The sequence below is a fragment of the Nothobranchius furzeri genome, chromosome 2, assembly GCF_043380555.1.
Source record: "Nothobranchius furzeri strain GRZ-AD chromosome 2, NfurGRZ-RIMD1, whole genome shotgun sequence".
Classification (NCBI taxonomy): domain Eukaryota; kingdom Metazoa; phylum Chordata; class Actinopteri; order Cyprinodontiformes; family Nothobranchiidae; genus Nothobranchius; species Nothobranchius furzeri.
This window is the reverse complement of record NC_091742.1, coordinates 9,208,216-9,269,163: the sequence shown is the minus strand read 5'-3', so window position 1 is coordinate 9,269,163 and position 60,948 is coordinate 9,208,216. Positions and strand designations below refer to the sequence as shown.

The window sequence follows — 60,948 nt, the reverse complement described above, 5'->3', positions numbered from 1 at the left end:
AAATAGCTGAGTAAACTCGGCGCTGAGTGAGAGGAGGGTTTAGTTTGTCCGAGACAGCAGAGCTGCAGACGCTGGACAAAACACAAAAGAGGGGGCGGTTCGGCTCCGCGCTAACGCCACAAAGCATCATGGGAGTTGTAGTCTTTGTGGTAAAATCGGCCAGCGGGGTCAGTTTTAATATATTTTTGATATTTGTTGATATTTATCTCACGGGCCACATAAAAATACTCCGCGAGCCTTGTGTCTGACACGTGTGTAAGATTAAGGTGTTTTCGTTTTTTTTTTTTTTTCGGTTTTCATTTTTGGTTTGACCACAGATCTTTAATAATGACACGGGTGTGCTAAAAGCATGCAAAACTGCCAAGTGTGCCTTTAAGAAATTCTAACCTATCCCACATCAGTAGTTAGCTAGCTAATTTATGCTACAAATCTATGTAAATAAAAGGGAAATTGGTGGTGGTGTGAATGATTACAAAAATATTGCATGAATGTTCCCCATTCGGGTCTAGCCAGTAGCTCCTCAGTATGGTCAGAACTAATCTTTATTTCTCTAAATCAAGGTTGTTCTTAGAACAATTTAACAGGTGAGATTGTTTTTTTTCACTGAAACACACTGAACTGCCCCTTTAGCCTTAAATAAATCAAACTGGTGGTGTGCTCAAACTTAAAATACAACAAAAAATATTAATTGTTTTCATCCTCTGAGTCTATTTCTCTCATTTACACCAAACAAAGGGCCGGTTTCAGGTAATGAGCTAAAGTTTGACCTCATTGCTCATTTATATGACCGCTAGTTATTGAATTTGAGTGCAGGGGAGGTTTTAATCTCTCTGAGGAAATGTTACAAAGACATCATGGCTGCGAAAAATTATATTTCACCACTTTAGAATTGGGCCCATGAGTTGCAGGATCTATAACCTTAATTATGCAGCGTGATATGAAAACGAGTAAAGATTTGTAGGCCGGTTATTAAAGGGGATGTGCTCATGGACCCAGAAGATATTGGATTTGTTTCAGGAGCGGAATGCGTGTGACGATCCAGCCTATTAACCTCAAAGGGGAGCACGAGGGTCTGGTGTGGATGCGGAGATTTATTTTTTAATCAGGAAAGTTAGGGGCTCGGGTCTGATCGAAGGGCAGCTGATGGTTCCGCTCCTTTCTCCAACACTCTGCTCTGGAGGAATTCACATGGAGAGGGAGGCGCCCAAAGATTCAAACATCAGGCCTCCTTCCTGATTTTGACAATTACCCCTGATGGGCACAGATTGGTTTCCCTGAACAGGCGCAGGTGCGTAGGATTTGTGATGCGGCGCAGCTGAGCGTTTTCAGGTTTGGGACTGGACACTGGCGCATCTCGTGCTCAACGGAAACTGATAGAGGCGTTATCATCTCTCCCTGGGTCGGGATGCCTTTTGCAAAAAGATCCTGTGTAGAACTCGTGCTGCAGCATCCGGATTCAGGGGAACGGAGCTGATTTGTGGTTTATTCATTGTGGGAGGGAATTTGACCGTGCTGTCATTGCACGGTCCGGTCCAAGCAGCTGAAACGCATCTTCTCGAGCGGCAGAGCCAAGGAAGAAAGAGTCGCTCCTCTACATCCACTCTCATCTGTGCGCACTGGACGGCTTGAAATGAGGAACACATCCCGGATGTGCTCCGCGTGAAGAGGCGAGCCGGGCGGCAGGTTCTTCTGGGGGTCTCAAGGACGCAAATTTAAAAGGAGGAAAGTGGCAGCGAGCTACGAATCATGAAGCGGGACGACTCCGGCACCGCGATCCCCTCCAAAAAGACGATAATCGGGAAGATGTTTAAAGTTCGCAAACGGAGGGAGATGATGTTTGTTCAGGTGTGCTTCATCTGCAGTGTCCTCTTCGTGGCGTGGAGCATGTCGGCGCTGCTAACCAAGACAGGTGAGTGCATGTGTGGCGGGGGAGAGTGATGCTCCGGGGGTGGAAAGGACGCAGCGATCACGAGGAGCATCAGCTTTGATGTGAGGGGAAAGATGGATCTGACTGTCACCTCCGGCGTTTTGTAAGAATTGCGCGTTTCGGCTCCCTGACCCTTTTGCACCCACTGGACGGAGTCAGCTGCGCATGGTTGGGTCACGGCGTTTTAAAGTCTCTCTGTGAAAGTACACGCTGTAACTGTGCCGCAGTGTGCGCGTCGCAGGAAGTGCGCGTTTTTCTTTTTTGTTTTCATTATTAAGAACCAAATTCGTGTTCTCAGCTCCTGAAGATGGGACAGAATTAGTTTGTGCTTTTATTTCTTAATGTTGAATTTAAAAGGGGCAGCTTTTTTTTTGCACCAGGCACGTCGTCCACACACACACACACATACATACACACTCGCAGCTTCAGGGTCATGTTCTATGCTGGCTTCGTCGCGTCTGATATGGGGGCTCCAGACACGCCACCATCATCGTCATCTCTGAGATGATCACGCTCCCTGATTTGCTTCCTCGTGGCGATGGAGGGATTCCGAATTATTATTTTTTTACGCAGAGGCCACTGATGATCACAGAGGGGAGGGGTAGTCCAAGCTGCACGCGCGCTGACCAAACAATTCCGACAGCTGATCGAGCCTGTTCGTGCGCACAATTATCACGTCCCCTCCTCTCACATGCAAGAACTCTGGCGGCGGGCAGACACACACACACACACACACACACACACACACACACACACACACACACACACACACACACACACACACACACACACACCCCGTTATGTAATCTAATGGCCAACCTTGACATTTTGCTGGTGAGGAATGATATCCGACACCGCTGGGATCAAAGGTTAACGAGACTTAACGCACCCCCCAGGGCCAGACCCTTCACATGCACTGAAGATCAGGAATCCAGACAATTAATTGAATTAATTGCTTGACGTTTCCTCTGCTTTTGCATCAGAACCTAAATCTGGAGCCTTTTGTTAGATTCGCAGCTGTTTGCCTTTTGGGATGAAAGCCACTAATTCCAACACCTCACTGCAGGTTTTGCACAGATTATTGCACGTTTTATTAATTCTATCAGAAACAAGAGGCTTAACAGATTATTGATATCAAAGGCAACAGACAGCAAATCCCTGTTTATCATGGGAATTGGAATAATGCTTCTATTGTGAAAGCTTTTATTTTGTAGAGTTCCCTATGGTCATAAAAACCTTGCATTTCTTCAATTTTAAGACATGATTATTGAAGAATGCAGGATGCAGAGATATTTAGGTCAAATCTGGAATTTCTTGCAACCTGGTTAGACTTCAAATTGGTGTGAATGATACTCTGGAACATTCATTATAGCAAAAATATTTATTAAATTGACAAATTAATTGCCTTTTTGTGTGTTGTGAAGTTCAGGCTTGCATTGAATTGACTCCAAATGGTTGTAAATCAGTGTTTCATAGAAATCTGTGCAGTGGCTTCTGAGATAATGATCTTGAAAGATCTGCTTGGTGTATCACAACAAACCCTGTCACACCCGAGTTCTCTCTATCTTTAACTGATAAACGTAAATGATGTGCTGGACCACCCAGACCGAGGAGACAAACAGCCTTTAGGCCGACTCTCCAGTGGGGTCTCGACGTGCTGTCACTTATGCTGATCAGCCTGTGTGACAGTGCTGCACGTGGGAGGCTAGAACAGGTGTTTACAGCATGAACTCTGACAGGTCGCTGCAGCGGCTGACTGGGGAGGTCTGAGTGAAGGACCAGGAGTGGAGCTTGTTCACATCATGAAAGAATTGACAGTTGGCAGTTCTTTAATTTACACCCCCCCCCCCCCACACACACACACATGTAGAATAGCAGCTATTTCTAAAGTGTTGTATTTGTGTGCTGCACAGTTCTCCAATAACTGTCAGATATGCAACATTTAATGACTAAACCACCTTATTTTAAATGTGAGGTTCACTAATTGCCTTTATGGTGTAATCTAGTTGTGAATTCTCCACATGTGTGTCAAAAACTCAAATTTTGTTTTGCAAAACCGCCTGATAAATGTTTAAACCCCTTGAACGGTTTTAAAAACCAAAAAATTTTAATACATGTTCAGAGATTTTACTAAAAAAATTAAAGTTCGTCAAGTCCACTTCCAAATTCCCTTTAAAGTCCAACGTTCCATGTAACCCCAACCTCATCTCAATTGCATGACAATTTGCAATTCTTTGTGTGCAATGGTGCAAGCTAAGATTTAATTGTTTTATTTCAGAGCGTTTTGATTTGTAAAGTTGTGGATGTGTGAGTTTACACCAGGGGTCGCCAGCTCCGGTCCTCAAGGGCTACCATCAAGGCTTTATTTATATTATTTATATAGCACCTTCATCACCTATTACAGGAGGCCAAAGCGCTGAAGAACAAAATACAATAAGAGATTAAATCATTGAACATGAAACAACAGAATTAAAAGCAAATAATCTAAACTACCATCCTGCACATGTTAGCTGTTTCTTTTCTTCTACACACCTGGTTAAAATGAACTAGTAATTAACAGATCTGTGCAGAGTTAAACATGGTAAGGAGAGGATTAAATTACTCTTCAGGTGTGGTAGAGCAGGAAATGCGTGATCTATAAGTGCAACAGAGCAGTTTCCTGCTCTTTTACCCTACTTGTTGAAAGTTGAATTACAACGGCCATAAACGACCTTGCAGCAGCCTGCTGCCAGTGCTAACGAGTTAACCCCAACACGAGCCAGCTAATACTAAAATAAACCAATGTAAAAAGATCCACACTGTTGGACAAAAATATTACTTGCACGCCTAGTAGCAACAAAGCCAGGTCACCATTAGTCTGTGATTTTTGTAGCCTCCTTTAGCTTCTTAAATTAGCATCTTTTCCTTATTTTTGTGCTTTTATTGATTGGCAAACTGAAAAAAAAAACTGCTAGCATAACAAGTGTGCCCCCTTGTAGAACACAGGCATTTTTGGTCATCAGAGGTCAGCAGAGTGTCAAATATGAAACTCGTCAAGTTTCTAACCCAACAATCACTGAGATCAACGTTAAAGCTCTAACTTAAAATTTTAAAAACTGTTAACTTGGCTTTTTGCACGCACGCATGCACGCACGCACACACACACACACACACACACACACACACACACACACACACACACACACACACACATATATAGCTAGCAAATTTTATTTGGTGGGAAAAATAATCTTTATTGCTAATGAAGTAAAAGAAACCTTGTCCATTTTAATTTTTTAACACCAAGGAACATTGTAAAAGTTCTCTCAGCAGTGCAATGTAATGGTCAGATTTTTACAGTGCAGGTTTATGTCAATAAGCATCTTTTATGACAATTAGCATCTAAAATATTTTAGCATCTAGACATAAAAACATCAATAAAAAACACCAATTCCCAAAATGTTTTTACTTTTTTCATGCTTGAATTTGTCAGAATTAATTCTTTATGACAAACTTGAGCATGGAAAAGTCCACCGTGCTGCTGGAATATAGTTCAAAGTGGCAAGGTCTTGCAATGCTGCCCTCGGTGTTGCCTGAGGTGATGAATCGTCTTGAAGTGCACATTTCCGAGTGTGACAGCATGAAACGCTCGTGCAAACACACATACACGTTTTTGTTTAAACCTTCTAGGAAACATCAGGCTCTTTAAGATGCAGCCTTGTGGTTGCACATATAACTGCCAGGACAAATTGCATTTAGATGGACAGTTTTGCCAAATTAAAATGGTTGCATATATCTAATCCAGTTTGTTGTTCTTGGCACAAGCAATGTTTTTATGCACATAAAATTAGACTGCTCATTTATGCAATGCTCGTAATAATGCGGGAGACCAGAGGTTCGTGTTATGTTTGAGCCCAGAAATCACTAGTTTTGGAAGCTGCATTATATTTGGTCTAAAACCTTTGTTAAGCTTCATGCTGGTAATTGATTCTGGATTAAAAACTGTTAAATTAGTGTTTACAGATCACGATGTGTGGAAATTTGACCCTCGCTTGAGCTTACCAATGCATCAAACCACATTAGTTCCAAAATATCACAAAGCAAACTCAAAATCTTTGGAACTCTTGAAATTTAGCGTAAACTATGCATAATGAGTCTTTCCCCACTAAATTCATGTTCCGGTCACTAATGGTAGAAAATCATCTTCATGTTGTATTTAAGGTTTGTGCTTTGGTTTGTCAATGTTTAAGAAATTTAGATTTTCAAACATTTGTATGGTTTCGTTCAGTGGTTACATTTGGGATCTAAATCATTATATAGAAAAATAAAAATGCACGATCTCTAACCTTTTTGTGCACGAGGGACATGGAGATTTAAACAGACAGGTATTTTCTTTGGATCGAAGTGGCTATTACACATTAATGCTGCTCGTGATGTGAAAGTCAGAAACAAGATCTGAAACAATTCCCTATTTGTCTCACCCTAAAAGCCACAAATGAATGTATTGCAACAATTTTTTTTTACTTTGATGTATTTTAATACTTGCATTTTTCTGCTGCATAACCCTTAAAAATGATAGAATTAACTGAGTTCTTTCTTGGAGCAACAAGTCGGATAAAAATCTAACTTTTACACCTGTGTTAGCTGGTTTCCTTCAGAAGGAAATTAAGTCATAAGCATACTCCTAGATGTACTTGGAAGTGCATGCAAACATGCATTAATTTCTCCATACTGCATTTGGTACACTAAAGCTGTGTGCACTTAAGGAAATTAACATTATAATGTGTGATTTAACACGTTCATTTCTTGTGGTGCATCTTTTAAAGGCCACTAAAGGCCACTTTTAAAACTTGCCACTGTTTAAACCTGCAAATTATGCAACAAGTTACTTTTACTAATACTAGATTACCATAAAAATGCCCAAATAAGCCCTGTTTACGATAAAAAAAATATAGGGAATAAATTATTCTGGATATATTAAAATGTGTGCAGACGTATTAGTGCTGCAAAGAAAACAGAAGAGCTGCTGCAGGAGCCTAAAGGTGAAAGTAGGAAATATCATAATGTGTAAAAGTACATTTGTGTCAATTCAGCTTAGACTGAGAGACCATCTAAAAGGCTCAGGAACCCTTTGCAGGTATTTTGGATTATTTGCTGTTTAGAGTTTGAGTCTAGAATATTTAACCTTTTCACAATATTCTAATTATTTTACATGTAGTTTTTTCATAAGCTATAAACCATAATCATCACAATTATACCTGGCTTTGCACCAGTCTCTCATAGTTTTACCTTTAAGTTAAATTACTGAAATAAAATAACTTTTACGCCATATTCCAATTTTCCAGTTTAACCTGTGTTTGTAGAAGAATCTTGCTGGAGACTGTGCCACAACGTGTGAAGGTCATATTTGTGTAAATAGTCACCTTATACCCCAACAGTGTGTTTTGCCCTTATTCTGCCATCTTTACTTGTGTTGACATTTAAAAAGCTACAGTTAAATCTCAAAAGGGGCCGAACTGTGCTGAATTCAAAAAGCATGAAAAAAAGCTGTTTATAAAGCAGAATATGGCAAGTTTAATGGTTGATTTATTATAATTTATTGCTTAAACCTGAAATACAAATTTGATTATTGCACATCCCTGGTAAATAGTTTACCAGTGGTTTATCTTCTGTCTGCTTCTCCATCCGTTGTCCAGATGTCACCAGTTCATGCACAGATGCAGGTCTGTGTTCTGACTCATGTGAGTCTGGCTCAACGGGGTGGCCTACTTATGCTTTAAAAATTAAATTAACTTGTTTAGAAATAACTGAATGTGACTGAAATCAAAGGCATGCAGAAGCTCTGGTTGAAACTCGGATATCCTGAAAAACCTCAGCAACTGACAGTTAAAGTCTTTTCATTTTTGCCTGTAAAGAGCTGCAGAGCTTGTTTGAAAGTATTTTAAAATGTGACTCTAATTCAAGCCTTAGCTTGATGCATGAGCTGCGTTAGAGCCATCAGTGTTAAACATAGGAGATTCTTCTGAGCTGCTACACTGTATATCCAGCTCCACCACTTCATTTTCCACTTAAACTCTGAAAACTCCAAGTTTTAAAAGCTCCTCTGTGTGTTTATGACTTTACATAATAGATCAGACTTTTAAAAATTCTACATAAACCTTGTTTGAGGCTTAAAGCTGTTTTTAATGATGGGGGAAAAAAACAACTACTGCCCTCAAAACATAATGGCGCAGCTGCATTTTCCTGCACCGCTGCTGGATGCAAATATATCTACATAAACAAGAACTTTTAAGGGATTAAAGAAAAGTAAACCTTGGTGGGATTAATGAGCGAGCTCATGAGCTCTTGGTCACAAAATGAGTGCAGCTGTGGCCATGTTGGTTTTGTTTGTAAAATTGAGTTTAAAGGTTTTCTTATGGAAAAAAATATAAATGGTTGCAGGGGTCTGATGCTTTGCTGTAAGCCTGTTAGCTTCGTTTGCTACTGCTAATCACAGCTGTTTATAATCTGTTGCAGGGCATGGGATGACTGTGGAGGGACATCCAGACCTTGAACACTGGGGGAGGAGGCTAATGGCCGTGGTAATAGAAAACATGACGGAGCCAAAGAATTGCTCGCCGCCAGGTAAACATATGGTTTTACCTCTTTGTGGTGATCAGGTGATCAGTTTCTGCATTTGAATTTAAATCTGCCATCGCTATTGGCTAAGAGGTATCCTATGATGTTAGCGGGTACCATATGATGTCACAATGCCATTGTGAGCCTGTGTGTTTGTGTTCTTTTTTTAGCGGCTCCGCCCTGTCGGTCTACTCCACTCCCACCTCCTGTTTGAAAAATGCAGCAAATGCTGTTGCCTGGCAGACCAAGAGGGCGTAGCCACTTACAAATATACACACAAAGGCTCACAATGACATTGTGACATCATATGGTACCAGCTAACGTCATAGTGTACCTCCTAGTCAATGGCGATGGCAGATATAAATTCAACTTTGGTGTAGTTTTTATCTAAAGGGGGTGCAACACTAACGGTTTTAGGCAGTACATTTAAATTTTAACTAAGATGCACTAAAGTGCCAAATTATTGATGACGTGTCTGCAGAACGATTAGACACTCATTTGTATCGTTTATCAGCAAAAAAAGTTGATTTGGGGGTGACTTGCTCTTTAACACAATGGAGTTTCCTACTCCTTCACCCTACTGGTTGAAAGTGGAAATACAACTGTCGTAAACAACCTGCTGTAGCTAGTGCTAACAACAAGCTAATGCTAACATGAGCCAACTAGTACTAAAACAAACCACAAATTAAAAATATCCACACTGTTAAACAAAAATATTATTACAAGTCCAATATTAACCAGGTCACCGTCAGTCTGTGATGAGTTCATGTAATTTTTTAGTTCACTCACCCTTTTAAAAACATCATTTTCCAACATTTTTGTTGCATTTACAGAAATTCATACTTAAGCCTGACATTTGCTCCAAATGTCAGGCTTAAGTATGAAGAGGCCCAAACGATTTGGGCTGCAAGATGTTCTTCTACAGGAAAGTTAATTTTAGGGGAATTAGTGTGTTTCTTTGTTCTAAGATGTTCCCATGCAGTCTGGCTTTGGACTGACTGGTTTTATATTTTTTCCAACACTGAGTCACATGAGCTTCATATGACCCTGCATGACTCTGTGGAGAGAGCCTGCCAGGGTTTAAAGCAGAGTTTAAGTTGAATCTTCTAAAGATTTCTCCCAAGTAAATATTCTTTTTGGAAAAGTTGCTTAGGATAGTTTAGGGAATATCTATTTTCTGAGCAAACCTACAGTTTAATAAATTTGTTGTCGTGTGTGGAGGCTTTGAGCCCAATGCATGGATTTCTAAGTTCTAAACAATTTTACCTGCAGCAGATTACTTCCTGAACATCCTCTGTTCAGAGAAATGGCTTTTTGTGTAATGTCTAGTCTGAGCGTAGTTGGGATCTAAATCCACTCCTGTAGTCTCAAATGGTTCCAGTCTGCAAAAACGCCAACCCCTCAAACAAAAGCCTTGTTTTTCAGTAACAACTAATCTAATTACCTTCTTTTTATCATAATGCCGTGTCCATTACTGATGAGAAAATGCGTGCGTTACTAATTAAGCAGCGCGGTGTGTTGAAGCTGTCATCAGCTGATTGGTAGCTAAAGAGGCGGATGTTTTCATCCAAGCACATCATGGCCCCTGAAGAACGAAGAAGACGTGATGAATAGTCTACAGCTGCAGACCCGCAGATTTGCTGCTGCAGGCGTGAATCTGCAGCCGTGCCCTTCTTGGCATGACAGCGGGACGCCCCGAAGGTCCACTCACCTACTTTCTTAGATCATCCAACTGTAACCTGTTTCTGATCATGTCTTTAGTCCCGCTGTAACATTGGTTGCATCAGTCTCAGACGTCATGGTGCTCAGGTGTTACCAGAACTTCGTGTGTGTCTTTACCACCCAGCTTCAGCTCCTCTGTGTTTGGGTCTGACCCAAGTTAGTAAATTTAAGTCCATCAGATTTGCACCTCTTCTAGTGTCATTTTAAAGAATATTTATTTCTTTATTTAACCATTACTGGACTACCAGCAACAGAAATGCTACTAAAAACACACAATTATTTGAAGCTGGAAAAATTAGAATACTGAGCAAAATTATTTATTTCAGTCATTTAACTAGACTGAGACCATTTAAAGGCTCAGGAGCCTTTACAGGTGTTTCTATTTGCAATTATAAATTTTAGCTGATTGGGGCCTTGTTAAATATCAGACAGTGACATTTTAACAGTCTAGATGAGTGTCATGTTCCTGTTAAGTGCCCATATATTTCAGTTATTCAGTTTTATAAAAACATTTGGACATACATTTTATTATGTTCCAGTCATTAGTCACTTATATTTCAGTACTGTAGTAATTTAAGGTAAATTAAGTAAGTTTAATTAAGAGGGAAACTCCTTTTTCTTGCATTCTTTAATAAAAAAGTAGCAATAGTTACTATTCTTGGTAAATGGGTACTTTTATAATCTTGGAACTCCTTAAGTAACCAAGTTACTTTTTAAACTAAGTAATCGGTCGTCGTTGTTGTCTTCCTCCGCTTATCCGGGTCCGGGTCGCGGGGGCAGCATCCCAACTAGGGAGCTCCAGACCGTCCTCTCCCCAGCCACTTCCACCAGCTCTTCCGGCAGGACTCCAAGGCGTTCCTGGACCAGATTGGAGATGTAACCTCTCCAACGTGTCCTGGGTCGACCCGGGGGCCTCCTGCCGGCAGGACATGCCCGAAACACCTCCCCAGGGAGGCGTCCAGGAGCATCACTGCAGACGCCGCACCAATCCGCCTGTGGATCTCCCGATCCCTCCTACCCTCACTCGTGAACAAAACCCCAAGATACTTAAACTCCTCCACTTGAGGTAGGACCTCTCTCCCGACCCGGAGTTGGCAAGCCACCCTTTCCCGGTCGAGAACCATAGTCTCAGATTTAGAGGTGCTGATCCTCATCCTAGCCGCTTCACACTCAGCCACGAACCTACCCAGCAAGAGCTGAAGATCAGAGCTGGTTGAAGCTAGGAGGACCACATCATCCGCAGAAAGCAGAGAAGAGATTCTCCTGCCACCAAACTCGACACACTCCACACCACGGCTGCGCCTAGAAATTCTGTCCATAAAGGTAATGAACAGAACCGGTGACAAAGGGCAGCCCTGGCAGAGTCCAACCCTCACAGGGAACAGGTCCGACTTACTACCAGCTATGCGGACCAAACTCGCGCTCCTCTGGTAAAGGGACTGAATGGCCCTTAACAGAAAGTCACCCACCCCATACTCCTGGAGTGTCCCCCACAGGGTGCCCCTGGGGACACGGTCATAAGCCTTCTCCAAATCCACAAAGCACATGTGGATTGGTTGGGCAAACTCCCATGCCCCCTCCATCACCCTTGCAAGGGTATAGAGCTGGTCCACAGTTCCACGGCCAGGACGAAAACCACATTGCTCCTCCCCAATCTGAGATTCAACTATCGATCGGACCCTCCTCTCCAGTACCTTGGAGTAGACCTTTCCAGGGAGGCTGAGGAGTGTGATCCCCCTATAGTTGGAATACACCCTCAGGTCACCCTTCTTAAAGATGGGGACCACCACCCTGGTCTGCCACTCCACACGAACTACCCCGATGACCACGCAATGTTGCAGAGATGTGTCAACCACAACAGCCCTACAACATCCATAGCCTTGAGATACCCAGGATGAATCTCATCCGCCCCCGGGCCTCCGCCGTTGTGTAGTTTGACTACCTCAGGGTACTAAGTAATCAGTAACTAATTTTTTAAAAGTAACATTCCCAACACTGGTAGTGACAGTGACGTAGTTCTGTCAGGATTTTGTAATCCTACTCTTTAACAGTCTATTTCCTATCAGAAGCTAAAGCAGGAGATAGGTGTAAGACTATTTTGTTCAGCCTTGATAACACGGTGATTGATTTTAATTAAAAATGTGTTTTCAGTGTTCCACACATTTAAATAACTTTAAGAGCCATGACGAATTTCTAAACTAAGATTAGCTTCTCATTAGTTCTGCATGTCATAAATGGAGTTTCCTCAGATCAGTGGCATCTACTGTAGGTATGTCTGTATGAAGCTTTGACACAAAAAGAGACTTGAAAATTGCCGAAAGTCCCTTTTCAAATAAACTACGTCTGTAAGGCGGCTTTATTTAAGAACTAACAGGATTATTACATGGCAGGCAGAATCTCTCAGGAAGTAATGGGATCATCCACCCAGTCACCTGCTGTTCATGTGGAAACAGAACCTTTCCACCACCGTTCAAGTGTCTTTCATTTTTATTCTTGTATTTTCCACAGTGACTTTTGGCACTGGCGGACACAGACTGAACAGTTTTCATCCCACCACTGCTCTGCCTTGCACGTTTAAGCCGATCATGTGTCTTTAGCTCTTGCATCTTGTGAGTACTCTGTTCATGGCTGGAAACTTAAGATCACCTGAGCCGGCTGCTCTTATCCGGCCTTCTCAGGGAAACTGCAGAAAATGTTCCAACTGTACTAAATTCTCAACAGGAGTGGAGTTTTCAGTTGTTCCCATCACATGGCAGTGACTCGCCTCACCGGATTCCCATGATCTCCATGAGGCCTGTTTTCATGTCGGAACGCGAGGGTCATTTCTGGGTGGGGGAAACTGACCAGCGTGAGTAATCTAAAGCTCAGCTGCTCTACCGAGCCGATGTTCAGGTACTCTGAAGCTTCCTGAAAACGGCCCGATTGGCCAGCCCGGTCAAGTGGAGATACGTGCATGAAAGGAAGTTCCAGGAAAACTACCTTGAAGTTCCAACAGTGGAAACATGTCTATGGTCACCAGATCTCATTCCAAGCTAGAACCTTTTGGAAAGCAGTGGAACCAGTTTTTTAAAGATCAAGTTTGAGAAACCACTTTTTTACTGAATTTTTTTTTTTGGGTATAATTGGCCACTCAGAGTTAAACATGCAGACAAAATGGGAAAAAACGTCTTCTACTTCTATTAATTTGTCACTTAACATTCATGGACTGATCCATCTTCACTCACGACGCGGAAGGCTGCTGTTGGTTTAGCATTCAGGAGAGAGCAGAGCACGTCTTGGCTAGTTAAGATGAACTGTTAGCATTAGCAACTCCACAACACAGCAGAACTCCTTCAGGATAGTTATTTGTGGAGATAAAACACTGTTACAAAGCAAATGGAGTCAGTGGTTGATTCTTGTTGCTGTCAGCCAATCAGATGAGATGTCAGAATATCTGGAAATAAAACTCTGAATCCTGATGTTTCTGCTAACCTATCTGGCTCACATCTATTTCCTGAAACTGGAGCGCCAGAGCTTTTTTCCCACTGAGATGATCACTAGGTATTAATCTATTCTAGAGCACTGCAAATGTGTTGAAAAAATGAGTGAACTTGGTCTTTAAGAGGGTTGGTATGCAGAACCGGCCCTTTAAATTTTACCTGTCAGCGTACCGAGACTTTTTTTTGTAGTGTACATTGTGTACCCAAAAACTAGTTTTCTTGTCCGGGGATTGGACCGCCAAGGCTCCCGCCTTGGTCTGCCACCCGATTCGCATTGCACCGGACCCTTCATGTTCCTCCTGCGGGTGGTGGGTCCACAGTTGGACGAGCCCATGTATCCGGTTCGGGCTGGGCCCGGCCGGGCCCCATGGGCGAAAGCCCGGCCACCAGGCGCTCGCTCACGGGCCCCAACCCCAGGCCTGGCTCCAGGGTGGGACCCCGGTAACCCTCCGGGCCGGGTACTCCGACTCTTCATTTTAACCGCCATGAAAGATCCTTCGAACCGTTCTTTGTCTCACCCTTCACCTAAGACCAATTTGTCATGGGAGACCCTACCAGGGGCACTAAGTGCCCCAGACAACATAGCTCCTAGGATCATTAGGGCACTCAAACTCCTCCACCACGATAAGGTGACGGTTCAAGGAGGACTATCGATCGGCTCCAAAGAGGTTCTGGCAAACTGTCCGGCGCCTCAGGAGAGGAAGGCAGCAACTCGCTCACACTGTTTACAGTGGGGATGGGGAGCTGCTGACGTCAACTGAGGCTATAGTCGGACGGTGGAAGGAATACTTTGAGGAGCTCCTCAATCCCACCAATGTGCATTCCGAGGAGGAACCAGAGCTGGGAGGCCTGGGGATGGACTGTCCGATCTCGGGGGCAGAAGTTGCTGAGGTAGTCAAACAACTACACAGCGGCGGAGCCCCGGGGGCGGATGAGGTTCGTCCTGGGTATCTCAAGGCTATGGATGTTGTAGGGCTGTCATGGTTGACACGTCTCTACAACATTGCGTGGTCATCGGGGGCAGTTCCTAGGGAGTGGCAGACCGGGGTGGTGGTCCCCATCTTTAAGAAGGGTGACCTGAGGGTGTGTTCCAACTATAGGGGGATCACACTCCTCAGCCTCCCTGGAAAGGTCTACGCCAAGGTACTGGAGAGGAGGGTCCGATCGATAGTTGAATCTCAGATAGAGGAGGAGCAATGTGGTTTTCGTCCTGGCCGTGGAACTGTGGACCAGCTCTATACCCTTGCAAGGGTGATGGAGGGGGCATGGGAGTTTGCCCAACCAATCCACATGTGTTTTGTGGATTTGGAGAAGGCTTATGACCGTGTCCCCAGGGGCACCCTGTGGGGGACGCTCCAGGAGTATGGGGTGGGTGGCTTTCTGTTAAGGGCCATTCAGTCCCTTTACCAGAGGAGCGTGAGTTTGGTCCGCATAGCCGGTAGTAAGTCGGACCTGTTCCCAGTGAGGGTTGGACTCCGCCAGGGCTGCCCTTTGTCACCGGTTCTGTTCATCACTTTTATGGACAGAATTTCTAGACGCAGCCGTGGTGTGGAGTGTGTCGAGTTTGGTGGCAGGAGAATCTCGTCTCTGCTTTTTGCGGATGATGTGGTCCTCCTAGCTTCATCCAGCTCTGACCTTCAGCTCTTGCTGGGTAGGTTCGCGGCCGAATGTGAAGCGGCTGGGATGAGGATCAGCACCTCCAAATCTGAGACCATGGTTCTCGACCGGAAAAGGGTGGCTTGCCACCTCCGGGTCGGGGGAGAGGTCCTACCTCAAGTGGAGGAGTTTAAGTATCTCGGGGTCTTGTTCACGAGTGAGGGTAGGAGGGATCGGGAGATCGACAGGCGGATTGGTTCGGCGTCTGCAGTGATGCGGACGCTGAGCCGATCTGTCGTGGGGAAGAGGGAGCTGAGCCAGAAAGCCAGGCTCTCGATTTACCGGTCGATCTACGTCCCAATCCTCACCTATGGTCATGAGCTTTGGGTAATGACCGAAAGAACGAGATCGCGGATACAAGCGGCCGAAATGAGTTTCCTCCGTAGGGTGGCCGGGCTCAGCCTTAGAGATAGGGTGAGGAGCTCGGACATTCGGGAGGGACTCGGAGTAGAACCGCTGCTCCTCCGGATCGAAAGGAGCCAGTTGAGGTGGTTTGGGCATCTGGTCAGGATGCCTCCTGGACGCCTCCCCGGGGAGGTGTTTCGGGCGTGTCCTGCCGGCAGAAGGCCCCCGGGTCGACCCAGGACACGTTGGAGAGGTTACATCTCCAATCTGGTCCGGGAACGCCTTGGGGTCCTACCGGAGGAGCTGGTGGACAAGGCCGGGGAGAGGACGGCATGGAGCTCCCTAGTTGGGATGCTGCCCCCGCGACCCGGACCCGGATAAGCGGAGGAAGACGAGACGAGACGAGACATTGTGTACCGGTACTTTTTTGGCAACTTATCATTTGAAATTACTGAAAGAAAAATTCCTTCCCTCTTCTGGTTAAATCTTCAAGACCTGTGCTGCTAGCTTGTCAATAGAGATGGTTCCCAACAACTGTTTAAAATGCAATCCATGAAGAATTAAGTTCTGAGGCAAAAAGGATCCAACGTTTACCTTGTAAAGTTGCAGATGAGCTTATTTTGGTTACATCAATCATCTTTGGTATCAAGTGATACATGAACAGCAGTGCTTTCTTTAAATCTTTAATTTCCAGATAAAATGAACAAATTCTAGGGAGGGTGGTCTTGCAGCAAAGTAGGTCCTATGTCTCAATACTTTTTTTTTATGCAAAACTGTTAAAGATCGTCTGGAGAAGTGACGATCCAACGATCCGACCTGAACAGCTGACTTGATTTTCTAGACTTCATTCCACAGAAATGTTTTCCCACTCACATTTCTGGGTTATCGGTCATTTCTGAATGCAGATCCATGTTTAAAAGCTTTGTTTGATCTGGCACCTTCATAAAGATGTTTGCATCAGATCATTGTTTAAACCTTGTTTAGCTGAGTTGGAGCGCTGATCCCACTGGGTGAGGACCAGCCATGGGTAAAACTGGAATGCAAATTATTATTGGAGGCTTCTTGTGCTGAGTGCCTGCAACATCTGTTGCTCGGTTTAATTAGGTGTCTGTTTGTGAGTTGCATAGATTACACTTGGCCACCTTTGGTCTCTATTTTCTCATGTGATCGGGGAGTCTTTATCTGGGTTCCCGGGGTGCTAATGTTTTTCTGTGCCGTTCCCGAGACTTGTACTGCAAAGATGGCCGTTCATCATAAGTGTCTCTCTTTATAGGCCATTCAGTAATGACTCCTGGAAAATAAGGTGCTGTGCAAACTTGTTTTTAGTTCCTGGTTGATGTACTTCCAGAAACTTGTCACAATAAAGTAATGTTGCATGCTTCTGCAAGAAGTGGATTTGTATAAGCCACATTTATGTATACATATATTTGTGATAAATGAGCTCTGAAATGTGTCTCAGTGAGTCAGGCCCCCTGCTGTGATGCATTAAATAAACGATTTTGTCTTTAAACATGTGCCAACAAAACACTATTTTAGGAAACCTTAATCTCAGTGTTTGAGAAGTAGCGTAAACGAATATGAGACGACTTACCTGAGACCAAAGTGTGCAGTTGGATGTTTTTTAGTTTGTTTTGCTCCCATGAATGAGTGAACCTGCATATTTATTCATAGATTCATGCTTTTATATTTTATCCTCTGCAGTATTTACTGTAAAAATATAATATATTTAAGGATTAATAAAGTAAAAATGGTCAAAAGATCATAATTTAAGGCAGATTTTTTACCTATAAATGAGTTATTGTGATCTTTAAGTTAAGCACATATCAGATGCTTTTTTAGTGTGATACATTCATTGAAATCTCTGCTTTGTGGGCATTTTCAAAGCCTTCCTTTGAACTTAAGCTCTCATATTTGTACATGAGCACATAAGTAGGCATGTACAGGGTAGACGTGGGCCATAAAATGTTATGTAGTCTGCAAATCTGTGTAGAAAGGCCACAGCTGGGATTCAAACCTGCAACCTTATTTCTACGATGCAAAAATGTGGCTAAACTGCTCCACTGTGCAGATTACTTTTTTAAAACGGATTACTGGGGTACACTTGGATACTTATGTGTACCTGGATGTTCTGCAGGAAGAAGGATTTGTAATCAATAAATGTGCATTTTAAACTCCTGAGTATCGTCGTTGTTCTGGTTAAAGCTGCAGAATAATGCTGTTAATTCTGGTGTGTGGTGGATGTAGAAATCTCCTAAAAGTTGCAGCGTGTTTGAAGTAGATAGCAGTGAGGAGAGGTCTACATTTGGCAAAACAAAAAGCAGGATATTTCCCTTTTTTTGGAAGAGGCTGAAAATTTGGTGGTGGCATTTTTAGTGACGCTGCCAGCGAGCAGGAGCTCCTCCACGTTGGAATTCAGGTTGATCGACTTCAGAGAAACGTCAGAAGGCTTTTTAAATTTTTTTTAAAGGGGTGGAAATCGCACAAGCTGGGATTACGCTGCTGAGCATAATGGAGACTGACCTCACTTTGCTTCTCTCCTGCATAACAGTGGTGGAATAATGCAGCAAGGAGGGAAGAACGGGCACAAGCACCTGCAGAAATGCTTTGCAGTGCTGAGCACTTGAAATGTTTGACCACTTTCATTATTTATACATTACTGGTTCGTTCTACTCTGCTTTTAATATATATATTGTATTTTTAAAGGACACTTTGCAACTTTGTCATAATTCTAAGTCATTTTCTTGAGCCAGTATGTGCTAAAATGACTGTACAGGGTTCATGAAAGGCCACCCATCCCTTATCGCCCCCTTTGGCCAGAATATTCTATTTGCTACTTCAAACTTTAAAGAAATTGAGCTGACATACCTGGCGCTGCAGCCTGCTTCCAGCATGTTTCCTGCATGTTTTAGATCAGTGATCCGCAAATGGCGGCTGTAAAGAATGAGTCGTTTACATCTTACTTTATGAACCATAAAATGTAAGATTCTACAGAAATATGAAATATCACTCTGATGGATCTTTGACTATTTTAACCAGAAGATCGGAACTTTTTATTGCAGGGATTAAGCAACACTTCATAATAACTCACAGGAAAGAGTTAGGTTTAAAATAGTTAAGAAATTTCTTTCTACACAATTTAAAGACTAACTTAAGCACTCTGTGAACTGATCTGTGATGAATGATGGTGTGTGTGTGTGTGTGTGTGTGTGTGGGGGGAGTTATTTAGAATCAGTGGATCTGGAGAAGCAGTTAGTTCTGAGTGGGAGTGAATGTTTCGCTCTAAATTTTAGTAGGAGATTTATAACACACATGAAACGCCATCTGTCGGTCTACGTACCCCAGGGGAAGCCTCTGATCAGATCCAGAATGCCGAGGTCCTCGTCGGCCCTCTTTGGTACCAAAGCCGGTAGAGAAGCAGCGGTGCTGACCAAACTAGTATTGGAATGCTTCTAGGTCACGACAGGTTATCACTGACATCTCCGAGACCCTGAAGGGGTCGTTAGGTTCAGCTTTTATTCTGAAGGAACCGTTGCGGTCAGGTGTAACTTGCAAAAGATTTTATCCAGCTTGTCTGAGGTTCTTTATAGCTGAAGAGGGAATCCGGATGGCCTGTCCGAGACTTCTCTAGAACGCTTTGAACTAAAGCAAAGGTGGCGTGGGATAGTTTTTATAATTGTCATATTTTGGTTTACTGGCGAATCAGAATTTGACATGCAAAAAGAGGGTTTATACAAACACCACAGAAAACCACGCCTAGCCCCAGAAACGAAGGTTCTGACTGGGTGAGACAAAAGGAAATGTGTCGTGTGGCTTTTAGCATTATGTGTCTAGTACAAATGTCCAAGATTATAATAACTTGTAAAATACTACTGATCACAGGATTATAATATCAAGTAATAACATTGTCATTTCACAGATTGATTGAACATTGGGCTCACATTATTATTGGTAATAAGTTGTTTATGTATTTATCAGAATAGTTGTCTTCGCTGACAAAGGTGAAGCAGTTCAGATGTGCATGAAAGACCTTGGCCACTAACTCATGTAGATTAGGCTGTCAGACTTTGTCTCTGCTCGAACAAACACAGCAGATCATGACTTTTAGGTCATAAACGGGACATTCATGACGCTACACGGCCCGCGGGCCACGTCCAGCCTGCGAGCCCTCTCTTTGTGTCCCCCAAACTTCGCACGCACCCCCACCCCCACCCCTGACGGCCGACCGGGAGGTGTAGGATAGATGGAGCTGAGGGAAATAATCAATCAATGCATGAGATGCGGGCAGAAACGATTCTGCATCGTAGAGTACCATAATCAATGATAGTGGAATGTAGTTTTGTTATTTTAACGGCGGCACCAGCGCAGCATCCACATCTGTCAGAGCGGTGTTCTCCACATTGACCGGGTAGGAAACTTTGGTCTGTCTTTATGTGGTAATGCAGGGCTGAGCGCTGGAGTTGTAACCTGAGACCGAACCCGAACCGAATCAGCCCGATCGGTTCTGTTGGATTTGGGCTGTAAATTGTTAATTAAGCGGGTTGTCGCGCAGCGTGCTCCGCTCGCTCGATCAGCAACAGAGAGCGAATCGGAGGACGCTCCTCCTAACACACGTTATTTTGATAATTGATTTATTGTTTCCCCTGGAAGCCCTCAGACAGTGCTGTGATGTTGGGAGATCCGGTCTTCGGGAGGGAGCGGGGTCAGTGACGGCGGCTGCAGTGTGATCATTTGTCTTCTATTTAGGGACACGGAGAAGTTAAAAGGAGAGCGAAATGGAAGATGGAAGTTCTTGTTCCACTTGATTCTTTAGATTCATGACGATAAACTGATGTTAAATTCAGCTTAAAGAGAAACAGGGAGGAAGCTTTGGTTCATTTTAAGTTTACATGAACAGCTGTCAATTTTATTCAAGTTTTGCTCGCTGTCTGCAAGAGCAAGCGAATTACCTAATAGGCTAATAATGACCCAGAGGAATCGTTCTCCTCTGAAGAGTCTCTTGACTGCTGTACTGGAGTGTTGGTCGTATTTAGTTAATGACTTGGCTGGTGTGTGTGGGTCAGAGCTTCGTTGGGAGGGCAACACCAGGCGCTCTGCCAAAACATCTTGCTCACGTCATCTTTATTCGGTTGTATAACATTTAAAAGAGTTGCTATTTTGCCTGTCAGGTGATCCATTATTTTTATCAGTCGCAGACGGGATTATGAAGGGGAACCTTTTGCCAGGCTCCAGCTGTTACAAGGTGCCTTAGGTCAACACTGGCCTGATTCATGCACGGTCATGTGGGAGAGCAGGAGGCACCAGATGCTAAGTAGCAGGAAATGGCAACGCATCAGAAATGTCACGCGATTGTGACGTAACTGCAGAAAATGCTCCTACAATACCCCAATCTGAGAATAACTGAAATAAAGAAGTTATTTGTTGCAGATTGGATTAAATTGTTTTTGGTGTAGGGAAAATGTTGAATGTGTTTTATGTTCTAATGCCCAAAACTTTAAACCTGCAGCACAATCACCAAAACTCTTGGCTTGTTTTGTCATAAATGTCTAAAATAAAGCACAAATCGTAATGCACTGGAAAGGTTTGGCAGAATTAACGTACCACCTTATACGAAGTCGTGCTTTTTTGTTTTAAGTTGATGTATTTAAAAAGCTAGATTTTTTTTAAATAAATCCTGTTTTTGCAGTTCAAAAAACTTTATTTTGCTGAATTAAGTGAATTTTAAAAACGATTGCTTGGATCACATTTCAACGGCACATTTTATCCCCAAAAATAGTCCAAATTCAGTTTTCTATGTTGACATTTTAAAGCTGCTATGACAAATTTACAAGAAAAGCTAGAACACGGTCACAGAACACTCACCCCTCCCCTCAGGGATCTTCCCTGAGATGCTTCTGCTGGAATGTTAGACCCGCGATGCAGGAAGACACAAGATGGTGCTAAACACCTGTGGCCATTTTCTAGGTCCGAACGTTTTTTTGTTGTCCGTGACTTCAAATGGTGTTTTTCTATTTGGGACTCTGGTAGTTTGTCCTAAAGTTGAAGTGGTGGCAGCCGGCTGCTCTTTGTCTGAAATTATTTAGTGGAGAACTTCTCACACCAGTGGTGTTCTGTAACTAAATACATGAGTGTAATGAGTGGAGGACCCAGGGAAGTGCGGCGGTTCAGCGACACCAACAACTTGAGGGTCCAGTGGTTTCCCGGGATCCACAGATGTCCCTCTTATTCATTTTTCTCTTCCCCTTTCCTCATTATTTTTTAATCACAATTTTAAATTTTCTCTTTTCTGTTGAATCTTTTTTAATTTTTGTAATTGAATTTTTTTTTTATTAATCTTATTTTTTTTTATTTTTGTAAAACTTGTGAAGTGATTATTATCTTGAGAGGTGCTATATCAGCGGTGGGCAATCCTGGTCCTCAAGGGTCACTATCCTGCAGATTTTAATTGTTTCTCTGCTTAAACACACCTGGTTTGAAACTGCTGGTGATTAACTGGCTGCTGCAGAGCCTGATAAGCTGTTAAACAGGTGATTAATCTGGGAAGTAGGTGTGTTGGTCAAGGTCAAGGTAACTTTATTAATACCCGCAGGTAAATTTGATTTGCCATGTGACAAGAGAATTAGCGCCCAGTTACACACAGTCACAAACAAATACACACATCAATAAAAAAGCAGGTAAACAACTAAAACTTGCTGGATAGTGGCCCTCAAGAACCAGGATATCCCACCCCTGCGCTAAAGGTTGTTTTCTTGTTTTGAAAAGTGTCATTGGTGGAGTCTTTTAGATAAATGCGAGAAAATAAATGCATATATATATATTTTTAATTAATTGAAATTTCCACGCCATATTTTTAGCTATACTATGTTAAAACGTTTAAGAGACATGAAAACTTTTTTTGGGGGGCAAATTTATTTTCTGAATTAGCCATTCTAGCTTTAAGGTAATGCATCCATATACTAATGCTGGGAACGCTAGGTTGAGTGAAAATGTCTTAAGCTTCAGGAACTGATCCTACAGAAGTTGTCAGGACAGAAGATCAAAATGAAACCACCCCTAAACAAACTAAATGTGTTACCTTCCATTTCAGTGCACTCTTCTAGTCATTTGAAGAATACAACTCATTTCATATATTTTGAGCAGAAAATTGCCTTATAAACAGTTTAATAAATCGATGACAAGCACATACAATTTTAACACCAGTGCTTCCTGATTGGCCTGTTAGCAGGATGTAATATGGAAAATCGGTGCAGAACAAAACAAGGGACAAACTTATTTTAGATAGTCGGCTGAAATTATTACAGAACGGCATGAATTTGTTTTAGCCTAGATTTAATGTAGTCAATGTTGCCCTCACATCCCACATCATGAAGGTCCTGGAGAGACTCCTGTTGGTCCACCTAAATAAGCATATTAGGACATATCAGGACCCGCTGCAGTTTGCTCGCCGCCATGGAGTTGGAGTTAAAGATGCCATCATCCAGCTGCTTCAACCAACCCACTGTCATCTGGTCAAAGCAGGCAGCACTGTGAGGGTCATGTTCTTTGATTTCTCCAGTGCATTTCACTCAATCCAGCCTGATGTACTTTGCCAGAAACTCCAGAAGACACAGGTGGGGGCCTCAACTATCGCCTGGATTAAAGACTACCTGACAGACCAAAGTTTGTGAGGCTGAAGAACTGCACATCAAACCAGGCGATTAGCAACATTGGAGCACCACAGGGGACCGTACTCTCGTCATTCCTTTTCACCCTGTACACCTCAGACTTCCAGTACAAATCAGAGACCTGTCATCTACAGCAATACTCAGATGACTCTGCAGTTGTTGGGTGTATCAGAGATGGACAGGAAGCTGAGTACAGAGAGCTGGTGGAGCGCTTTGTGGCATGGTGTGGAAACAATCATCTGACCTTGAACGTGAACAAAAAGGAGATGATTTTAGACCAGAAGAAACAGGGTGAAGTCAAACACTGTTTCCATCATGGGAGAAGTGGGGGTGGTTGAGGAATACAAATACCTTGGAGTTCACCTGAACAACAGATAGAACTGGAGAAAGAACAGCGAAGCTGTTTACAAGAAGGGACACAGCAAACTGCACTTCTTGAGGACGCTTAGGTCCTTCAACGTCTGTAGCAAGATGCTGCAGATCTTCTACAAGTCTGTTGTTGAGAGTGTAATCTCTTCAGCCATCATCTGTTGGGGTAGTAGCATCAGAAGCAGGGACCTGAAAAGGCTCAACAGCCTAATAAAAAAGGCTGGTTCTGTTCTGGGAACGACTGTGGAACCACTGGAGGAGATAATTCAAAGAAGGATTCTCCAGAGAATCAAGAAAATGATGGACAACCCTGAGCATTCTCTTCACAAGACTGTCCGACAACGGAAGAGTGTCTTCAGTCAGAGGCTTCTTCAGTTTCACTGCAACACTGACCGCTACTGGAGATCCTTCCTGCCAACAGCCATTGTAATATACAACACCTCTTTGATGACTTGATTATTATTATTATTCTGAGCTACTACAGCAATCAATTTCCCTCTGGGACTAATAAAGTATTTTTGAATTGAATTTTAGACATGCATCAGCATGTTATGACCAACCAAAATGTTAGCATTGGTCACCCTTGTTTTTATTCTAATAAGGGGTCTGCTTTCTGTGAGATGTTTAATGCAAATTTTGCACCAGCAAGAATTTGTCCATCTGGAATCTAATAAATTGTTTGACACGAGTTATTCTGACGAGGAGCATTGTTGCATAAATGGGTTTTCTGACCGTAACAGTGTCTGATATAGGTACCGTTTATTCCTTCAGTCCACATAGTCATTCTCAACGACTTTTTTACTGCTAAAAGGTCACCTTGTGGCATTTCTAACCTGTAAGTTTTAAAATATGTTCAAATGTTGAACATCAATAGTTGGAAACAGAATTTCTACTAAGTGTTGCCCTTTTCTTGCATCATAACAAACTTTTTTTTAATAAAACACTCTTATTTTCTTTTTTTTGTTGTTGTTAATGTCCATTTCAGAATCTGAAACCTGAGACGGATGTTCACTCGTAGTCCAAAATGTATAATGAGCACAGGCCAGACGAGCAATATTTAGTTTACCTTGAAGTAGCTGAAGCCCTGAGCTTGAATTGGAAAACCGACATTTTAAGGTCTTTTTTTTACTTCGTTTTCTGCTAAGTTTGTATCATAACTCACACACTTCACTGACAAGTGTCTCTGTGAACATAGCACATCAGTCAGCCAGAAAACTTGACTTCTGTCAAAGATGTCCGCTCACGGTTAAATTATGCAATAGACAATTTATCTTTTTAAAATATGCAACATGAGTCTAGTTCTGCCTCCACAAAGGATACATTAGTGGAGTGTTCATTAACTCATAGCTGATGCACTGCTATCGAGCGTTTTGGGACAAATTGAGCCTCTATTTAAGATAATAAACTTAGTTGGTGCAGAAATGCTTCTCAGAAAACCTAAAACTTTTTGAGGACAATGAGACTGAATCAAAAGCATTTCCGGTAACTGCTTGCATCCGCAGCACAGTCAGGTGTCCAAACGTTTATTTTTAGACTTTTAGCACAGCTTCTGAAGAGGGCTTCATAACGTATCAGTCCAAACACGATGTGTTTTATTTCTTAGTGCCATTCTTCCTGACCTTGTTAAGTAAACGGTACCGTGTCGTTTTGTACAAGATGTGCACTGGAACGCATTAATGTGGAAACTTGTATCAGCAGTTTTCTGTCTGGTTTGGGGAAAAAAACATGTCTAAAAGCTCAATCTGTTTTTATTCAGATGTAAAACTGATGCAACTATGATTTTTTTTTTTTTTTTTGCTGCAGACTAAACTGTGCAAAACAATTTGCAAGCAGAGTGGAATTAGGTCATTGTTTGTTCGGAATAAAAGCTTTTTGATTAGCATTTAAATGGCCATTTAACGCTAATTTTATGTTCGTGTAAAAATGTATAAAATAATTTTGAAGAAATTGTCATGAAGTTAAGGAGATTAAAGCATTTTAAGACAGGAATCCACTTATGAGGTTGGCTGTGCTCACATTAGCCTCGTGTAGCTATCTAAAATACCTAGCATCATTTATTTCTATCATATTAAGCCCTAATGTGTCAAATACATATATTTTGTTCTACTCTGAGTGAACGTCCTGTCCAGTCCTTCTGTGAAAACTGGCTGTGGAAGCAATATTTGTGCCTGGTTTGACCTCTATTGTCAAAATAAGGTGGCGAACCCTGCACATGCAGTCTGTTTACAGGGCAGAGAGGTGACCCCCTGGCTACCTGACATCACTCAAGTCTCTGTGCTCCCAAAATACATTTTTATCTATTTTTAGACTTCAGGTAGAAAAGGGCTCTAACTTGGTGCTTTCCTCCCCTAAAATGATTTTCCAAAGCTTTCCTCTCTGCATTCTGTGTGCTTATTGGACTATTTGAGCCATCCGTGTGAGTTCAGCGCTCACTAGTCGAATCAGCGTGTTTTCCATCTTCTGTGAAGGCACAGCTGATGAATGCTGTAATTGATTGTGCCCTTCCTAGAGGCTGCCTCATTCCTAGATGTTTTATTCCGTACATAAACCTGTCAGATATGAAATGAGCCCAAGCTGCCTCGTGCCTGTTTGATATCAGTGCTCCGCTTTTCCGTTAAGCGATGGGGTTATGATGTAAAATGCTTGTGTTCAGTTGTAATCAAAGCAGCTGGATTTATGGGGTCTGCCACTGTTGCCTGCGAGATGTGAAAATATCCCAGAAATTTGGCTTAATTTGTGTCCTCCATGACAGAAGGTGAGGCGTTTGGGCTGTTCATCTTATCAGAGGCGGTGACTGACAGCCTGCTGCAGGGCTTCTCTTCATGTGACTTTGGCTAATTTGGCTAATTGAATGAAATCCAAGAGGCATGGCATTGATTAAGTGATCTTTGACTGCATCCTGTGCAGAATTAGATTTGTCGTTCGCAGGCTTTAAAGTTTTTTACCCCGATGCAGTCATGTGGTGCATCCACACGGTCAGGTCTGACAGATCTGAGGTGTAAACAGTCTCAGGTTAAAAACCATTATTGCGTCAAGAACCAAACCGTTACAAAAGTGTTGCATTTAAGCAAAATGTTGCTAATCAGTGAGATCTTCTGATGCTAGGTGTACTAGCAACCTTAATTCTCCAAGTCAAAGTGATCTAGAGTTTTTATTTTACCTTTTTTTTTTAAGGGAAATGTTCAAATGTATTTGTGGTATATTCAAGTTTTCCTCTTTAGGTGAATGGATTACTGTGGTAGGCCTTGTTTAGGGCCATCTGACACCTTGATTGTGTTCCTTGGTGACAATAAAACTTAATTCTAAAGAACTTGCTGAGGCTCTGTGCTGCTTCCAAGTTTAGTGGGCTGAGACCAAGGTGCAATCTTCTCATGCCAAAAGTGAAGCCAACGTGGAAGTGACAAAAATGGCAGTTCCCTCCTCATCCACTGGGGGCTGGTTCCAGAAAGGAGCAAGTTCCCATTCACTCCCATGTTGACAAGGCCAACTTCAAGGGCGGCGTTAGGCCCGGCTACTTGGGCTGAAGCCCCGGATCTAAATCGCGGAAGTAACATGCAGTACCAAAGTCCAACAGAGAGGGTGCTGCTGGCAGTAGTTTGTATACAGCCTGCCTGAGCCTCCACCACTGAAGAAGAAGCTCTTCAGCAGCTGGCTTCTTCTACACTCTGCCTGAAACGCATGAGTGAAGATGGACATAAGGACGTTTTTTAGACAAAAAGTACAATGACAGAACCCCAGCTTTGATGAGACTGGTGTTGACTCAGGTTTGTGAGTCTTATTTGAAAATATTTGTGGTGCTGCTGGTTTGCCTAAAGTTAGCTTAATATCAGGTAAAGTTGTTGGGGAAAGCAAGGGAATATTTACCATCATCTCACACTAAACACTAACAGGAACAATACTCTGCCCTGAATATGTAGCTTCAGATTAAAAATTATGTGGTACAAGACATATATATATATGATGTTGACTAGTGCGTGCGTGCGCGTGCGCGTGTGCGTGTGCGTGTGCGTGTGTGTGAAGCCCCGGATCTTCTTCAGTCCTAAATACGCCCCTGGCCAACTTCACAGCAGAAATGTTTACACCTCGTTCAAAAACAAATTTTAGGCTTGTTGGTTCTAGATTACTGTCATGACAACTCTGAGAGGGGGGATATTTTTCGTAACCTACCAGTTTATATACAATTAAAGCTTGAAATTAGGAATAATTGATGATGAATGACCTGCACTTGTATAGCACCTTTGAGTCAGAAGACTCCAAATCGCTTTACACTACTGCAGTCTTTCCCAACCCTGGTCCTCAAGGGGCTCTGCCCTACATATACAGTATTCCATGTCTGCTTCAGCCAACCTGATTCACATTGCCTCTTACCCCGGCTTTCCACAGGAGTCGTCAGCAGCACGTTACTGCAGCAGCACGTCATAGCTGCTGATAGGAACCGCTGTGGTCAACAGAACCTTTTCCACTGGAGCCGTCAGCAGCGCGAGTCGGCCGCGTCTCAGGAGCAGCATGTCGCGGCCTTTACGCGCCGGTTCTATTTTCTACGCGCGACGCCTCTGAAACGGGTCAAGTTCGACATTTTTGGGGAAGGAAAGACAGGAAATCAGACGCGGAAATGGAGAGAAGCTCCCGAGATTTTCAGAATAAAGAACGCACTGCCTTCCGGTTGCTTTACTTTAAAAAAGGTTACTAACTGTGCGTCCCCGTGAGAAGTTATCGCCTAGCTAGCGGTCTCCTTTGTTTTTCAGGTCCGTATTGCCAATTATAAAACGGACAGAACATAAAACACAAACCTTTTGGAGCCATGTTGTAGTTTTCTCCTGCTTGTTATTGTGTTTACTGATGAAGTCACTCGTGTGACTTCGTGCTCTGTCGGTGACAGCTGCTCCCCTGCTGCTTCGCGTCTCGTGGGAAGGGCCAAGCAGCAGTTTACGCGAGCAAGACGTGCTGCTGACGGCTCCTGTGGAAACCTGGGGTTAGGGAGGACATCAAGTGCTATGATGCCTGTTAATCACTCATTTAAGTCAGGTGTGTGTGGTAGCAGGGGAACACTGGTGTTTCAAAGGGCAACATGGAAAACATGCATGACAATGTGCCCTGAGGACCAGGGCTGGGTAATGCTGCACTACAGTATGATTCACCCATTCACACCCTGGTGGTGATGAGCTACAATATAGCCACAGCTACTCTGGGACACACTGACAGAGGCAAGGCATTCCCAACACTGGATCCGCTAGTCCCTCCGACCACCACCAGCAGGCAAGGCAGGTTAAGTGTCTTGCCAAACGACACACCAGCAGCGTTCTCTGGCCTGAGCTGGGATCGAAACCGCAACCTTGTCCAATAAATGAAAAAACAAATTTTCTTTTAAATAGACTTTGCAATGATGTTCTAGTATTTTGAAGTCTCATTCCAGACTTAAGTGAGCGCATAAGAGAGAGCTCTGTCCATAATAGTTCCTGAAGGCCGGTAACGGCAAAAGTCCCTTTGTGGCAGTGACATACACAGAACTTAAACTGCGCTTAGGAGCCAATGATGTAAGGCCTAATGACATATGTCCATTTACAATTTGATAGTAAAAGTAATTCCAAGACTTTTGGATAATTCTGGAATGACTATGCATTTGACTGTAGTAATGCAGAGCAGTGATGAGCCAGAGCAGTGATGAGCCAGAGCAGTGATGAGCCCAGTTTGGCAACCTGTTGTACTTGTAAGCTCTGTTACAGTTTTACCATTGGCTGAACAATTACTTCTGTTGTAAGTGACCAAACAGGGAGACCGTATGACAAAGTGACATAATTGCATTGACATGTTTTAGAAATGGACTGATAAGTCCTGATTTTACTATAGAGGTATAACTTTTGATTTAACTCTCCAGATGGGGGTTGGACTTCTTTTTACAATAATTAAGATGTGAGTCCAGAAAGACTTAAATGTAGGAACAACTGAGTTTATTTCCGGGTAAAGTAATGGGATTGGATATGGAAAACTGTTGCTGATTAGAGTAAAAGTGCATGCATTCTGTTTTCTTCAAGTTAAGTGTTAAGTAACAGTCTTGCAACCAGTCATATAAATGCTGAAGATCTGCGTTAAGTTTAACACTACTTATAGCGATGTTTGGACCAGACAAAGTGTCAGCATACAAAAAAGAATAGAAAAAATTTAGCACATAAGGAAGATCATTGACTTGCAGTACAAAGAGTAAAGGGCCTAAAAAGCTGCCCTGTGGAACACCCAAACAATATTTTAATGGTGGTGATATTGCTTTGCCAATTTTTACAGTCTGAGACCCATCGCTTAGATATGACTCAAACATGTTTATCAGGAGGAAAAATTAAATTAAGTTTAACAGAATCTGAGGACTGACATTGTCAAATTGACCATGGTTTAACAACGCATGTATCTGCTCTATTGACAGCAGCAGAGCTGAAATAGTTGACCGGTGAGGTCGAAAACCATGCTGGCAGTCACTGTGCTGGTTGTCATCGTCAAGATAAGAGACTAATTGATTTGATGACTGTTGTTTTTTGCAATCACTTCGGTTAAATATGCTTTTTTTCTCCGTGTCCAGGACCGAATGTCGGGATAACAAGTCTTCTTCTGAGGGTTTTGGGGGCAAAAACGTTTATGAACTTGTTCCTTTTAAGCTAGCATTAAGTTATTTTTGTTCCTATCTTAGAACTATTTCTCCTAAATGTTGTTTTTTTTCCTCCTTGTTAATAAAAGGTAACAGCAAAATCATCTCAGAAGAATAAAGTGCTGTTCAAACAGCCGTCTTGGCTTAAAGTAGCTGAGAATAGTAGTGAGACATTTTAAAGGCTTGTCTCAGTATTCTGCAAAGGTTGTACCGTCATTTACATGCTTTGTTGGAAAGTGTCTCCTTGAACACGACACTCCTCTCAGCACATCAATCATGCTGTCAGAAAACTGACTTTTGTGTCAAACTTGACGTCTGCTCTCGGTTATATGATGCAATATTTAGACCATTTCTTTCTGAAGCATGCAGTCAGAGTCTGACTTTAGATGATTTCTTTGGCTTATCAATAAAGATTCTGTGCATGCCCCTGGTGAAAACCATTTGAAATGATTGCTCAAAAGGTGAAGTATGATGAAAAATCTAAAATGTCTCGTTAGCAGCACGGTGATGGTGGCTGAAGATTCCTACTCGCCCAGAATCAATGTTTTTGAGTGATGCATTTGTCTGTGATGGTGACAAATAAGTGTGAAATGACAGCAGGGTTAAAACAAATGTCTGCAGCAGCAACTGCTGTTGGAAGACTGCATGTGTGCCAACTGCACAGGATTACCTGTTGCACCTAGAAATGGGTTCATTCTGACATTTAATGCCATCTGGATGAATGCCACAAATTTTATCTGAAAACGTTTTCAGCTATTTCTGAAACATATGGGCCATTCCCATCTGTACCGGGTCGGCCCGGGCCGGGTAGCCCCAGTCGGCCCCAGTCGGCCCCAGCCTGGACTGGTTGATTCCACACATCCTCGTCTTAAGCCCATGTGGGCTGATTCTACCCACCAATCAGAGGCTTGCTCTAATGGAAGGTGTGAATTTGCCGTCAGCAGTGGGTGTGTTGGCCCTGGTCGGCCTGAAGCAGACCCCCTCGAGAAGAGGGCTGAGAATGAGCCTTGGTTGGCCCGGAAAAATACCAGGCCACCCAGATATGTAAACAACCTACGCTACCCGGCCCGGGCCGACCCGGTACAGATGGGAATGGCCCATAAGTGACAATGAGCAGTTTCCTGCTCCTCTACCCTACTGGTTGAAAGTGGAACGAACTGTCTTATACAACCCTGCTGTAGCTAGCGCTGACGAGCTAACACTCAGATGAGCCAACAAATTCTAAAATGAGCCGAACTAAAAAGATCCACACTGTCGAACAAAAATATTATTAATAGTCCAGTAGCAACAAAGTCAGGTCACAATCAGTTCGTGATTTTGTAGCTTCCTTTAGCTCCCTCAAACTAGAGTAGGCTACAACGATGTTCACTCTGGTGTTACCTCTTTAACTCATTAACAGACATTTTTTTCTTGTGCTTTTTTGACGTGTGGCAAACTGAAAATGCTAATTGCTAGCATTACAGCTAACAGCCATGAAGCAGATAACGAGCAACTCCTAGAACACCTACCCACTCCACAAAAATATCTAGTGTGGTTTTTGGTCAGAGGGCTGAAGAGCGGTGGCAAATACGAATCTGGTCACATTTGTAACTAAATCACTGAAATGTGAAAGCTCTAGCATAATTTAATAACAACTGTTTGTCAAACTTGACCGCATGACTGCTGTTGGGGCAGAACCAAGACCTTGCAGTTTTATGGTGTTGGCATCATAAGCATCCAACAGCTCTTTAAAACGGATTGGAAAGATCTGAATAGAGATGAATTTACAACAAAGTTAATTTGCCACTCTAAGAAAAACATAGATTTAATCGCATTTATTTGTAGTTGCTTCAAAATGTTCTATTGCATAAAAAGTTCTATATTATGTGCGACTCTTTAAAAAGGCACCAATTTTGCAGCTTGTTCTGAAAATGCTGCAGTTTTCGTAAAGGAGGAGAGACGTTTTCACCCAGACATTTGGACAGATCATCAGGGGGTGTTTGACCCCTGTCTGTAGCCAGGCTCTGGATCTGAGGTGTGTGTTCAATGATCACGCTTCACTCAGGCTGGAGCTCTGGTTGATGCATGAGTCCTCAGCGTGCGTCTTTTCTGCCTGGTTGCTTTAACTCTGCGCGACTTCAGATTCCTAATATAGCACAAGCATTTCACATCAGTTTTGGGCTTTATTATCTTTTGTCTTGAACAAGACTTGGTGGCTAAGGTGAACAGTGTAAAACAAAGCATTTATATCCTTGCAAAGTTCCTATTTTTATTAAATTTGAGCTTCTTAGCTTTCAAATTGTTGAAAAAAGGGAAAGCGACTGGTTTTCTGCCTCTTGGATGTGTGTGCACTCCTGAGTCCTCCCTGCGTGGGAACATGTATACCTCACAGTCATGCTGCTGATGTCTGACCCTGACATTTCTTCTTCTCTCCTCAGCAATAAAAGAATTCCCCGCTGACCTTTTCACCAACAAAGAACGAAAGAGCGGAGCCGTCCTGCTGCACATCTTGGCGGTAAAACTCGTTCAAGTCATGCATGACCTACGTGAACTTTACACAAATCAGATTAGTAAGATTGAGAAGTCGTGTTGATTATGACTGTAATGTGAAGTGGACCATGGTACATTTAAAGGGATTGAAAATTGAAGTTTTATCTGACATATATGCCAGAGTTATATAAGTGGGGTAAAATGACTTGTAGCCCAGTCATTCTCCTGACCCGGCTGTACTTTTAGCTTTAGCTTAGCATAAAACACAGCAAGTGAATGGATCCAGCTAGCATTGAGTAAAAACGTCCTTAAAGTCACTCCGTAGTGATCCCAATTCTGGTTGGTGACCCAAATAATCATACTGAATGTGTTCAACGTGTGCATCTGTATTTATGGAAGGTGTCTTTGAGACCGCCTTAGACTTCAGTGGAGGCTTACAGCTGTGCTTTGTCATAAAGTAGTACCAAGTCTATGCCTTGGATTACTTTATTATTTTCACTTGCAGTCATTCTGATTATTTAAGAAATGGGATCACTACTGAGGGAATTTAAGGATGTTTTTTATTCACAATGCTAGTTGGATCCATTCACTTACTGTGTTTTATGCTAAGCTAAAGCTAAAGGAGTACAGCCGGGCCAGGAAAATGACTAAACTGGTTACAAAAAGATTTTTCCCACATATGACTCTAAGAAATATGTCAACATACAGTTTCAGTTTTGGGTGGAATGTCCCTTTTTAGGCTAAAATATTCCTTTTGTTGATTGGTTCCAATATGTTGCTCTATAATTTTATTAAGAGGCCATCTAAGTGTAATTAAAGTCTTTATTTCCATTTCTATATAGATTTAAATTTCTAAAATAATCTGGCACCTTCACCTATACAGTTGAATGGTGTAATGGTGTAAAATCCTCACTAATGTGGAGGATGCAGTGTGAAGTCCTGCACTGCCCCCTGTGGTCACCATCGGCAGAGCAGGTCCATCAGAAGCTGCTGGGTCCTGATGTCATCAGACTGATCTATAATTTAGAGATCTCCTCTTACATCTCATCATGGTGATGAGAGCATCCAGATCTGTTATTCTTTTTTCAGCCCTTGCTCCTGTTTCAATAGTCACATGTACACTCATATACTCCACTTGCCCTTAAGCAGCAACATGCGCTATTTTTTAATAAACTCATGCAAGTGATTGTGTCTGCAGACCCTCTACATGTTCCTGGCTCTCGCCATCACATGTGATGAGTACTTTGTGACTTCGCTGGACAAAATCTGTGAGGTAAGGAGAAGCGGCCCGTCTTTTTCAGCTTGACTTTGAGTATCCTGTAACGAATGCGCCGTCTTTCCTCCTCCACCGCAGAAATTAGATCTCAGTGAAGATGTGGCAGGAGCCACCTTCATGGCAGCTGGCAGTTCGGCTCCAGAACTCTTTGCATCTGTCATCGGTACGTGCTCGTGCAGCATGCAGACGTTCACTTATGTTTGGTGTCAGCGGTAGTTCAGAGCGTGCTCCCTGCTTGTGTGCAGGTGTCTTCATCACCCACGGTGATGTTGGCGTGGGCACCATTGTCGGCTCAGCAGTCTTCAACATCTTATGCATCATTGGTGTCTGTGGAATCTTTGCTGGACAGGTGTGTGTGTGTGTTCTCTGACCGTGCACTTTCCTGCTGCAGCTGCATCATTTTGTTTATTTATAGGCTGCAAAGTGGTACATGTGCAGCACAAAGAAGGTGCTTTTTTTCTACTCTTATTTATTCAAGGAGAAACAAAAGTGTAGAACTTCTCTCTGAGGATGTGGAAGCATCAGAGAAAGCATCTGAGTTTTAGAGCATCAGAGGAAAGTCGCAGGTGGAAATATCAGAAACTGGATCTTTTAGGTTGCACAAAAAACAAACATGTTTTGAGTCTTTAAAAAAACGCTTTGTGCAAACTCTGGCTTTCAGAGCTGTGCTGCACTGAAATACAGATTTAGGCAGAACAAACTTTTAAAACCCACATTTTTTTATTTTCTCCCAAAAAGTCAGATGGATTCATCTTCAGCCCAGAATAGACTTTTTATTAGTCTGATTTTAACCAACTCCAGCATTTGTTTTCATTTAAAATGCTGTTTTCAGGATCCTGAATCACTGAATTGATCAAATGTGTCGAACTGATCCTGAATTCTGTTGGCATTTTAAAATCCACATAAAACATTTAAGTGCTTTTTGTTCAAACTTTAATAATTTTTAATTATAATAATAACTGGTGTCATTGAGTAATTTGAATCACTTTTGCACACAACATGCTAGTTCTTGCTATTCACTTCCATTGTTTATGCTAAGCTAAAGCAGACGGACTGCTGCCAGACCAAGAGAATTACTGCGCTGGTTACAAGATGCTTTTCTCTCACTTGTCTAACTCTGGGGAATACGGGACTCTGGGGAATACGGGAATAGTGGAATATTCCTTTAAATCTGTAAAAGTCTTTTTGTTAAATGTGTGGATTTATTCAACAATCCTTTCCAAGCATCTGCCTCGTATGACAAAGCGCTGACTCTGACCTGTGAACGCTCAGGTGGTGGTGCTGACCTGGTGGGCAGTTTTCAGGGACTCCTTCTACTACATCCTGTCTGTTGTGGCTTTGATTGCAGTAAGTTCCCTAAGATTTTCATTTTCTGTTTTTTTTGTTATTTAACCAGCCTAAAATGAGTACCTCTATTTTCCAGTTTATCTACGATGAGAAGATTGTTTGGTAAGTAACTCGTCATGTTTTAGACTTTTTCTTTAAAGGTGTGGAACACTGAAAAAAAAATACTTTTTAACGATTATTTCTGGTTATAACCAGTCATTCTGAGTTTTTTATGCAGGCTGAACATGAAAATAGTCTCCTACACCAATCTCCTGCATTAGTTTCTGATAGAAAATAGATGCTGAAACTCTAGGATTAGAAAATCCTGACAGATCTACGTCACGCTGTCACTAAACAATCATAGACTCGCCTATTTTGACAATGACTGGGAAGGCTGTTGTTGGTTTGGTGTCCAGGAGAATGTCTCGACTAGTACAGGCTAACAGTTAGCGTTAGCATTTCCACCACATGGCAGAACTCCTCCAGGCTTGAATTATTTGTGGAGATAAACTAACGTTGCAAGTCAGTGGTAGTCATGTAGCTGTTATCTGGAACAAGATGTCCAAAATCAGGAAATAAGACTTCAAATCCCGCCGTCTGAAGCTCAGCTGTGAAATGGCTCAATTCTAGTTCCTGGAAATGGTGCACCGGTGTATTTTGCCCCTCAGAATGACTTACAAGGCATTCATTCCTTCTAGAGACAACTACAAATGTAGTGATTAAACGAGTGTTCCACACCTTTTAAGATGGAGTACAGTTAAACATTTGCTTTTTCTGTTGTATTCAGTGAGAGCTTTTCAAAGTAAAAGCCTAGCAATGTCAGATATGTGGATGTAGCAGTTTGAGTCAAATCTGGAAATTAGCACTAATGGTGATCTCTCATTTAGCTCGGTGTTCGTGTTGGGAGTGACTGTCTGCTAAATGCACACCAAGGTTTAGATCTATACAACTGACTGACCATTTTTGTTGTCTAGGTTCAGCCTGCTTCGGTTAACTAGCTTTTAGACGTAGATCCAGTAATAGAGAAGGTCTCTCATAAAGTCTGTCATAAACATCGAGATGCTTAAACACAGTTGTCCCCATATTCTAGCGCTGCTGTGTTCCTCTGAAGTGGAATTGGAGGTTTCCTGATTAGACAGATGAATTTGACCTATTCTGTCCTTCTCTCCATCAGGTGGGAGAGTTTGGTGCTGGTCGTCATGTACGCCGGATACATCCTCGTCATGAAGTGAGTGCTGCACGTCCTCTAAATGGCTCCTGTTTAATCGAGCAACACGGAATCATAAAAGGTTGTGTTTTAACATCTGTGAGCTTATGAGTATAAATGGCTACGCACTCACAAGAGGACGGTCTGCCTCCAGCTGGTGGAGTGTTCCATTTAGGTCTCCTGCCCAGATGGAGCAGCTTTTCCACTGGATGGCTCATGCCAGCCTGCTGCGAGACAATAAAAATGAAAATTTTATTGGGTGATTTGGCACATTTAAAATGCAGTTTTAGTTTTGTATTTTTATGTAGGGAGGAGCTGGAAATGTCTGAAATGAACTTTTTAATTCTAATGTCCAGATGTAACCTCATTCATCCAGAAGTTCAGGAGAACTTCTTGCAGAGTACACACAGAGTACAGACGCTTCTGCTTTTGCTCCCTTATCTTTTTTTCCCAAGGCTCTTTTTGTCCTGTCTGCCTACAGAGCGCTTCTCTGCATTTCTTCTGGAAATCCCTATTTTTCAGAAATGGATTTAATTAATTGGTCATTCAACGTGATTGACAAGATTTTTTCTACGATGAGAACGGAGGAGGGGGCTCCCACTTGCCCTCATGGGACACATGCAGCGGGATATGCACTCGATTCCTGGAAGGTGTGGAGGATCGTTTCTCTCTCCCAGCTGTCCATTGAGGACGTTGAAGACGTGTGGATATTTGGCCTGATGATCACTGGATTTCTTTTGATTGGAGTGGGAGGATATCTGGTTTTCTGGAAATTTGGGAAGACTGGAGCAATTGGAGGGCGACCCGCACCCACGGGAAGCACCGCCCGGGTGGAGACCTCACAGACTGGGACGTTACTCGAGGTGAATCGTAAGCTGGAAAATGTCTTAGCTGCATTACCGGTGTTAGTGCACAAAATGGATGCCATCGCGGAGAGGTTCACCGGACGGTGTGGAGATGTTTAATAACCTAAATTGGCTTCACTGAAGGACTGGAATGACCAGTTACAGACTGAAGGCAGAGAGGAAAATCATCTCTGCCTGACCCAAACAGTCTTGTTATCCAAATCTGACGCCAAGGCAGCCTTGAGCTGCTAACAACAACCCCCACGAAGGAAGGAATGCAGACAGATGCTGTGAAAACCCGTCCTACCCCCCCGCCTTCAGATTGTGGACTTCTGTCTTGCGAGGTCATCAATCTGCAGGAACTCAAATGTGCTCTGCGCTCCTCCAAATCTCCCTCCCTCCTGTGGATACAGCTGGCTAAGCGCCACACAGGGCTGCTCCCGCTGGGGAATCAGGATCCCAGCCCCCCCCCCCTATCGGAGTCTCATGTTGTGAACTGTGATGTTTGTTCTTATATGTCTGAGGCGTTTTTTTTTTGCATAGTACAGCTACGCCTTGCTGGGAGTAACTCTGGTATGCCTTTTTTCCCTCCCCCAATTTAACCTCATGTAATTCCCTTTTTATCTTTTTAAGGTAACGCGACTCGTGTTGCGAAGGACCACAGGCACCAATTCTTGTCATGTGTCTTGCCCATGTATGTCTGATCTCTGAATTGTGTGTACTGAAACTCAATTTCATTTCTCTGTATGTCTTGCACATGTGGTAGAATTGACAATAAAACTGACTTTGACTTTGAATTTTTATTTAAATCAAAGCCAACCTCCAGCATAAGCACTCCCCTTTAGGCCACTTTTCACTTTAAAAGTCCAGATTAATACCAGCCGTGCTCTCTCTCTCTCCCATAAGAGCGCCGGCTTCGCCGGATCACTCCTCTTTTCTCATTCCGATGAATTAATGGTTACTGTAGGATATGTCGTCATGTCTGCCCCCTCCCCCAAATTTCCACTGACCGTTTTGGGCCAAAATGGACTAGTGTGTTCAATATAGCACAATAAAAGCTTTGAGATGACCTCCTGGGGCTCTGATGTGAGATCATGTTCCCACCCTCCTCACTCACCAGATTTAAGCGGAGGGACAACAGATCCAGATCTCACCTCAGGAGGGGTTTAACTGGCGTTGTCTCTAGGTACGACACCAGAAATGGGCAATAATCAAGAAATTATTGATCTTGAAGTTAATAATTTGCGTGATGACTATTTATTGCACTTGACCTTCAAGGATGTCTCCCGTCTTGCATGTTATGTTTTCCTGCTTCAACACACTTTTATCCGAGTGAATAATGGCTTCTGTCAACAAGCTGCGCAGGAATCTGATACAGACAGTAAACTGAAGTGGGTGCTCCGGAGTGAAGCATCTAAAACGTGCAAAGGTGACCCCTGCATCCCAACTGGAGAATGGAGAAGCACGGATTAGCGTTTGATGGATCGTTGTAGCTTCTATTGAAATGTTTAAAAAAAAGTCCTTCAGGTTATTTAGAGGGCAACCGTTTAAGCTGCGTTTGTGTCACAAATACCAGGGTTTTAGATTAAAAAAAAACCTTTTGCTGCTGCATAAAACATGCTGCTTTTTCACGAGGTGGGAAGTTTTATTTTTGTCTAAGGCCAAAAATATCAAGCTCAGTCTGTGGCATTGTTGCACATTTTCTTTGAGTATCTCTTTTCGAAGGTCAATTGAATGTGTCGGCCATATTTAATTAATATTTTTCACTTTCTAATGTGCATACAATGATTTCATTAAATTTAAAGATTAGCAGTTTTATACTTTTTTTTTAATGAGTTGCACATGCAGCCAAATGTGAAAATAGTCTTCTACCCCCTCCCTGCATTAGCTACTAATAGAAAACAGACGAGAAAACATTAGGATCAGAAAAGCCTGACTGAATATTGGCATTCACGACTCGCCCATCGTCACTCGTGACGGGGAAGGCTGTCTTAGCGTCCAGGAAACTGCACGTCTCCGCTAGTGGAAGCTAACTGTTAGCATTAGCCACTCCACCACATGGCAGAACTCCTTTAGGCTTGTGATATTTGTGGAGATAAAACATCAACGATGCAGAGCAAATGGAGTCTGTGGGTAGCGTTGCTGTTGCTGTTATCTAATCAGAGGCGATGTCTCAATTCTACTTCCTGAAACAGGAGCGCCAAAGCTTTCCCCCCACAGATCCACTCACTAAAGAATTACTTTATGCTAGAGACCACACAGCTGTCTCTGCAGCGGATTACTCTCTGGTTATATTGATGTCTGTGTGTGCAAATATGTGGCAAGCTGTGCATTATAATAAATTTTTATTTTCCTTTATGGGGGGATGTAGGGACACGTTTGCAAAAGCGGTGCCAGTTCAACAGATGCTGCTGGAGAGTGAGCACCTTCAGCTGTGACATCCACCAGATGTTTCTTTTAAAGGTCATTCCTGTCAGATGTGCAGTTTCTACCAAACATGGAGGTTGGAATTGGAATAGACCAACACGCAGCTATAAAGCAAAGAAATGGAAACAAGTCTCTAAACCTTAAATGACATCGAGTCCTTAGCTGCAGTCCTTACATTGAAATCAAATACATGTACAGGTCCGTCTCAAAAAATTAGCACATTGTGCTAAAGTTCATTATTGTCCATAATGTACTGATAAACATTAGACTTTCATATAAATTAGATTCATTACACACAACTGAAGTAGTTCAAGCCTTTTATTGTTTCTAATATTGATGATGTTGGCATACAGCTCATGAAAACCCAAAATTCCTATCTCAAAAAATTAGCATATTTCATCCGACCAATAAAAGAAAAGTGTTTTAATACAAAAAAAGTCAACCTTCAAATAATTATGTTCAGTTGTGCACTCAATACTTGAATACTTGGTCGGGAATCCTTTTGCAGAAATGACTGCTCCAGTGCGGCGTGGCATGGAGGCAATCTACCTGTGGTACTGCTGAGGTGTTATGGAGGCCCAGGATGCTTCCATAGCGGCCTTAAGCTCATCCAGAGTGTTGGGTCTTGCGTCTCTCAACTTTCTCTTCACAATATCCCACAGGTTCTCTACGGGGTTCAGGTCAGGAGAGTTGGCAGGCCAATTGAGCACAGTAATACCATGGTCAGTAAACCATTTACCAGTGGTTTTGGTACTGTGAGCAGGTGCCAGGTCGCGCTGAAAATTGAAATCTTCATCTCCATAAAGCTTTTCAGCAGATGGAAGCATGAAGTAATCCAAAATCTCCTGATAGCTAGCTGCATTGACCCTGCCCTTGATAAAACACAGTGGACCAACGCCAGCAGCTGACATGGCACCCCAGACCATCACTGACTGTGGGTACTTGACACTGGACTTCAGGCATTTTGGCATTTACCCAGTCTTCCTCCAGACTCTGGCACCTTGATTTTCGAATGACATGCAAAATTTGCTTTCATCTGAAAAAAGTACTTTGGACCACTGAGCAACAGTCCAGTGCTGCTTCTCTGTAGCCCAGGTCAGGCGCTTCTGCCGCTGTTTCCTGTTCAAAAGTGGCTTGACCTGGGGAATGCGGCACCTGTGGCCCATTTCCTGCACACGCCTGTACACGGTGGCTCTGGATGTTTCTACTCCAGACTCAGTCCACTGCTTCCGCAGGTCCCCCAAGGTCTGGAATCGGTCCTTCTCCACAATCTTCCTCAGGGTCTGCTCACCTCTTCTCGTTGTGCAACATTTTCTGCCACACTTTTTCCTTCCCACAGACTTCCCACTGAGGTGCCTTGGTACAGCACTCTGGGATATTCATTCAGAAATTTCTTTCTGTGTCTTACCCTCTTGTTTGAGGGTGTCAATGATGGCCTTCTGGACAGTAGTCAGGTTGGCAGTCTTACCCATGATTGCGGTTTAGAGTTATGAACCAGGCTGGGAGTTTTTAAAAGCCTCAGGAATCTTTTGCAGTTTAAAGTTAATTAGTTGATTCAGATAATTAGGTTAATGGCTCGTTTAGAGAACCTTTTCATGACATGCTAATTTTTTGAGAAAGGAATTTTGGGTTTTCATGAGCTGTATGCTAAAATCATCAATATTACAAACAATAAAAGGCTTGAACTACTTCAGTTGTGTGTAATGAATCTAATATGTATGAAAGTCTAATGTTTATCAGTACATTCCAGACAATTAAATTTATCACAATATGCTAATTATTTGAGAAGGACCTGTATATGCCTTGATGGGTTCTGTTGAGGGGATGCTACAGCTCCTCTAAAGCTGAGTATTACCTGTGATTGCTTTGTGTTCAAAGGCAGCTCCGGTTTTTCACTGTTTGGGATCCACTTACGTAACTGCTGTGGTGTGTGGCCGAGAGCCTTGTGATTACTCCATGGAAACATGTTTTGGTCTTGTTTTCTCTGCTGCAGTAGAGAACAGCATCTCAGCCAAGTTTTGTGTAATTTAATACTGATGCTGATGGAAAATGGGACACCTAAACTTACGAGCATGACATGAACTTAAATTTCATCAGTCTGACTGATTGGTAGTCTGAACTGCTTCCCGAGGTAAAGCCATTTTCCTTTTCTCTTCCCCTCAGTATGAACCGATATTGTTTTTTATTTTCTAGATTCAACTCCAGCATGCAGAGGTTTTTCATGGGGACATCTAAGAAAAATGTGGCCAATGGTAACGCTGCGACCAGCAGTGAAATGGAGGACGGTAATGCTTATTTAGAAAATGTTTGGGCTGACGAGCAGTCATCGCTTTTATTCTTTGAAGGTAAGGTTAATCAGACAGGCCTAGTCCTTAATAAAGGCATAATTTAAGCCTCATTCTGTTAAAATTTGGGATGTTTTCTCCCCTTGAGGGGCTCCTTTCTGCTGGATTAACTTTAATTACTTTGGCTAATATGTTAGAAAGCTGGCTAAGAAGCAGTGGAGGACAAGATCATTGCTGCTTTGATGAAAAATACACGTAGCCAAAATTTCATCCAAGCAAGTTTGGTTTGCAACTACATTTTTATGCCATTTCTTTAATTTCAAAACCTTTTTAGAAGCATCTCATGTTTAAAGGTGCAGTGTGTAAGAATGCAGTGAGTCTAATGTCCATCGTGTTGGCGGGAAGGTTGTACTGAAACATATTTCATTCTCAGCCGGCTGCGGGGTTGTCAGTTTTTTTCCTTTAAAAATAAAGGAAGGATGGATGTAGCTACTTTTACCCGTCAGCGAGCGTGGGTTTACTCTGTCTCCTGCAGGCTAACGCTGCAGCGCCGGTGTTTGTATTTAGACTATGGCCGACCAAAAGCTCCAGGGTTGCTAAAATAACTGAAGCCAGTAATAAAAGCAACCAGAAGTCATTTTCTGTACCCCTAAAAAGCCACGGCATCTTTTTGATTTACTTGAATATCTTGTGAAGCCGGCTAGAGGCTAAGGATGAGCTAACAATGCTAACGGTGAATTAGATGTAAATATTCGGCTCTAAAAATATCCTAAGCCACTTTTTTAATGGCCAACACATCAATATTGCGCGCGCGCGCGCGCGCGCGCGCGCGCGCGCGTGTGTGTGTGTGTGTGTGTGTGTGTGTGTGTGTGTGTGTGTGTGTGTGTGTGTGTGTGTGTGTGTGTGTGTGTGTGTGTGTGTGTGTGTGTGTGTGTGTGTGTGTGTGTGTGTGTGTGTGTGTGTGTGTGTGTGTGTGTGTGTGTGTGTGTGTGTGTGTGTGTGTGTGTGTGTGTGTGTGTGTGTGTGTGTGTGTGTGTGTGTGTGTGTGTGTGTGTGTGTGTGTGTGTGTGTGTGTGTGTGTGTGTGTAGTCGTTCAGATCAATAACAAGGTAAACGACACTTCCACATTGCTGGAGGCATATTACCATAAGTGTAGTAAGTGGTATCTACCGTAAAACACCTAGGGTGCTAGCACCAGGTATGTTGGGGTATGCAACCCTGGTCTTGGAGTGCTGCGATCCAGCATGTTTTAGTTGTTTCCCTGTTCCAACACAACGGATTTTAATCAGGTGATTACCAGGCTTCTGCAGAGCTTGATAACTTGGTTAGCAGGTTAATCAACCATTCAATTTGTTGTGTTGAAGCTAAAACATGCTGGACAGCAGAAGCCAAAGACCAGGATTTCCTACCCCTGAGAAACGGCGGTATTATTTACTCAGTCTGTCGCTGTCCTGTCCTTGAGCAAGACGCTTAACCCACCTTGCCTGCTGGTGGTGTTCGGAGGGGCCGGTGGCGCCTGTGTATGGCAGACTCTCCTGTCAGTGTGCCCCAGGGCAGCTGTGGCTACAATGTAGCTCATCACCACTGGGGGTGAATGGGTGAATGTATTTTAAAGCACCTTGGGGGATTCCAGGACTCTAGAAGGTGCTTTATCAAATACAGGCCATTTATCAGCTTCTGTGTATGACTCATCTTTTATCTAGAATCTTCTGGAGCTGATCCCTAACTGGCAAACGTCCTGAAACTCAGAGTGAGGGATTGCAGGTACCAAATTCGACCACAGGATGTCATTTTTACTTCATTCCTACATGATGCACCTCAAGTTTTACATTTCCTAATAATGATGCCAATTAGAATTTAAACTTCAAACAAGTAAAACTCAATTTCTTTGAGCCACAGTTCTCCATTTCTTTTTCCTACCTCTAACTTTTAATAACTTGTAGTCGTAACCCTTCTGAGAGATGCAACTCTTCCCACTTTGGCTGCATTGATGCTAACACGCCTGTCTGTTTAGCCTTACTAAACTTATTCTTGCTCATTGTCAACAGTGTTGTGCTGCTGTGTGCCAGTTTTTTTTTATTTCTGAGCTGATTTCCTTCTGCACGTCTCTGGAGCGCAGACCTACTCACTCCTGAAGTGGTAATGAATTTCACAGGAGAGAATGTTTGTGCCAGCTCTGTTTACTCTAGTAATTTATGTGCATTGGTGCATGCATAATAAGTCAAATTAAAGCAGAGTTAAGCTAATATGTGTTCTGTAGGACTTGTTTATACTGGATTATAAAGCTAATTCTGAGCAGAGGGCCGGCGGGGCTGCACAAATAGCCGAGGCTCATCATTTGGTCTGTCTGCTGCCTCTGAGGCTCTAATCTCAAATGGTTTTGGGGGAAAGTTTCTTGATTCATTTTGTTGTTTTTTTAATCAATTTCTTTCGGCACAAATGCTAGGGGTATGCAAATTTCAAAGCTGCATCAGGCAGTTTGGGAATGCTATTTAAAGTTCAGTATCCTTAAATGAGCTCACCACAAACTCATTAACCAGTAGGTTAGGGTTAGGCTGGTGAAAATGATCCTTGGGAGGGTTGCGTGAAATATTTCCCATCTTAGTCCCTATTATAACAGTTGAAAATTGACTACAATTCCTTAACAACCATTAATTTCCCTCTTTCTAATAAAGTGTTACAGAAGGTAAATTTTCTAATTTACAGGAAGTAGAAAATAATTATAATACTGCAATAAATGCACAAGCATGTGTTCAGTCTCCATTAATCAGCTCAAAGCTGCCCACCTCAGGGTGCAATACTCATCTTGGCCAGTGGATGGCAGTAACGCAGAATATAAATCAGATATGCTGTTTTAAGTTATATAATCCCATAAAATGAGAACAACTAAACAGAATTTACAGCAACAGCTATGATTTCAGCTCTGTTAAACCCACAGTGAGTGTGTGTGAATGAGGAAGTGACAGTGTGTGAAATTTTGATCCAGCACCTTCTAGCATGCCAGTTAGTTGTTTTCTCTATAGGGAGCCTAATTAACAGATTAACAGGCTTCCACAGAGCTTGGTGAGCTGCTGAACAGGCAAATCGATGGTATTGGAGTAGGGTAACAACTAAAACAGGCTTGATACAGTCCTCAGAAGGGTGTTGACTACCCCTCCTATAGATGAACATCCAGTTCAGACTTTTAAGTTGTTTCAACTCTGACTTTTAAGCCAACATCTGAGTTTGAATTAGAGGTGACTCTAATCTGTGTCCATCGTCATCGTCTGTAATTCAGTTTAACGTGTGACTCGATCCCTTCAGTCAAACCCAGCAAGTCTTACAGCCGTGGCTCTGTGGTAATGGTGGATGAGATGATGAACGCCAGTCCTTCGAAGTTCAGGTTTCCAGAGGCCGGCCTCAGAGTCATGGTAACAAGCCACTTTGGACCCAAAACCCGCCTTCGCATGGCCAGTCGTCTCATCATCACAGAGGTACAGCAGCTGTTTCTGCTTCGGTCATCGTTGAGACTTATATAAGCCCTGAAAATTCCCCCTTTGTGCAGTTTTGATCATCTAAAGTAAGCCCCAGTTAGAAGTGGTTGTAGCAGCGTGTGTGCTCATCTGCTCTTTGACTTAGTTTCTTTTTTCTGAAAGCGCCAGAAGTTGGTGCAAGCTTCCAATGGCGTGGAGACACAAGTGGCTGATGGGAAGGTTGAAATCGAAAATGGAAACGTGCCAGAGGACAAACCCACCGAGTTGGAGGAGAGCGACTCCATCTCTCCGTTTCATATTCCAAGTAGGTGATTCATGCATTCACTCTGGGCATGTGCAAGATGGCGTTTGGGAGGATGGATTTCTTCGAGAGGTGCAAAGATCTGATCAGTCATATTTCAGAGCTGTTGTGTCCGTAGGTACTGATTTAAAACTCCACGTTGGTCATTTGTGCTGAAAGGAGATCTCTGTTGGACAGTTGAATTTCCTTTTGCTTCAGCAGCTATCGATGTCTTCTCAGATTAGTCAGCGGTGTCTCAAAGATGGACTAATGATCGTCTCTGAGAAAAGCTGCCCTTTTCTAAAGGTACAGCTGGTGGGAAAAGATCCTTATTTATCATAAAACAGAAGACGTGTCAAAAGATGACATTGTGCTGCAAGTAAAGCGGAGGCTAAAGTTTTCCAAGGTGCACAGCTTGGTCTCAGGCTGTTTTAAACGTGAAAATGTGCAGAAAAAAGCTGCAAAAGTCAAATTAAGTAGATGATCACCACTCTGGAGCCAGATTATATCTGATTAATGAATAAAAGACGGAAGTAGTACTTTAAAATGTCTGAATTAAAGTAGGAAAGAAGGAAAATTGTTGCTTGAAATTTGGATATTGAATAATTATTGCATGTTTCAATGATAATTGAGTAATATTTAAATAATTTAATCAAATGATTTAAATATTTGATTTATTTATGTTTATGTTTATTTATTTAGCAGACGCTTTTATCCAAAGCGACTTACAATCTATAACCTATAGGGCATGTTGTGATCTGTGGGGGAAATGGGAGTACCCGGAGGAAGCCCACGCATGCATGGGGAGAACACGCAACTCCACGCAGAAAGGCTGCAGCAGAGTTTCGAACCTGCAACCTTCGTGCTGCAAGGCAACAGTGCTAACTGCGCCACCATGCGGCCAGCCACCATATTTAATTAGATATTCTTAAAATAATTTAATAATATTGCCTTCTTGGATAATATTTGAGTAATATTATTGGATATTAATTAAATGTTATTCAAATATTTAATTATGTAAATAATTTGAATAATATTGTAAAAATTATAATATAATAAATTAAAAACATTGAATAATAGTGCAAAAATAAAAAAAATAGCAAAAATCATCTGTTTTGCACAAATGTGCTGCATAGTCACATTGATAAAAGTAGTTTTTCCCAAATATTTTAAAAATTCTGGTAAAACGATGTTTTTGTTGATTAGATAATAGAAAAAATAAACACCATTTTAAAAATGTTGCCAAATCTTTTCTAACTGATCCAAAGTTGAGAGTCCAGGTCTAGAGCTGAGTGTTTTCCTCCAGGTGGGATTGGCAGTAAGCTGAAGTGGCTGATCTCATGGCCCCTGCTCCTGCTGCTGTTCTTCACCATCCCAAACTGTGCCAAACCTCGCTGGGAGAGATGCTTCATGCTCTCCTTTCTTCTGTCTACCGTTTGGATTGCAGTTTTCTCCTACTTAATGGTCTGGATGGTGAGTTTTTGAACTATTTAATACTTATTCCTAAACTAATTTAATTTAGCTCGACTGAAATGCTGAAATAGTTTATTTAAAACAATGCAGAGATGGTCTATAAGCTCTTGAGTTCCTTTAAAATAAATCTGAATTGAGACCATAAATGATATTCCTAATCCTAACCCACCATCTGAAGACGTAGATTGTATGTATTTTATAACTTTGCTCATAATACAAAATCCTTAAACGTCCAGCTGTGGAGCACACGAGAGATTGTTTGCCTATCTTACGAGATAATTAGTTTAAATCCGGTTTACTAAAAACACATTTTGAAGCCATTTAAAGGAGTTCTTCATCCATTTTGAAACATTTGCACAAACATGGTGTAAAAGTCTCATCTTTAAAATTCTGAGGTTTACAAGATTTGACAAATGTTTACATAATCTTCAATTTTTGCATGACTGAAGGATTCTGGGGTTATTTACAAGCATGAACGTCAACCATTGAGATGGTGGCAACAGGTTTTGGTTTTGGGTGGGCCTCGATTAATGTTGTTGAATCTTAAATGCTATTGGACAAGCTAACCCTGGAGGCATCAGCGGCGCGGGACAGTCAATCCACACTGCGAGCAGCGCCGCATCTCTGCCGTCCTCACTGGACTCACAAAATCACCAAATCACTCGACTTCATCCGCCATTAAAGCAAAACGAAGAAAAACATCACGTCCACGATGACACACACCTTGCACTTCTCCAAAGATACTGTTAGTAAATTTGCCATGAGGTCACAAGTATAGATGTTTCACCCAACAGTGGATTTAAACCCACAATCTCCCAGTCTCACGGCAAACACTCATACCACTAGGCCACTGAGCTGCTGCCTTAAAGGTTCTGTGCCGTGGCCGGTTTGGATCAACCACATAGACTATTGGATTGGATTTGAAGCAGCAATGTTCCGCTGCCGTTACTCGCCGCTGATGCCCCCATCGTGGACCCGGAATGAGGCAGGAGTGTCAAACACTTTAAGATGAGAGCTGGATTCATATTGAAAGACTTAATGGGTCACAGAATATTTTGTTTTCCTTTTAATAAGAAAATAAATTTATGATTTTTTTTTTTTTGGACTTGTGCTGCTCCAAAAATGCCCCACATAGACAAATTAGTGCAAATCTGAAGATAAGATGATGTGACCATCTAGAGTACCAACGGCCTGTTAAGACAAAAAAAGTGCTTGTGGTAGCAGGACAAAGCCACTCCGAGGGCCCCAAATGGCCCCAAGGACCCACTTTAGACATGCCTGATGTGTGGTATTAATCACGTATTGTTAGCTAATGTCAAGTGACATGGTCACAGACTAACATGGTGAGCTAATATCAGAAAACAAGAACTTTAAAGGTGCAGTATGTAAGAAAATCGTAAAATTTCTGAAGTGAAATAATCCCTAGTCTGTCTCAATCATGTGTGCAAGAAGGTTATACTGTAACATATTTTAGTCGGCTGTGGAGGTTGTCAGTTTTTCTTTAAAAATAAATGGAATGGCGTAGTTACTGTTTGCCGTCAGTGAGTGTGAGGTTGCCGTGTCTCCTGCGAGCTAACGCCGCAGTGCCGGCATTTGTAATTCCGCTACGGCTGGCAAAAATCTCGAGTTGTTTAAAGAACTAATGCCGGTAACAAGACGGACCCAGCAGCTATTTCCTGTACCCCTAAAAAGCCACGGCATCTTTTGGTTTTACTCTAAAATTGGGTAAAGAAGGCTAAAAGCTAATATTGAGCTAACCGTTAATTAGAAGCAAATAGTTGGCTAAAAAGTAATCTCAAGCTACTTTTTCAATTAGCAACAACTTGATGTTACAGTGAAATGTGTGGGTGAAGTAAATAATGTGTCAAACGTAGTGTTTTACTTCCTTTGAGTCACTCAGAGCTATACAGTGAGACGGTAAACCTCCCCTAATGCCAGAGATAAATTACTGTAATAAGTGTAGTAAGTGCTCCCACTGTAAAACACCCAAGAGCGCCAGCACCAGCTATGATGATGTATTTATCTACTTATCAGCTCAGTGTGTGTGACTCCTCTTTGCTTTTTATCTAGAATCTTCTGGTGCTGATCCATAACTGGCAACAGCCATGAAACTCACAAAACAGGAGTGAGAAAGGCATTGCTGTAACCAAATCTGGCCACAAGATGTCAATTTACTTAATTCCTACATAATGCACCTTTTAAACCGTGTGGCAGAAGCCATTCAGTAGAACTTCAAAGGGCAAAAGAGCATTTGTACACTTAAAAATAATAGCTCATTCCCTTTAATTCCAGTTATGGGCCAAGTTGACCCTAAAGATTTAAACTGTTTAATGACGTTTTTATGAAGGAAATACTTCAGAGCATTATGGGATGGTGTGCTGTTGATCTGACGTGCTCTCTGTATTGTCAGGTTACTATAGTTGGCTACACCCTGGGAATCCCAGATGTCATCATGGGCATCACATTTCTTGCGGCAGGCACAAGCGTTCCAGACTGCATTGCGAGCCTCATTGTGGCTCGGCAAGGTATTTCTTTTCCTCTTTGGATGGTTGTATTTAATTATAGAAACTGCTTTTGGGTCTGTTGGTGCAGAACCGGATACCTCTGCATCTCCAGAGAGTGACGTAATGCTGCAAGAGGTTGTTTTTCTCCTCTGGGTTAATTTAAAACACCTCTACTCATTTTTTTTTACATTTCAGATTGTGGTTTTAAAACTATCTCCTGAAAGTTTAGAAGAAAACTTGATTTTCATCTTCGTTTCAGGTTTGGGAGACATGGCGGTGTCCAACTCCATTGGCAGTAACGTCTTTGATATTTTAGTGGGACTTGGGGTTCCCTGGGCGATGCAGACCATGTGTGTCAGCTATGGATCGGTGGTACGTCAGACCTGGTTCTTTCTGTCCTAGCCGCCTAAAGACCAGCTTTGAGGTAGAACAGATTCTGATCACACGTTTTTTTTTCAGGTGATGATAAACAGTCGAGGGCTGGTCTACTCGGTGGTGCTTCTGCTGGGTTCTGTGGCACTTACGGTGAGATTCCTCCATCTTTATTTTTTGTAGAATGCTGAATATACACGCCACATCAGTGGTGTGGGAACGCCGTTATATACACGACACACTTGACATTTACTCATCTGTGTCGAAAGCTTTTATATCCCACATCTGATCCTACAAACGTTTCACTGAGTGGAAATAAACGAGTCAAAAAGACTGGGACAATTACAGATGCTCTAATCAGTGCAATGATTTTTTTAATTTGCTGTTTAACTTTGTCTTTGCTGTGCAATTAATCATATCTGCTCCTGCTTCTATTGCATTAAGCTCCTTTGGTGCACAGTGTTGCACGTTTTAGTTGCAGAATCTAACTCTGATGCAGCAGATGCAGGACCAGCTTTTTTTCCCTTACGTTTGCTTTTGTGTGCAGGTTTTAGGAATCCACCTGAACAAGTGGCAGCTCGATCTTAAGCTGGGCGTGTACGTCCTGGTCCTCTACGCTGTGTTCCTCTGCTTCTCCATCATGATCGAGTACAACGTCTTCACTTTTGTCAACCTGCCCATGTGCATAGACCTGTAGAGCACAGCGGCATGGCTCCAAAACCAAAAGCTGTCTCTCTTCTGATGACACCGGACCTATCTGCTGACTTCTTCATTTCTTCTTGCTTGCACTCTTTCTTTCTTGTTGTCTAAATCCAAATATGAGTTTTTTTTACGAGGCAGAGTACCAGAACGTCAGGCTCAACTGTGCATGCACATAGTCCTACAGTGCTGGTCCTTAATTTGGGGCAACGCCCGTTACTGCAGTCAGATTTCAGTTTGCCCTTACATCTGCCAACTTCTTACCCCTCCAGCATGCCTTTAGTTGTCGGGGACCTCCAGAATCTTAAGTGCCCCTTGTTGATTGTAGGCGTCGTCACTGTTCACATCTTCTTTCTACACACCAGATCAGTGAAGGAAAAAAGCGTCCTGCAGTGAATCCTAATAAAAAAAAGTTGCCACAATGTCCTAAAAGGAAGTACGCTTTCTTTTCCTTTCGTCCTAAGACGAAGAGGACAAACGGGTCTTGTCCATGGCAGCTCCTCGTCCTCAGCTTGGACCTGACTCCCCTAGCATGGCCGTAGGCAACGGGGAGCAGATTCTGTTAGCTTTACTCCCCACTCGTTTGATCAAGTCTGCTTTGTTTTCCTAAAGACCTCCTGTCAGGACACTTTATGTCAGGATGCATCACAGTCTCGATCAGCTGACTGATGTCATGCATCTGCACCAGTGCAATGTAAATTTGTAAACACTTTTTTTGTATTTATTTTTTTCAAAAAACAAAATTGTCTAGTTTGAAATATAGAGAAGAGCTTGTTGCAAATGAGTGTTTATCTTTCACACTAAAAAAGAAAATAATTGCACATGAAATGCTTTGCTTTGTGTTGAGGTTTGACCTCCTGGAGGATCGTGTGTCTGGAAGTTCTCTCCAGCTTTATTTTCACTCAGTGGGTTATTTCTCTTTTGTGTTCTCTGCACAACTTCACAAAAGCTCAACATCTATTACATGTGTTGCATCGATTTATTTATAAGAAGGCAGCGATGTGACGGTGGTCGCTCTGAGTGCAAAGACGCCAAGACTTCCCGTCTGTGGCGTGCTCTGGCCAGCAGGGGTCACTGCAGCCCCTTTACCGGTGCAGAGGTGGCAAGTTTTCAGGGAAACTCTAAGATGGACACATCTGGGAGGTGACGAGGGTTTCATTTTGTTGCATTGTATGTAGATATTTGCACTTTAACAGCCATCCTGTCGTTCTCAATCAACTAGTGCTTCCTTATGTGCGTTTGTACTTTCTGTGCGTGTGCGTGTGCGTGTGTGTGCGTGCGTGAGTGCGTGCGTGCGTGCGTGTGTGTGTGTGTGTGTGTGTGTGTGTGTGTGTGTGTGTGTGTGTTGGGCTCACGTTTCTGGACTCAGTCTTCAATAATTTGAGCTCACCAGTCTGTCTGCAGTGCATGCTGGGACATTAAACGGCTCCTCCTCCACAGTACAGCAAAAGGCCAAGGGCTATTGGGTGGTTTCCATGGAGACCGCCTGGCCCACTTTGTTAAAAAAAAACAAAGAAATCGGCAGCTAAGATCACTGCAATCCAGACATTTTGACAACTAGTGAAAATGCTTGTGTGGAGTCAGAAAGGGTGAGGAGCGCAGAGATGAAAGTGTGTGTGAGTGATGAAAATATCCCTCTGATTGTTGGTGGAGGGCTCTTGTATATGCAATCTTGTATGTAAAGAATCTATGTGACAAAGGCCCCTGTGAGGTTGCCATATAAAGACGGGGTTCCTGTGGAGATGTGATGTCACTTTATTCAATAGTTCATGTGTGAGCTCACAGGTGTGCGACAGCAGAGGAACCGTGCACAAGGAAAGAACACGTCTGGAAGCGGGGATACTCCCACTACTCCTATTCTTTCTCTACTCCTGCACAAGGGCATTAACTCCTTGCCGACCCCAATTAAAGGAGCAGAGAGGCAGCAGACTTTTCCTAACGGCCCCTGGGACTCTTGGATGGCTGACTCTAAGGAATAACAACTTTGGAGCCGATGAATCTGCTACTCTGTTATAAACGCAGCCAAACATCCCAGACAGACTCCTCCACACCCGTCTGGCACGTTCAAAGACGTGCAAAGCCTAGTTTCTTTGTAGCTTTCTGAAAAGAAAGCGAGTTGTTGGTTTGAATGTTCGGTTTGAGGGTAGTTGCGTGGCCATGAGCACAGCAGGATTCGAAACGCTGCTCTGTCCTCGTCCCAATCATGAGTTCTCAGCGTTTGTCTGGCTTGCACTTTTTGTTACAAAGTCACTTTTTTGGATGAGGACGTGAAGATTTTGATGCAATACTTGCTGTGGCTCAAAAAAAAAAAAACAGATCCAATGGACATCTGTGTAAGACAAATGTCGATTCAAAGCGAGAGAACTGGTGTTTATGGGCGGAACGCGACCTGATGCACTGTGAGCTCTATGTGATGTTGGAGTCGTTTGTCAAGAGTAATTAATGATCAAAAATAATTAATATAAAGTTGGTTACAATAAAACATTACCGAGGACATCTGTATAACTTATATGAATGTATTGTCTTGCTATACTGGACATATCCAATCAATGCATTTTACTGTAAAGCAATAACGTGAAGAAAAAACAAATAAAATTAAAAAAAAAAAAAACTACTGTGAACTGCTTGAAATATAAATTCCTGTTATTGAGGGACTAGTTCACTTTGAGGCAACTGAAAATTTAATGGACACTTTTTTTTAATATATTAAATCTTTTTCTTGAGCCACTATGTGCTAAAATTACCCTTTACATGGTTAGTGAAAGGCCACCTGGCCATTTCACCCCCGTGGCCAGAATAACACACTTGAAACTTTACAATGGCTGACGGTCCGACTATCCGTTGCTACTTTGGGGAAATGGGCAGACCAATTACGTCAAAGGCTGTTAACCTGTAGAGGTGCTACTGCTTGTTGTATGTTTACCTGACAGTTGGCTTGTAAATTTATCATACTATAAACAAGAAATTTCTCCCATTATTTGGTCATTCATGGAATCGTGACAAACAAGGTCTTTTTCATAAATAAATCACGACAAACACCATTTTGCCAATAATTATATTAAGTATTTTTGAGCAATCTCAACAATTTAACAAACCGTGTAATAAGCGTGTTTCTATACTGTAACCAAAATCGAAACTGACACGCTAGCACGTATAGTCAGAACACTGGGCTGGTCTATTGGAGTTAGAAAAATAGAGCTGGCATACCTGGTGCTGCAGTCTGCTTCCAGCATGTTTCCTGCATGTTCTACAACATGGGTACAACTGATTTGTGTAATGTAGTGATGAATCGCTCCTCTAGACACTGAGGAAGGCATTAGGGATGTTTAAGCTGTTTCAGATGTTGCAAAGATGAACGCAAAGCGAGGAGACAGGTTTTGGTTTCGGTTCTACAGACAAATAATAGGGGGTGTTAAAACAAGCCAAAACTGTACTCTCCCTTTAAGGTTTTCATAGTATGTGGGCGTTCTTTTAGCTCATATTACTCTTTTGCAATGAGTTTCAGTTAATCCGGAGTTTATTCTAACATTTTGGGCCAGAAAGTTGTGGTTTGAACCCTGTGAAATTGATTATGTGAAAATAAATGTGCTCCACGAAACCATTTGAAATTCAATTCCATTTTATTTATATGGCGCCAAATCACGACAAGAGTCGTCTCAAGGCACTACACATAATAAACATTCCAATTCAGGTAAGTTCATTAAGCCAATCAGAAAAAATGTTTCATATATAAGGAACCCAGCAAATTGCATCAAGTCACTTACTAGTGTCGGTGACTTTACAGCAATCCTCATACTAAGCAAGCGTATAGTGACAGTGGAGAGGTAAACTCCCCTTTAACAGGAAGAAACCTCCAGAGGATCCTGGCTCAGTATAAGCAGCCATCCACCACGACTCACTGGAGATTGAAAAGACAGCACACACACACACACATACACACACACACACGCAATGTGTCTATGGTTACATTGTGATTTCTTAGTAAATATTCCATTTGGCGAGAGATAAACTTTACTGTATTTATCCTAGTGGATCTATAATTAAACGGATAAACTAGTAGTAGCACATCCGATGTCAAAGAAAGCAAAAAGTTATTAGGAGAGGGAGAAAGGTTAAGTGGTTTGTAGCAGTGTGCTAGACGATGGCCCCCTCCATGAGGCCACCACAGCTCAGCAGAAGATCATTGTAGCTTCTTCTGAGGAGAAAAACACTTAAAGAGAAAATAAAGTTAACAGCTGAAATTGCAGAAAATAATACAGTTAAAGAGCAGACTGTAGAAGAAAGTATCAGAGTGTGGAAAGTGGTCTGTGTGTCCTCCAGCAGTCTAAGCCTATAGCAGCATATTACACTTTTGCAATGAGTTTCAGTAAATCTATTTGTTCACAGTGGAAACTTAATCTTGATCTAGTTCTCTTGTCTCCTATTACTCAATATTTTCCCCTGAGGACATAAGGACTGTGATTTCTCCCCAGCTTCAGGAGTGAGATGAAAGCGTTCTCACTTAAATAAATGGTTTACCAGAACCACAATGTAGTTCCAGGTTTTCGCCACTGGAGAGAGACAACTCTGAAGTTGATTAGAAACTGAGTTTGTAGCACTGTAGCTAACTGGGTTTAACACTTTGACTCTTCCTTCTTGATAGACTCATGTCCAAGAGAACAAAAAGTACATGTACTTTCTTCTTCTCCACCTCCATGCTATTTATCCCAAATGCAGACAGAATAACAACTAGAACTCTAAGAAGGTGCGATACAAATGCAGCAAACTTTATTTGCCCTAACCAGTGTTGATCGGGTCACTGGTACAGGCGACTGGGGAAACGCCCGGTGACCAGTTACGCAGTGGCTGAAATGCCGCAGAGCTCCACCTAGATCTTTTCCTTTTTTCCAAATCAATTATGTAGGCTGAGACGTAATTAAAAGCAGAAGCACTGGAGGACAACTCTAAACACGCTGACTCGGCTCTCCCGTTGCACTAAATGCCAGATGAATCAAAGTTTTGATGTGAGCAGTTTAAGATATGTAATGAATCTTTGCTGGTGAAATAAGCCTCAAGGTAAAAGTTAATGGGTTTGATGTTCTCCTGCGCTGCAGCTGTAATTAAAGCTGTTCTAAAGGGGGGCGAAAAAACGATTTTTGTGTTAGTCCCTTAGGTTTTCCTCTTTTTGAAAATGTTTGCAGTTATTTTAAAGTCTTATAAGTTGTGGAAAAGTTAAGCAAATAAACAATTCGTGATTTCTGATGGTTACGTTCTCCATTTTTGTGATTGCAAATTTCCATACTGCAGTGATTTTTAGCAACCTCTAAAAACTCACTGGGGGTGGAAGAAATGCCTGTCTTGAACACTTGTGGTTAAGTTAGTTATGCCTTTAATCACCAGCAGGGGGCAATGTTGCAACATGATTCATGTGTCCGGGTTTGTTCCAGAGGATGGATGAATATGGATCTCTCTCTCCCTCCCCACCCATGAGAGTAAAACTCAGTGAGTTCAAGTTTCAAAAAACAAAGGGCAACAAAGTGAAGAAATGTTGAAGTTTCATGCTTTCTGTGTTATCTAACCAGCAAAAAAAAATCTAGATTTCACTCTCCACCATTTGTTAATGATGAATGCTCTTGATGAGCCACAAAAGCAGCCATCTGCTGAGGTCAGAATGGACCGGGCTACTGGTGCTTTTCCCTAATGAGCCCCCCTCTTGGCCACCACGCTGAAGCTAACAAGTCTCGCTGTCAGCCGTGATCTCGTGCACTGATGACTTACATTCTCGCCTCCTAACAAGCCCGTTCTGGCAGCAACTGTGTATCTCCAGTGAAAGCTGGCTTGTATCACTTCCAGAGGCGAGACCCGCGCAGCCTAGCCATGACATGTACAGTCGTGTGATCCTGCTTCAAAAAGTTGTTTATCTCCTCTTCCACCACCCCCACAGTTGTATAGTTTGGGGACATTTTTCTTTCCTAGTTTGTGAGTTGCTCGTACATTTTTGACACCACTTTTCTGTTTGGGTAAATTGCTATGCAGCAGTGATGGATGGTGGAGAAACTGGGTTGCTGCAGTTCTTGAGAGCATGAAGTGTTGTGGGTTCCTCAAAGATGGAATTAGTTCAGGAGCCATGCTGGTTTTGGCTGCGTTTGGACAGAATCTGAAGCTCCATCTCTAGGATTTCTGCCTCTGCTTCAGGACAATAGGGGAAATAACAAGTTTATGGTGCTAGAATAAAAGAAAAACAGTAGAGACAACATACAGTGCTCACTTAGAAAAGTGTGTGTTGCTCTGGCAGGATTCCAACCACAGGAGGGAGAAGAGAGGGAAATGAGTAGCTGAGGAAGAAAGGAGGAATCAAAAAGTAATCTGAGAAAAATTGGTGTTTGGCATTCAGGTGAGAAACTTTGGATAGAATCAAAATATCAAATACGTATCACAGCAGAGTAAGAATAGTTGTTCTGGATTCATTCCTGAACCGCGCTGCTCTGGGCGGCTGCATGTTGGAGTAGCTCTGTTGACTATATGTAAGTTTTGCCTGTTTTTGGACATTTTTTCTTCTAGTTTCTCAAGAAAAACTATTTTTTTGACCTTTTACTTTTCTGTTTCTGGTGCTGTGAAGCTTAGAGGATTTTTACTACTATTTTTCCACTTTTTGAGCATTTATGATGCGTAACCATGGCAACACGCTGGTTTACAATCAGGAGCAGCTGATTAACATTGGAAAGGCTGAAATAATACCTCAACTGAAGCCACGAATCCCAAATGAGCTAAAACGCAAGAAGCGTGGGTGCAGAGCAGGAGCAAAACGGAGACAGAGAAAGAGGAAATTCAAACCATCTCTTCCATCGATTATAACGGGCAATGTGAGATCACTGGCCAACAAGATGGATGAACTCCAAGCCCTTTCAAGGACTCAGCCAGAGTATCGGCAGTGCAGTGTTATGTGTTTCACTGAGGCGTGGTTGCAGGACTATATCCCCGATTCCAGCATCTCTCTGCCAGGATTCCTGACTGTACGAGCAGACAGAGATCTGAAGAGGAGCGGGAAAAGAAAAGGAGGTGGAGTGGCAGTGCTATTTTTGTTTTTTAATCAATTTCCCTCTGGGATTAATTTAATTTATTTTCCAGACTCATATTTACATTATGTCAAATCAGGGGACATGAAAATTTAATATATTGCATCTTTGAATTGGAGAAAAAAAGTAGTTTATGACAAAAAAGATGAAACGATCAGTTTTTCTCTTTGAACGACTTTTAAAAGTTTCTCACCAGTGGTGCCCCTATGTTGGGACCAAGTGGGGGCCAAAGACCACCCTAAATTTGTAATTAACCATCTGGCCTGCTTGTGTACAATCTTTTCTGGAGACGCCTTCTTTCAAATCTAGGACATGATGTTCAGAGACGGTGCTGTCGCGCCAAAAAAAAAGCAACTACATGCTCAGAAAACTAGATTCAAATCAAACTCTTTATTTGAGCCGTGGCGCTGGCTCAGCTTAACTCATTCACTGCCATTGACAACTTAAGTCGTCATTTGCATTTTTTGGGGCGACGGTGGCACAAGAGTTAAGTGCTCGCCCCGTAATCGGAAGGTTGCAGGTTCGAGTCCCGCTCAGTCTGTCGCTGTCGTTGTGTCCTTGGGCAAGACACTTAACCCACGTTGCCTGCTGGTGGTGGTCGGAGGGACTGGTGGCGCCAGTGCTCGGCAGCCTCGCCTCTGTCAGTGCGCCCCAGGGCAGCTGTGGCTACATTGTAGCTCATCCCCACCAGTGTGTGAATGTGTGTGTGAATGGGTGAATGACTGATTGTGTTGTAAAGCGCCTTGGGGGGGTTCCAGGACTCTAGAAGGCGCTATGTCAAATACAGGCCATTTACCATTTACCATTTTACTGTGTGGGCATCGGAACGAGCCTCTACACCATGAGAGCAAACATCTCATCTCTAGTCGATCTTCATTTGCATACGTCACACGCCTCGTGATCAGGAAGCAGAACATCCATGTGTCCATCCATCGTTTTGGGCCGCTGCTGTAACAGGGTGAGGCGCGAACCAGAAAAGCTTCTGCCGATCACAATTCAACAACTGATAATGAAAGAATGGATAAAGCTCGAATCGCACGGATTCTTCCTGATGTAAGAGTCTCCGCTTTGTTTTGGTTGTTTTGGCGTCGACATCATCCTAGCGCGCAATGTTCTGTGACTCTTTAAAAAAACAGTTAAAACAGTGAGAAACGCTGGCAGCGAAGGGCTTTACCGATCAGGAAACGGCTGACAGCGAATGAGTTAACAGAGGTGTGGACTCGAGTCATTATTTTAATGACTTCTGACTTGACTTGATAAAATCTATAAAGACATGCGACTTGAATTGACTTGCATCTGTTGACTTATTAAATTGAAGTTGGACAGATGACTTGATTATGACTTGAAAATTCTAAGTTAAGGCCTTGGACTTGACTTTGACTTCCACATCATTGACTTTGGACTCGACTTGGACTTGGACTTGGTTGTCTTTGACTTAGACTTGACTGGAAAGACTTGTGACTTACTTGTGACTTGCAAAGCAGTGACTTGGTCACACCTCTGTCGCTTAATCTGTCGCTGATTCCTCCTGGGCTTTCTCTGATGAATCCACCTTGCTCTACAAAAGTAACACCTTCTTATTTGCACAAATGGTAAGTAGTGATCCCTGCTGGATCTAGCAGAGTGCACTGAAGTGTGAATGATGGCTTTATAGCGGGTCATGCACTGGGACTTTATTAAGGTTTTTTATTTATTACTCTAAATGTCTGAGAAACACTTAAACTTCATAAGGTAATTGTAAAGTAATTTAAAAAAAGAAACATGGGCTACATTTTTGTCACAAAAGGGGCATTCATCACAATAAATATGTAATGTTTTTTATGAATCAAAATTTTGCTACACTTATTTAAGAAAGTAATTTTATTTCAGTATTTAAAGCATTATTTGGATTCAAAACTAAAACATTTATTTTAGTATAAGATCATACAGTCTTACCAATCAAAAGGCTTCAGGCAGGGGCACAGATAGGATTTTCAAACTGGGGGGACAAAGTTCCAATGTACCCCCCCCCCCCCCCCCACACACACACACACACCCAAACTATTGCAAGCGCCTTAACTAGAGCTCAGTCAGTTTGTGTAATTTCCTCCAACGATTTACGTAAAAACGAACACTTTTATATACGTATTTGAAGCCACTATGCAGTGGAACACTGGCAACAAAACTCTGCCTGATCAACACTATAAATGATAAATGATCCGCACTTGTATAGCGCCTCTCAGAGTAAGGACTCCAAAGCGCTTTACACTACAGTGCATCATTCATCCATTCACACACATTCATACGCTGATGGTGATGGTGACGGTGTAGCCACAGTTGCCATGGGGCGCACTGACAGAGGCACTCCACTATTTAATTCAGTCATTTGTTATTCTTCCAATCAATTACTAACCAAAACCTCATGCTTTATGTAAAACATGAAATGATTTTCAGCATACCATTCTCGATCTGAATCTGGGAGGGACAGATCCCCCCGTCCCCCACCCTATCTGCGCGCCTGGCTTCAGGTGATTGGATGTCTCGTCATCCTGCTTTTATTTTGGTAAACTGCTTTCATTTGACAGCGGCCTGATTTTTTTTAAACCTTCAAATCTAATTTTATACAAGTAAAAATGTCATTATGAATATTTCATTTGAAAATTTTGTGGCCAAATGTGGTGAAAATGTCATCTGTTAATTTTTAAAGACATGACCTTAATCTCTTAGCCATGATCCGTCCCGGTTGGTTCTGCTGTTCCACAAACGTCCGCCATTAAAATAAAGCGTCGATGCTGGAACGAGTCCAGATGTTCCAACATAAGAACAAATCTAATTTAAAGAAGTAAAACTGATTTTAGTTTGTCTCTTTAAGTAAAATCCACAATCAT

General features: G+C 42.5%; 1 protein-coding gene across 2 annotated transcripts; it reads left to right on the top strand.

The window, feature by feature from the left end:
• Nucleotides 1–1,004: 1,004 nt before the first annotated feature.
• slc24a4b (solute carrier family 24 member 4b) lies at nt 1,005–53,592 on the top strand. 2 transcript variants are annotated; one of them, XM_054748061.2, is made up of 17 exons: nt 1,005–1,909; nt 8,423–8,530; nt 32,808–32,884; nt 34,058–34,132; nt 34,214–34,298; nt 34,381–34,484; nt 35,408–35,482; nt 35,559–35,584; nt 36,636–36,689; nt 42,134–42,225; nt 45,529–45,698; nt 45,867–46,002; nt 47,285–47,451; nt 49,862–49,976; nt 50,215–50,327; nt 50,415–50,480; nt 50,875–53,592. In XM_054748061.2, the coding sequence occupies exons 1-17, from the start codon at nt 1,747–1,749 to the stop codon at nt 51,022–51,024; spliced, it is 1,776 nt and encodes a 591-aa protein (XP_054604036.2). In that variant the 5' UTR covers nt 1,005–1,746; the 3' UTR covers nt 51,025–53,592. The 2 variants fall into 2 exon arrangements, with proteins under 2 accessions (XP_054604036.2, XP_015803000.3); XM_015947514.3 differs by having other exon boundaries at nt 45,861–46,002.
• The last annotated feature ends 7,356 nt before the right edge of the window (nt 53,593–60,948 follow it).

Coding starts and splice junctions, on each gene's coding strand:
- slc24a4b (XM_015947514.3), top strand. CDS start 1,747: ATGAAGCGGGACGACTCCGGCACCGCGATCCCCTCCAAAAAGACGATA. Junction 34,133..34,213: donor CGCTGGACAAAATCTGTGAG/GTAAGGAGAAGC, acceptor CCTCCACCGCAG/AAATTAGATCTCAGTGAAGA. Junction 34,299..34,380: donor ACTCTTTGCATCTGTCATCG/GTACGTGCTCGT, acceptor GCTTGTGTGCAG/GTGTCTTCATCACCCACGGT.